Source organism: Pyrus communis, chromosome 5 (genome assembly GCF_963583255.1).
Source record: "Pyrus communis chromosome 5, drPyrComm1.1, whole genome shotgun sequence".
In the NCBI taxonomy this organism is placed as follows: Eukaryota; Viridiplantae; Streptophyta; class Magnoliopsida; order Rosales; family Rosaceae; genus Pyrus; species Pyrus communis.
This window is the reverse complement of record NC_084807.1, coordinates 3950062-4020073: the sequence shown is the minus strand read 5'-3', so window position 1 is coordinate 4020073 and position 70012 is coordinate 3950062. Positions and strand designations below refer to the sequence as shown.

At 36.3% G+C, this 70012-nt stretch overlaps 8 protein-coding genes, 1 long non-coding RNA gene and 1 pseudogene across 13 annotated transcripts; 3 read left to right on the top strand and 7 right to left on the bottom strand.

Moving 5' to 3' along the window:
• Nucleotides 1-3286: 3286 nt before the first annotated feature.
• Nucleotides 3287-3739, bottom strand: LOC137733594 (stigma-specific STIG1-like protein 1). Its single transcript, XM_068472726.1, has one exon. The coding sequence runs from the start codon at nucleotides 3737-3739 to the stop codon at nucleotides 3287-3289; it is 453 nt and encodes a 150-aa protein (XP_068328827.1).
• A 10365-nt stretch (nucleotides 3740-14104) lies between these two features.
• Nucleotides 14105-14557, bottom strand: LOC137733593 (stigma-specific STIG1-like protein 1). Its single transcript, XM_068472725.1, has one exon. It carries the CDS (start codon nucleotides 14555-14557, stop codon nucleotides 14105-14107), a length of 453 nt encoding a protein of 150 aa, XP_068328826.1.
• Nucleotides 14558-16679: 2122 nt separating this feature from the next.
• On the bottom strand, nucleotides 16680-17158 carry LOC137733462 (stigma-specific STIG1-like protein 1; annotated as a pseudogene).
• Nucleotides 17159-18937: 1779 nt separating this feature from the next.
• On the top strand, nucleotides 18938-20859 carry LOC137733230 (uncharacterized). Its single transcript, XR_011068431.1, has 3 exons — nucleotides 18938-19164; nucleotides 20254-20429; nucleotides 20525-20859. It is a non-coding gene; the product is annotated as an uncharacterized lncRNA (long non-coding RNA).
• Nucleotides 20860-21544: 685 nt separating this feature from the next.
• Nucleotides 21545-22483, bottom strand: LOC137733414 (uncharacterized). Its single transcript, XM_068472565.1, has 2 exons — nucleotides 22118-22483; nucleotides 21545-22033 (listed from the first exon to the last, which is right to left on the bottom strand). Exons 1-2 carry the CDS (start codon nucleotides 22481-22483, stop codon nucleotides 21545-21547), a joined length of 855 nt encoding a protein of 284 aa, XP_068328666.1.
• A 1572-nt stretch (nucleotides 22484-24055) lies between these two features.
• LOC137735188 (ubiquitin C-terminal hydrolase 13-like) lies at nucleotides 24056-39560 on the bottom strand. Of its 3 annotated transcripts, none has more exons than XM_068474587.1 (32): nucleotides 39400-39560; nucleotides 39190-39274; nucleotides 38338-38482; nucleotides 38063-38220; nucleotides 36588-36853; nucleotides 36295-36513; nucleotides 36088-36196; nucleotides 35889-36004; nucleotides 34947-35045; nucleotides 34278-34387; nucleotides 32733-32804; nucleotides 31294-31372; nucleotides 31058-31204; nucleotides 30874-30954; nucleotides 30613-30732; nucleotides 30133-30255; nucleotides 29565-29642; nucleotides 29355-29443; nucleotides 29176-29284; nucleotides 28930-28998; nucleotides 28567-28677; nucleotides 26778-26833; nucleotides 26495-26672; nucleotides 26298-26399; nucleotides 26147-26218; nucleotides 25852-25917; nucleotides 25512-25577; nucleotides 25310-25393; nucleotides 25067-25180; nucleotides 24890-24964; nucleotides 24695-24781; nucleotides 24056-24487 (listed from the first exon to the last, which is right to left on the bottom strand). In XM_068474587.1, exons 1-32 carry the CDS (start codon nucleotides 39430-39432, stop codon nucleotides 24446-24448), a joined length of 3360 nt encoding a protein of 1119 aa, XP_068330688.1. In that variant the 5' UTR covers nucleotides 39433-39560; the 3' UTR covers nucleotides 24056-24445. The 3 variants fall into 3 exon arrangements, with proteins under 3 accessions (XP_068330688.1, XP_068330686.1, XP_068330687.1); XM_068474585.1 differs by having other exon boundaries at nucleotides 32730-32804; nucleotides 39400-39559; XM_068474586.1 differs by having other exon boundaries at nucleotides 32730-32804; nucleotides 39190-39271; nucleotides 39400-39559.
• A 621-nt stretch (nucleotides 39561-40181) lies between these two features.
• On the top strand, nucleotides 40182-44197 carry LOC137734656 (ABC transporter I family member 6, chloroplastic-like). Of its 3 annotated transcripts, none has more exons than XR_011068570.1 (7): nucleotides 40182-40683; nucleotides 40918-41139; nucleotides 41241-41363; nucleotides 41628-41804; nucleotides 42517-42614; nucleotides 43246-43307; nucleotides 43969-44197. XR_011068570.1 is itself a non-coding variant. In XM_068473913.1 (6 exons), exons 1-5 carry the CDS (start codon nucleotides 40270-40272, stop codon nucleotides 42595-42597), a joined length of 1017 nt encoding a protein of 338 aa, XP_068330014.1. In that variant the 5' UTR covers nucleotides 40182-40269; the 3' UTR covers nucleotides 42598-42614; nucleotides 43969-44197. The 3 variants fall into 3 exon arrangements, 1 of the variants encoding a protein (XP_068330014.1); XR_011068569.1 differs by having other exon boundaries at nucleotides 43215-43307; XM_068473913.1 differs by lacking the exon at nucleotides 43246-43307.
• A 1362-nt stretch (nucleotides 44198-45559) lies between these two features.
• On the bottom strand, nucleotides 45560-47943 carry LOC137734877 (uncharacterized). The gene is made up of 2 exons (XM_068474188.1): nucleotides 47268-47943; nucleotides 45560-45992 (listed from the first exon to the last, which is right to left on the bottom strand). Exons 1-2 carry the CDS (start codon nucleotides 47809-47811, stop codon nucleotides 45811-45813), a joined length of 726 nt encoding a protein of 241 aa, XP_068330289.1. The 5' UTR covers nucleotides 47812-47943; the 3' UTR covers nucleotides 45560-45810.
• Nucleotides 47944-53290: 5347 nt separating this feature from the next.
• LOC137734876 (uncharacterized) lies at nucleotides 53291-56452 on the bottom strand. The gene is made up of 2 exons (XM_068474187.1): nucleotides 55771-56452; nucleotides 53291-53731 (listed from the first exon to the last, which is right to left on the bottom strand). The coding sequence occupies exons 1-2, from the start codon at nucleotides 56312-56314 to the stop codon at nucleotides 53550-53552; spliced, it is 726 nt and encodes a 241-aa protein (XP_068330288.1). The 5' UTR covers nucleotides 56315-56452; the 3' UTR covers nucleotides 53291-53549.
• Nucleotides 56453-57922: 1470 nt separating this feature from the next.
• On the top strand, nucleotides 57923-60131 carry LOC137733346 (uncharacterized). Its single transcript, XM_068472497.1, has 3 exons — nucleotides 57923-58616; nucleotides 59226-59380; nucleotides 59857-60131. The coding sequence occupies exons 1-3, from the start codon at nucleotides 57980-57982 to the stop codon at nucleotides 60109-60111; spliced, it is 1047 nt and encodes a 348-aa protein (XP_068328598.1). The 5' UTR covers nucleotides 57923-57979; the 3' UTR covers nucleotides 60112-60131.
• Nucleotides 60132-70012: the final 9881 nt, after the last annotated feature.

Here is a 70012-nt window from a genome sequence, read left to right as displayed (position 1 = left end):
ATTACGTTCGGGAACAAGTGCAGTCGCAGGTGATTTAGACACATTATACAAGAAGCTTCGACCAACTGGCTGACATCTTCACAAAGCCCTTGGCTTCTCATCAGTTTCAACGACTTTTGTTCAAGCTTGGTCCATAAATCTTCTGGATCCAACTTGAAGGGGAGTATTGGAAGTTAGTCCAGTGGTTATTAGGGTTTCCTGAATACTAGGGTAGGTTTACGGTAACACTGGACAATAGGGGGATTTGTCAAATATTCTTCTTTGTTCCTTCTGGGTATTGATTGTTCCCTAGGTGGTTAAGAGTCCGGTTTATCTTTGGGCTGTCAATCTTCTTAATCTTAGTTGTCAACTCCCTTAATTCAAGGAGTTGTTATTTGTCTTCCCTAAGCCACCTGTTGTGGCATAATTCAAGGAGTCAATCTCCTTATATATTGATGTACAATTGTAAAGAACTTATGATGGAAATACAATACAACCTTTGAAAATCAAGAGGGTTATGGGTGGTATTAATTTGTAGAGTATTCATCTACTTAATGGGTTGTCTAAATCAAAGGGCTACGAAGCGTTTAAGTAAACAAAGTTAGGTTTCGAAAGAAATATTGTACTCCAAATTAATTAGGTGGATAGGAACTTATGAATAAGAAGATAATTTACTTGATGACAAAGTAGGCAGGTTAGGCTGTGGTATTCTCCTTATTTGCTTGGGTTAACCACCCTCATGCATGCATAATATTGCATATATGTTGGTACTTACGTGAGCTCTAGCCCGCCTTCTTGTTATTTCAAGGGTCCAAGAAACCATAGTCCATTTTCCAAAGGGGGGAACCGTTACAGAAGCACTTGTTGAGCCTCTATGTTAACCTTTTTCCTTTAATTAGTAGACTTTTGGAATCACATAATTGACCATTGATCCACCATATATATTAGTGAAGAAACTTCGAGGAGGGTGACTACCCGATGACTTCAATACCATCCAATTCGATTTCGTTACCATAGATTTGGTTCTGGGAATAACATTTTAAACACATGATAACAACGAGTTTTATTTAAAAACACTGCAATAGCTCAACCGGAGAAAAAAAAAAAAAAAAAAAAAAATATATATATATATATTCTTACACATCCCACTTTCCTTCTCACTCCTTCAAATTTCAATTGTTTAATAGATTTTTAGAATGCATGTGAGGTAAAATTGAGTGTGTAAATATCCAATCATACTTCAATACATTGAAGCACTGCAGACATCGAAGTCAGAACAGTGCACCGACGAACATGGCTTCAACATTGGTAAAAGGTTAATTAAAAAATGTATGGCTGGTTAATGGCTTAAACATTTTAAAAAGAAATCTTTGGCACTATGCTGTTTTAAAAAGTTTTATCAAAAAACTTTGCTCGTTTTTCCCATTTCCTTGCAAAGAAAAGTTCCCGTGCAACTATAGATGAACTCGTCGCACTATCTGTTAAAAATGTAGATCCAATATCGATAAACTAGTTAAGAAATTTTGCATGCATGTATCTATAACGAGTTGGGGATCCCCTCTATTGCCAATTAATATAGGTGAAATTCAACTACGTACGTCAAATATTTAAAGAGGCAAACTACTGATCTACTTCTAACCACACTTATATTGTCTTAACTTACCCATCTATTATTAGGTGTTGGATTTAATCACAAAATCTTATGGTGTTATTAGAAGTAGAACGATACACTTATAATTTCACAATGTGAAACTTATATTCAACACGCCCCCTCACGTAGGACCACCACATAGTGGGCCACACGTGCAACCAATTCCATGTCAGACATTAGCGCATAAACATAGTGTTACATTAATAATTAACACGGCCACAACACAGACAATGTTATATTAAACTTGGTAACTAGGGCATGTCACGAACCCACATGACCTACAATCAAACCCTCTCTGATACCATGCCAGACAGAGAGACAGGTCACTGACCCACTCCTGACCACACTAATATTGTTCTAACTTAACCAATTATTACTAGGTGTTGAATTTTATGACAAAAAGCCTCGATGTTGTTAAAAGTGAAACCATATGCTTATATGTTATTTTATTCTCTTAATTTCCCAATACACTTATATGTTATTTTATTGAGTAATGCTATTTATACCATGTTTTTGTCCCACATTTTCATACCACCTTAGATGACATTTGATGTGGACAGCCACATTATTTGAATTAATCAGATTTTTAAATTTAGTTCATTATTTAATAAACTAATAATTAAGAAAAACTAGTTAATTAAATGATGATTGTGGTATACGAGGAGTGTTTCTCCTTCATTTTCTTAGGTTTTGCAAATTTTTCAAATGATGTGGCTGTCCACATCAAATGCCACCCAAGGTGGTATAGAAATGTGGTATAAAAACATGGTATGAATAACATTACTTTAAAAAGATTGAAATTAAATGATGTAGCTTGTCCAACTCATTTGCCACCTAAGATGGTAAAGAAATGTGGTATAAAATTGTGGTAAGAATATCATTACTCTAAATTTGGAGACTAAATTTACAAACTAAATGATGTGTCACCAATAGAAATGAGCGCATTTATCAACACTTCAATAATAAATCAATCATATACCTTTTATGTCCTTTAGTTTCCAAAATTTATTCTCTAAATTTAGTCTCTCTAACATTACCCTTTTCTTGCAAACTAAATTCCCTATACATACAGTATCAGACTGAAAGTTAATCTTAACTAAAACAAACATGATATTTTCATCAATTAATAAATAAAAAAAAAAGCTTTGCAGGTATAAAAATAAAATATGTACGCTTCAAATTAAAAGATAAAACAATAGGTACTTATAGGAAATTTGAATGGAAGTTAACAAAGGTGGTGCTTTAGCATTACAACAAGAGTCTGAGTGGTAATGTACATATTTGTGTGCAGGGAGAGGGAACCAGATTTCTAATTGAATGTTAAAGATCTAGATATACAAGCATGGTAATTAGTGCACACGTGCCTCAAAAGGCAGAGACTGAGTAATCGTTATACGATTAACCGGAATATCTAATTGCAAGCTTAACATAAATAAAATGAAAGATAATATTTTATTCATTATTCTTAAGAATTTTTACATTAATAATAAAAGAAATAGTCAACAATTAACTGGCCAAGCTAGCACATCAAAAGGTGATAACTAGCTAGCCCTTATTATCCTTGCACGCATACATAAATTCATATAGCCTTATTTTATCTTCGCAATGTCGACCGAATATAAGTTCATTATCTGCTGATCAGTAATTAATCTTCGATCACGCATAGCTGCACATGCCATACGCACATAAACTGCCTTTCTTGCACCTATTGTTGCAGCCGCCACAGTTTTTCCTGTCAGACCTTGGATTCACACACTTGCCTTTGCAGCATATCTCTGCGTACTTGCATTTTTTCCCACACTTGCCACAGTTTACTCTGTCTGTGTTCGTGTTTACACATTTCTTCTTGCAGCAATCTGGGCCTCCGCTGCCCGAGACCCGACAAACCCTTGGTTTTTTGTCGCATGTCATCACTGCAGCCCGAGAAGCAAGGAAGCGGCTTGTTCCCCTCAGAGAAGTGCTTTTTTCTAATTGGCTTTTGGTTTCATCGTTAGGATCATTGTTTTCCTCTTCGAAGAATGATTCTTCTTGGCCTGGGATTGCGGATAGAGTACTAACGGTTAAAGACAGTAGCATGGCAAAAACAAGCAAAACCTTGAAGGCTTTCATGATGTAAGTTTAATTTGTTGGTGAAGCGGAGAGATTTCAAAAGGGAAAAGTTGATGAAGGAACGTATAGGATGTTTTTTTTAGATGGATAAGCATATGGGTTTGTAGAAGTATTTATAGAGAAAAATTGATCAGTGGGGGCTAGTTGATAGAGGTCAACGAGTTCGATATTATTTGAAAACCAGGGCTGCATGTATTAGTTAATTAACTTGTATAATTTGAGAGTTCATGATGTCCTTAATGCGTTGGTCTAATTCAAAGGGCTACAAACAAAACGTTTTAAGTAAACAAGTTAGGCTTCCAAAGAAACATTATACTCGAAATTAGGTCAGTATGAACTTATACATGAACGAAGAAAGGAAACTAAGTCACTCAGTTTGCTCATAGGCTGACGGTTAATTCATCACACTCATGATGAATCATTAGATTTACTGAAAATTTAACTTTCCCCCTCCAAACTCATTTTTTCTAGCCTCTAACCCATCATATAATATTTGTCCGAATAAAACCCAATGATTAGGATCCAACTAAGCAACTTACCAAATTAAATTTGTGTGTCCGTTTTTATATTTTCTGGATCCCTAATATACCCTCATCTAAGCCAGTATGGAAAGTTCTTGTAATTTTGGTTTAATTGATCATTTGCATTGAATTTGGCAAGGTCTTGTAGCCATGAAATATAGTTCTAGATGGAGGAATTAATTTGGATTTTTTTTTTAATTTCGACAATAAATTTCAATTTGAATATACCTAATTTAGTGTTTATTTTCAACAATTTCTATTGTTTAATTTTATGAAAATAATTTACCTACTATGAAAATTAATTTGATGAAAATAATATCTATTGTTTAATTTTATACCTATAGTATAATTACATGAAAATAGTTTACCTACTATGAAAATTAATTTTTTTGAAAACAATATCTATTGTTTAATTTTATGAAAATAATTTACCCACTGCATAATTACATGAAAAAAATTTACCTACTATGAAAATTAATTTTTTGAAAACAATATCTATTGTTTAATTTTATGAAAATAATTTACCTACTATATAATTACATGAAAATTAATGTGCCTACTTTTAAAACTTGTAACAAAATTAATTTACCTACTTCTTTTTATGGTAATAGTATACATAAATGTCACATCCCGGTCTGGGGTCCACCACATCCCGAGCTTGCTCCACCATCGTAGCACGATATTGTCCGCTTTGGGCCCCAACTACACCCTCACGGTTTTGTTTCTGAGAACTCACATGAGAACTTCCTAGTGGGTCACCCATCATGGGAGTGCTCTCATGCGCTACTCGCTTAACTTCGGAGTTCCAATAGAACCCGAAGCCAGTGAGCTCCCAAAAAGTCTCGTGCTAGGTAAAGATGGGAATATACATATAAGGCTTACAGGATCCACTCCCCTGGACGATGTGGGATGTCACAATCCACCCCTTTAGGGGCCCGATGATAAGCTCATATCTATATATATTTTATATCAAATTCACTTGTCTTTTCTTAGTTAGTTCCTTATATTTTTGAGCTATTTACTTTGTTTTTGTGTTTTGAAGGATTTGTCAAGCAAAGAAAGGAAAAATAGCACAAGTGGGATTTTAACTAACAAATTCGTCAAAACTGCCTGTGCAGATTAGCTGACTTTGGAAGCAAGTTGCAGACAGCTCAGAATGAATTAGAGAATGGGCCTTACATGCTTGGAAAGCTACGGATGTCTATTTTTTGGAACATTTTGCGGATTGTTAATATCATTTTCTAGAAGAAGTTATGGCCGTTTTAACACTGAAAGGTTCTCAAGAGGCTGAGCAGTTTGTAACTGACAAGAAAGCATTGAAAGCAATAAATCAAATAAAACTAGCAGCCAAAACTGATGCAGTCAAGAACAAGCCAACTAACACCTATTCAAATATCATAGGAAATGGAAAATTAAGTGGGAGTAATGGGCATAAAGGCTACCTAAAGGGTTACAATTGTTTTACCATTTCCTCTCACTTATTGTCATTACTAAATGGTTGTTAGTGGGGTGAGTTATGGAAGAAAAAAAAAACTGGGGCAGCAAGCAAGAAGAAAAAGGCTGCAGGTTGCAGAGGCAAAGAGGGAAGAAAAAGGAGAAAAAAAAGATAGAAAAAAAAGGAAGGAAAGGAAGGAAAAAAAGCAAGGCTGCTGCGTTGAGGAAGGAAGAAAAGGAAGGAGGAAATCTTGACATTCTCTTCTTTCGGTTTTATCTTCTCAAACTCATGTCTTTCTTTTGGTTTTATTTAAGGATTATGTGTAACTAAATTTTTAGTAGTTAGGGGTTGTTTTGCAGCCCTGAATATGATTGCAAGTTTGTTATGACATTTCGTTTGAATTACTTTTATGAATGGATGAAAATTGGTTCACTACTTGTCTCATTGATGAATTCTTTATGTGTTTTCTACGGATGCATACTTAGTAAGCATATATAAGATTTTAATGCTATGAATATGTGTGTGCCTGCCCTTGTCAAATGAGGACCTACATATGTTCTAGAGTAGTACTTGTTAATTGCGATTAACATGTGAACCAATTTCTAGGATAAGTAAGACAACACTAGTACTTACGATGCCTTGTGATGACTCAAACTCTTTTCGTTCTTAATGATTTCTACTTGTTAAATCTGTGAACACGCCATTCTAGATTGCATGTTAGGTACTAAGTTAAGTTGAAAACGCCATTCTCTTAACATACTACATAAGAAAGAATAATAGGTTGAGCTCTAACATTAAGCCAACTTGAGCATCTTCATCCAGAAATAGAAAGAATTTGAATGAAACATAACATGTTTGCATGATTATTTGGTGGTGGATAGCACTTCCCCTAACTCGTTTTTCTTAATTTGTGAACTACTTAAAATCTATTTTTGTCCTATTTTTGTTCGATTTAATTTAAATAGAAAATCAACTCCAAAAATCCCAAAAAATTATGAGTGTAACTCTGTGTGTCTAGTATCTGCATATAAAATTTCGTGGACTTTAGATAAGTGTAAGTCGGTCTAATAATTATTTTTCGGTGGCTGGTCAGTAGGGACAACAACCCAGTTTTTGTGACATTTTAAGTAGTTAGATAAAACAATTTTCTGCAGAAAAGACCCTTATTTTCATATGCTACAATTGAAAAATCTTAGAGTTAATAAGGAAAATCAATAGGACATTTGTGTGCTACTTTGTGGTGTGCTTTTAATCCTATCAAAATTTTGGTGCCGTGTCGCCGGGGATTGCTATTTCTAATTACTTATTTTTCTATTGTTTTCTTTTCTTGTCTAATCAGTGTTTCTGGTTTTGGTTTTATTTTAGGTACTCTTCATAGTATATGCATACTCGAAGGTCCAAGAACATTGATCTAGCTTCCTACGATCCTGAGCTTGAACGAACACTTCGAAAGCTTCAGAGAAAAATCAAGCAGAAGCCTGCATCAGTGTCTTTACCACCATCTTCTCCACCACATTTGAGTTCAGAAGAGGAGGAAGAACCGCAAGAAGGCATGGCTGATAACCGTACTTTGAGGGAGTTAGCAACGCCAAATACGGATCAACAACCATTGTGCATCACATATCCAAATGCAGAAGGAGGATTTGAGCTTAAGTCCGACATGATTCACTACTTGCCTAAGTTCCGTGGCTTCTCAACAGAGGATGCCAACAAGCATCTCATAGAGTTTCATGTGGTATGCTCGGGAATGAGACCAGCCAATGTGGATGAAGAGCAAGTCAAGTTGAGGGCATTCCCATTTACATTAGAAGCTAAGGCAAAGGAGTGGCTTTACAATTTACCTCCGGGATCAATGAACACATGGAACCAGGTGAAGCATGCATTCTTGGAGCAATATTTTCTGGCCACAAAAGCTGCAAGCATAAGGAAAGACATATGTGCAATCCGACAACAACATGGAGAGCCCTTTGGAGATTACTATGAGCGATTCACACATTTGGTTGCATCTTGTCCTAATCATCAAATTTCAGAGCATCTTTTAATACAGTATTTTTATGAAGGATTGTGTGGTACTGATCGTGTAATGCTTGATGTAGCAAGTGGAGGAGCATTCATGGACAAGACACTCACAAATGCTAAGGCATTATTAAAGAACATTGCTGGCAACACACGACAATTTAGAGGGAGAGATGAGCTACCTCTTAAGAAAGTTAACGAGGTAAGTGGTAACTCTAGTATTGAATTACAATTAGCTAACTTGACTAATCTTGTGCAACAGGTTATGGTGGCTCCAAAACAAGTATGCGGTGTATGTTCAATGATGGGACAAGCCACAGATATGTGCCCTTCGTTGATGGATCAAGGTGGTCTTGAGCAAGCTAATGCGTTAGGAGGGTTTCAGGGGCAACAAAGGCAAAAGCATGATCCATACTCCAACAACTATAACGCGGGCTGGCGTGATCATCCACACTTAAAGTGGAACAATCAAGACAATGGACAACAATATGTTCCTAACAACTATAACCGTTCACCTGACTTCTTTGAAGCAAGACCGCAGGCACCATTTCAGCCTCATCAACAACAAGCTCCAAGTAAGTCTCTTGAGGATTTAATTGCTTCTTTAGCTACCTCTACTCAATCTCATCAACAGAAAACAGACAAAGCAATTGTGGTATAAAATTGTGGTAAGAATAGCATTACTCTAAATTTGGAGACTAAATTTACAAACTAAATGATGTGTCACCAATAGAAATGAGCGCATTTATCAACACTTCAGTAATAAATCAATCATATACCTTTCATGTCCTTTAGTTTCCAAAATTTATTCTCTAAATTTAGTCTTTCTAACATTACCCTTTTCTTGCAAACTAAATTCCCCATACATACAGTATATCATACTGAAAGTTAATCTTAACTAAAACAAACATGATATTTTCATCAATTAAAAAAAAAAAAAAAAAAAAGCTTTGCAGGTATAAAAATAAAATATGTACGCTTAAAATTAAAAGATAAAACAATAGGTACTTATAGGAAATTTGAATGGAAGTTAACAAAGGTGGTGCTTTAGCATTACAACAAGAGTCTGAGTGGTAATGTACATATTTGTGTGCAGGGAGAGGGAACCAGATTTCTAATTGAATGTTAAAGATCTAGATATACAAGCATGGTAATTAGTGCACACATGCCTCAAAAGGCAGAGACTGAGTAATCGTTATACGATTAACCGGAATATCTAATTGCAAGCTTAACATAAATAAAATGAAAGATAATATTTTATTCATTATTCTTAAGAATTTTTACATTAATAATAAAAGAAATAGTCAACAATTAACTGGCCAAGCTAGCACATCAAAAGGTGATAACTAGCTCGCCCTTATTATCCTTGCACGCATACATAAATTCATATAGCCTTATTTTATCTTCGCAATGTCGACCGAATATAAGTTCATTATCTGCTGATCAGTAATTAATCTTCAATCACGCATAGCTGCACATGCCATACGCACATGAATTGCCTTTCTTGCACCTATTGTTGCAGCCGCCACAGTTTTTCCTGTCAGACCTTGGATTCACACACTTGCCTTTGCAGCATATCTCTGCGTACTTGCATTTTTTCCCACACTTGCCACAGTTTACTCTGTCTGTGTTCGTGTTTACACATTTCTTCTTGCAGCAATCTGGGCCTCCGCTGCCCGAGACCCGACAAACCCTAGGTTTTTTGTCGCATGTCATCACTGCAGCCCGAGAAGCAAGGAAGCGGCTTGTTCCCCTCAGAGAAGTGCTTTTTTCTAATTCGCTTTTGGTTTCATCGTTTGGATCATTGTTTTCCTCTTCGAAGAATGATTCTTCTCGGCCTGGGATTGCGGATAGAGTACTAACGGTTAAAGACAGTAGCATGGCAAAAACAAGCAAAACCTTGAAGGCTTTCATGATGTAAGTTTAATTTGTTGGTGAAGCGGAGAGATTTCAAAAGGGAAAAGTTGATGAAGGAACGTGTAGGATGTTTTTTTTAGATGGATAAGCATATGGGTTTGTAGAAGTATTTATAGAGAAAAATTTATCAGTGGGGGCTAGTTGATAGAGGTCAACGAGTTCGATATCATTTGAAAACCAGGGCTGCATGTATTAGTTAATTAACTTGTATAATTTGAGAGTTCATGATGTCCTTAATGCGTTGGTCTAATTCAAAGGGCTACAAACAAAACGTTTTAAGTAAACAAAGTTAGGCTTCCAAAGAAACATTATACTCGAAATTAGGTCAGTATGAACTTATACATGAACGAAGAAAGGAAACTAAGTCACTGAGTTTGCTCATAGGCTGACGGTTAATTAATCACACTCATTATGAATCGTTAGATTTACTGAAAATTTAACTTTCCCCCTCCAAACTCATTTTTTCTAGCCTCTAACCCATCATATAATATTAGGATCCAACTAAGCAACTTACCAAATTAAGCAACTAAGCAACTTACCAAATTAAGTTTGTGTGTCCGTTTTTATATTTTGTGGATCCCTAATATACCCCCATCTAAGCCAGTATGGAAAGTTCTTGTAATTTTGGTTTAATTGATCATGTGCATTGAATTTGGCAAGGTCTTGTAGCCATGAAATATAGTTCTAGATGGAGGAATTAATTTGGAATTTTTTTTTTAATTTCGACAAAAAATTTCAATTTGAATATACCTAATTTAGTGTTTATTTTCAACAATTTCTATTGTTTAATTTTATGAAAATAATTTACCTACTATGAAAATTAATTTTATGAAAATAATATCTATTGTTTAATTTTATACCTATAGTATAATTACATGAAAATAGTTTACCTACTATGAAAATTATTTTTTTTTTTAAAACAATATCTATTGTTTAATTTTATGAAAATAATTTACCTACTGCATAATTACATGAAAAAATTTACCTACTATGAAAATTAATGTGCCTACTTTTTAAACTTGTAACAAAATTAATTTACCTACTTCTTTTTATGGTAATAGTATACATAAATGTCACATCCCGGTCCGGGGTCCACCACATCCCGAGCCCGCTCTACCACCATAGCACGATATTGTCCGGTTTGGGCCCCGACTACACCCTCACGGTTTTGTTTCTAAGAACTCACACGAGAACTTCCCAGTGGATCACCCATCATGGGAGTGCTCTCGCGCGCTACTCACTTAACTTCGGAGTTCCAATAGAACCTGAAGCTAGTGATCTCACAAAAGGTCTCGTGCTAGGTAAAGATGGGAATATACATATAATGCTTATAGGATACACTCCCCTGGACGATGTGGGATGTCACAATCCACCCCCTTTAGGGGCCCGATGATAAGCTCATATCTATATATATTTTATATCAAATTCACTTGTCTTTTCTTAGTTAGTTCCTTATATTTTTGAGCTATTTACTTTGTTTTTGTGTTTTGAAGGATTTGTCAAGCAAATAAAGGAAAAATAGCACAAGTGGGATTTTAACTAACAAATTCGTCAAAACTGCCTGTGCAGATCAGCTGACTTTGGAAACAAGTTGCAGACAGTTCAGAATGAATTAGAGAATGAGCCTTATATTCTTGGAAAGTTACGGATGTCTATTTTCTGGAACATTTTGCGGATTGTTAATATCATTTTTCTAGAAGAAGTTATGACCGTTTTAACACTAAAAGGTTCTCAAGAGGCTGAGCAGATTGTAATTGACAAGAAAGCATTGAAAGCAATAAATCCAATAAAACTAGCAGCCAAAACTGATGCAGCCAAGAACAAGTCCACTGACACCTATTCAAATATCAAAGGAAATGGAAAATTAAGTGGGAGTAATGGGCATAAAGGCTACCTAAAGAGTTACAATTGTTTTACCATTTCCTCTCACTTATTGTCATCACTAAATGGCTGTTAGTGGGGTGAGTTATGGAAAAAAAAAAACTGGGGCAGCAAGCAAGAAGAAAAAGGCTCAGGTTGCAGCGGCAAAGAGAGAAGAAAAAGGAGAAAAAAAAGATAGAAAAAAAAGGAAGGAAAGGAAGGAGGAAATCTTGGCATTCTCTTCTTTCGGTTTTATCTTCTCAAACTCATGTCAGTAGGGACAACAACTCAGTTTTTGTGACATTTTAAGTAGTTAGATAAAACAATCTTCTGCAGGAAAGACCCTTATTTTCATATGCTACAATTGACAAATCTTAGTGTTAATAAGGAAAATCAATAGGACATTTGTATGCTACTTTGTGGTGTGCTTTTAATCCTATCAAATTTTTGGCGCCAAGTCGCCGGGGATTGTTATTTTTAATTACTTATTTTTCTATTGTTTTCTTTTCTTGTCTAAATAGTGGTTTTGGTTTTGGTTTTATTTCAGGTACTCTTCGTAGTATATGCATACTCGAAGGTCCAAGAGCATTGATCTAGCTTCCTACGATCCTAAGCTTGAACAAACACTTCGAAAACTTCAGAGAAAAATCAAGCAGAAGCATGCATCGGTGTCTTTACCACCATCTTCTCCACCACATTTGAGTTCAAAAGAGGAGGAAGAACCACAAGAAGGTATGGCTGATAACCGTACTTTGAGGGAGTTAGCTACGCCAAATACGGATCAACAACCATTGTGCATCACATATCCAAATGCAGAAGGAGGATTTGAGCTTAAGTCCGGCATGATTCACTACTTGCCTAAGTTCCATGGCTTCTCAACAGAGGATGCCAACAAGCATCTCATGGAGTTTCATGTGGTATGCTCGAGAATGAGATCAGCCAATGTGGATGAGGAGCAAGTCAAGTTAAGGGCATTCTCATTTACATTAGAAGCTAAGGCAAAGGAGTGGCTATACAATTTACCTCCGGGATCAATGAACACATGGAACCAGGTGAAGCAAGCATTCTTGGAGCAATATTTTCCGGCCACAAAAGCTGCAAGCATAAGGAAAGACATATGTGCAATCCGACAACAACATGGAGAGACCCTAAACCCTTGTCCTAATCATCAAATTTCAGAGCATCTTTTAATACTGTATTTTTATGAAGGATTGTGTGGTACTGATCATGTAATGCTTGATGTAGCAAGTGGAGGAGCATTCATGGACAAGACACCAACAAATGCTAAGGCATTATTAAAGAACATTGCTGGCAACACACGACAATTTGGAAGGAGAGATGAGCTACCTCTTAAGAACTTTAACGAGGTAAGTGGTAACTCTAGTATTGAATTACAATTAGCTAACTTGACTAATCTTGTGCAATAGGTTATGGTGGCTCCAAAAGAAGTATGCGGTGTATGTTCAAAGATGGGACATGCCACGGATATGTGCCCTTCGTTGATGGATCAAGGTGGTCTTGAGCAAGCTAATGCGTTAGGAGGGTTTCAGGGGCAACAAAGGCAAAAGTATGATCCATACTCCAACAACTATAATGCGGGCTAGCGTGATCATCCACACTTAAAGTGAAACAATCAAGACAATGGACAACAATCTGTTCCTAACAACTATAACCGTCCACCTGACTTCTTTGAAGCAAGACCGCATGCACCATTTCAGCCTCATCAACAACAAGCTCCAAGTAAGTCTCTTGAGGATTTAATTGCTTCTTTAGCTAACTCTACTAATCTCATCAACAGAAAACAGACAAAGCAATTATGGTATAAAATTGTGGTAAGAATAGCATTACTCTAAATTTGGAGACTAAATTTACAAATTAAATGATGTGTCACCAATAGAAATGAGCGCATTTATCAACACTTCAGTAATAAATCAATCATATACCTTTCATGTCCTTTAGTTTTCAAAATTTATTCTCTAAATTTAATCTCTCTAACATTACCATTTTCTTGCAAACTAAATTCCCTATACATACAGTATCAGACTGAAAGTTAATCTTAACTAAAACAAATATGATATTTTGATCAATTAATAAAAAAAAAAGCTTTGCAGGTATAAAAATAAGATATGTACGCTTAAAATTAAAAGATAAAACAATAGGTACTTATAGGAAATTTGAATGGATGTTAACAAAGGTGGTGCTTTAGCATTACAACAAGAGTCTGAGTGGTAATGTACATATTTGTGTGCAGGGAGAGGGAACCAGATTTCTAATTGAATGTTAAAGATCTAGATATACAAGCATGGTAAGTAGTGCACACATGCCTTAAAAGGCAGAGACTGAGTAATCGTTATACGATTAACCGGAATATCTAATTGCAAGCTTAACATAAATAAAATGAAAGATAATATTTTATTCATTATTCTTAAGAATTTTTACATTAATAATAAAAGAAATAGTCAACAATTAACTGGCCAAGCTAGCACATCAAAAGGTGATAACTAGCTGGCCCTTATTATCCTTGCACACATACATAAATTCATATAGCCTTATTTTATCTTCGCAATGTCGACCGAATATAAGTTCATTATCTGCTGATCAGTAATTAATCTTCGATCACGCATAGCTGCACATGCCATACGCACATGAACTGCCTTTCTTGCACCTATTGTTGCAGCCGCCACAGTTTTTCCTGTCAGACCTTGGATTCACACACTTGCCTTTGCAGCATATCTCTGCGTACTTGCATTTTTTCCCACACTTGCCACAGTTTACTCTGTCTGTGTTCGTGTTTACACATTTCTTCTTGCAGCAATCTGGGCCTCCGCTGCCCGAGACCCGACAAACCCTAGGTTTTTTGTCGCATGTCATCACTGCAGCCCGAGAAGCAAGGAAGCGGCTTGTTCCCCTCAGAGAAGTGCTTTTTTCTAATTGGCTTTTGGTTTCATCGTTTGGATCATTGTTTTCCTCTTCGAAGAATGATTCTTCTTGGCCTGGGATTGCGGATAGAGTACTAACGGTTAAAGTCAGTAGCATGGCAAAAACAAGCAAAACCTTGAAGGCTTTCATGATGTAAGTTTAATTTGTTGGTGAAGCGGAGAGATTTCAAAAGGGAAAAGTTGATGAAGGAACGTATAGGATGTTTTTTTTAGATGGATAAGCATATGGGTTTGTAGAAGTATTTATAGAGAAAAATTTATCAGTGGGGGCTAGTTGATAGGGGTCAACGAGTTCGATATCATTTGAAAACCAGGGCTGCATGTATTAGTTAACTTGTATAATTTGAGAGTTAATGATGTCCTTAATGCGTTGGTCTAATTCAAAGGGCTACAAACAAAACGTTTTAAGTAAACAAAGTTAGGCTTCCGAAGAGACATTATACTCGAAATTAGGTCAGTATGAACTTATACAGGAACGAAGAAAGGAAACTAAGTCACTGAGTTTGCTCATAGGCTGACGGTTAATTCATCACACTCATGATGAATCATTAGATTTATAATTTGCTTGGGTTAATTCATCATACTCATGCATGCATTGATGCATGTATATATGTTGGCAATTACATGCGAGCTCAAGCGCCCGCCTTATGGTTTCTCAAGGGTCCAAGAAACCAAAATTAGTCCATTCTCCAAACGAGGAAACCGTTACAGAAGCACTTCCACTTGTGGAGCCTTATATATTGACCCCTTTTTTTTTTTTTTTTTTTTTTTTTTTCTTCTGTTGATACTTCTGGAATCATATAAGCAACATGTAATGTTAAGGAGATCATCTATTTATATTATATCTTGTAAATCATATGACATTGTTGTTAATGGTTAAATCATTATTTAAATGTTGAATAACGTGCTTATTTTTAATTGATGACACATTACATGCATGTTTTGCAGAAGGTTAGCATATACTTAGCACAACTCATAAGCAACCAAATATATGTATTAAGAAGCTTCCAAGGAAGGTGACCATCAGGGCCTGTTAGATTAGAATTCTTAACTCTGGAATTTTTTTTCATAGTTACTATTTCTTGTATATAGCAAGTAGTAACCAATTGTAATTAGTATAAGATTCAATAAAAAAAATTGTTATAGACTATATATATGTTGTACTATTATGCATCGATCAAAATAAGAAGTCACCAATTCATTTCCATAGATTTGGCTCTCGCAAAAAATATAAGTATATGCAAATTTTTAATGACAATATATATACACGTGTGTGTCTTCATTATATGATAGGGCAATGTTTACTTTGTTTTGTGCATTTGTCCTTAATTATTGTCCTTTAATCCACTTTTAGAGTTATGCCTACATGTGATTAATTTGAACTAAATCTTACAAGATAAAATTCCAAACTAATATGGGTCAGTGATTTCTAAATCTCAAAGGATCAAGGACTAGCAAATGATGAAACGAAATATGTCAGATTAATTTATTTGGGATTAATTCAGAATAGTACTAGTATGAAAGATTGCTCATGGACCAGGACTAGTATGCGTGGGACAGTGAACATTACATGGACACACATCAGAATTTTGGCAGAAAAATGCATAGATAATTGGTAATGGTCTTAGAATAGGAGGCATATTGTCTGCCCTCCTGATATGGTGCCCTCCTCATGCCTTTCTATTTTGTGCAGTCACGGTTAAGCTACATTAACATTTTATATTGATTTTTTTTATAGAGATAATAAGACAAAAAAACAATAGGAATATAAAATGTTGACGTGGCTTAACCGTGACCGCACAAATAGGAGGGCATGGGGAAAGCACCATATCAGGAGGGCAGACAATCTGCCTCCCTTAGAATAATATAATTCTTCAAGTTCATTGCATTTTTTTATCAACTATTTAATGGGTAAAAATTTCAGAGGAAACCCTCTTGACAAGAGGGATTCCTATTTTTTTTTTTTTAAAAAGGAACATCTTCTTGACTGTTAGATTTGATTTTAATAAAATTATGTGGTTGAGATTGTGTGGCCTGTGATTTAATTTCAACCACAAAATTTCATTAAAGTCAAATCTAACGGTTAAGAGAGTGTCCCCATTTTTTTTTGAAAAATGAGGATCTCTCTTGTTAAAGGGCCTACACACACACACACTATAAAATCCCTTATCTTTGTTGGTTACATAAGATTGTTATGTAAGCTGTCATAATGTGACAGGATAAATGTATAGCAGTAGTATACTGTGAACTAATCATGCATAATGGCACATCCCATAAACACAGAAGTCTCCCTTCTTGCACTTCTGATTGCACCCACCACAATGCCTCTTGTCAAACGATGCATTGACGCACTTACCCCTGCAACAAATCTCAGTATACTTGCATCTGTAGCCGCAAATCCCACAGTTGTACCGATCAGTCTTCACGTCAACACATTTCTTCTTGCAGCAGTCTGGCCCCAGGCTGTTCTTCGCACGACAAATCCTAGGAAAGTTGTCGCAAGTATAACTGGGCAGTGGGATATTTTTATGATGATTATAAAGAAAACGGCTCACTCCTCTTAAAGAAGTAGTTGCTTCTGCTTCATCTGGTGTGTCAGGCAATGTAGTTGCTTCTGCTACAGTACTAGTCTGCATTTCCACGTCTTCGATATGATGTGGAAATTTGCAGCTCCAACAACGGCCATTGCTGCTAGGAGAGTAAAGAAGATGTTAATCAACTTCATGGCCATGACTAAATATTATCTGAAAGTTATGAAATATTTGTAAGGAAAGATGTTTTTGAAGAAGAAGAGTGTAGACTTATTGTAGGGTGTCAATTGAGCGTGTGGGTTTTATAGAAACATAGGGAAAATGATCATTTTTCGTATATTGTACGGTCAGTTTTCTTTAGGTACTATTTATATATATAATTTTAAATTTTAAATTTTTAAATAATTTTTTACCGTATGATATACGATGAACGATCACGATAATGAAAAGATTCCCAAAAAATGGATCCTGTGAGTATCCGTTTCCGAAACATAGGGAAGAGAGAGTAGACAATTGGAAACTGCATGTACAAGTCTTGCTTTATTTGTGTGGCTTAAAATGATGATGGTCTAAATTCAATAGGCTACCTGTATTTTATAAATGACTAAATATCTTATATGTACAGAAATCATTTGATTGACAAGAAAGAAAAGTTGTCCTCCCTGTGATTCTGATTCTGTATCCCATCATAAAGTTTAAGATACAAAAGTTCAAATAAAGAAATATGCAAAAATTATCCTTTATCTCACTTTCACAGCTATGATAAATTTATGTAATATTTAATTTCACCCCATTATGAAACTTAATTGCAACTCCAGTCCAAATTTTAACGCTGGTCCAAAGCTTAATAAATAGGCCGGCACCATGTAAAATCCCTCCAGCCGAGCAAAATAGGCCAGTTCATAGCTCAAGCCAGCATGTAAGTCGGTCCAAAATGCGCTAAGTAATGTACCGACCTATATGATGTCATGTTGGTGTCAGCATGACGTCAACGAAGCCAACATTTTTTAATTTTTTTGCGTTAGGCGCGTGGGAAACACTCGGGTGTGGGCCCACTTCCTAGATAGAAAATAGACGGAGCGGCCTATCGTCTAAGGTGCACTAAAGGGGCTCGGAGATGGGCCATGTGGCGCGTCTTCGTCAAACGGCTAGTTTTCTGAACCATTGGACTTCCAACGGTCAAAAAATTTTGAAATTCAAACCCAACGGTTAGTGACATGGCAATATCTGGGCCGTCCGATTCCTAGATCAATGGTCCACGATTTTCGGCCAAAAAACATAAAAAAAAAATGTCAGAATTATTACCGTTGGCCACATGTTGGGCTGTTGGATTTCAATCTTTTTCAAATCAAATGGTCCAGATTAATTAATAAAAATTATTAAAAGCTGTTGAAAAATACAAAAAAAATAAAAAAAAAAATATTTTTTTCTATAAATACCTAATCATCATCTTCCACATTACACTACATTTCAATATTTTCAACACTTTGAACCAAAGCCTTCATATACTTTTGTGTGCAAAAAATGGCAATTTGGACGGTCATCGAAGATGTTATGTTGTGTGAATGCTAGATTCAAATTACTCACTACTCGAAAATATTATTTTGCCGACAAATTTTAGGCCGACAAAGCAAACATTTTGTCGGCACGAGAGTTCTTTCCCAACGAAAATTTTAATTTATTAGCTCATAGTAGTTGAACCTATGCAGACTATAAATTTATTGGCATAAAATATGAATAAAATGACAGTCGCAAAAGCATGCAAGTTTGTCATCTCTCACAATTAAAAGAAGGGTTTGGACTAAATCATTCTCGCGCCTTTTCGTTTTTGGTATTTTGATTCACCTGCTTCTTATTTTTTCGATAAATTCACCCTTAGTTCTATAACCGCTGTATTTTTTTTGGTAAAATAAAAAGAGAAAACATTGTATTTTCATTCAACCTTAATATTGTGGATAGACTAACCCTTTCCCTTCTCTCCTTCGAAACGCTCTGCTCTCCGGCGATCTCGTTCCATATGCTCATCATCGCCGTCCATTTACTTACTCGTGTCACCATCGATTCGTCTACTCGCATCACCGTCACTCCGTTTGCTCTTCGTCAGCTGCTTCGTCTGCTCTCTGTCACTGTCGAAGTGCCCGGCCATTCTAGCTCCAAAATCTCCAATGCAGAGTGTTTCTTTGCATTTCGTTCTCTAAAACCTTGGGTATGTTCTCAATCTCTATATACCCTATCTTTCCCCTTAGTTTTTTGTTTAGTCTCTACTTTATGGTGCTTTTCTTAGTTTCGTTTGACCACTGTAATTTTGAGGGATTTTAGGTAGTGAATTTGGTTGAGAATCTCATTTAGGTTTGTAGTTTGTTCCAGGTTGCCTGGGTTTAAGGATGATTAATCCACTTTCTAAATTTTTTTTTTTACTTTTAACTTTGATTTCTGGGAAACTGCAATCAAAATGCATTATGGCTATATATTTAGAATCGATTATGAGTGTTTGCACCACCTCAATCAATTCATTTTTGTAACCAATTGAATTTAGGGTCAGCTTTAACTAAAAGCTTGTATCATATTATGTACGAGTAACAGTTCTGAGAAGATCAGCTTAAACACTTTCCCCTAATTATAACAGTAGAGCAATTTTTTTAGGCATTACTGCAAGAAGAGTTCATCTTCTCTTGATTTACTTACGTTTTGAAACGTTACGTTATGGTGCCTATAAAACTTATTTTTGTATTGTTGGAGTAACTGTTCAACTTGATAAATGTTTCAATTTTGCATGTGTAGCTACTTTTGCTTCATTAATTAGTAGTTAGTAATTATTACACTTGTGGTTAACTTCTGTAATTTCCACTTTCCAGTAATATGTATGTTGGTTAGCAGGAAAAGTTTTATCCATACTCGGTGTTTTTGAATGGAAACATAATATTCCTAGGATCATATATTTGTTATTAGACCATAACTTGTGGATACTAGCTAGGGTGTTTTGACTGATATGATTGTGAAGTTTTATGCTATTCGATATTATGTTAAATAGTTAAGGTGTGCTTTCAAAATCCTGGTTAAAGGTTTTGTACTTGATTGAAGACATCATGCTAGTTTTCAAGTTTTCTTGTATGGCTACTCGGTAATTGACAAGTGAATTTTCACTTGAGGCCACTTTTAGGACTTTATTTAGTGAAATTTACATGTTGTACTACTGGTGTACTGATTCTAGTGGTAATCTTGATTTAAATTATTTGTTGTGAATCTTGTGATTCAAGTGAAGTACTCTTGGGTGATGAATTCTTCCTTCTTATAGGTATGGCTCCAGCAAATTTCTTTGCATCAATTTCTAGATATACAAGAGAGAAGAACTTCTGCATGCTGTTTTTTTGGCCAGAATCTGAGACCCTTTTGGCATGTGCTGCTTCCTTGTTCCTATGTTATAGTTTCACGTGTTGTTGGATCATTCAAAGTGTTGTTTGCAAAATCTACGTAAGTTAGTTTGCAAGATAGTTTTCTTTGTGTAACGCAAGTGGTGCAATCAAGCAATTTCCTTATGTTTCTAATTCCTTTGTTTTTCTTGGCAGATCTAAACTGTTACGTTTGGCCATGTCTAGCAATTATGAGTTGCATAGCTGGTTCACATACTCCATGCTTCTTTTATTTCTATGTACATCTAGATTGTGGGTATTAGTTATTGCAAAATTAAGTTTAGATTGCTTGGTTTACAATTTGCTGGAATTGCATGCTATGGTGCTAGTGTTATTGAATGAAAGGTTATCCTTTTTCGATGCAATTCTTATTTTTTCCTATGTTTCAGATTGCTTGGACATTCATTTCCATTTGTACAGGATTTGTGTAGTTTTAAGAATTCCAGGATTTGTATATAATCACATTCAGCCTCTAGATGTACATTCGGAATCTATCGATCAATAAAGTATTATTTCTTAACAATTTAATTAGTTGATGAGAATTAATTTTTTTTTATAAATTAAATATCTTTCCCAACGAAACAAATTTTGTTGGGAGAGAAGACTGTGCCGACGAAATATTCACGATGACGAACACATTTTGTTGGCTGAATAATACTATTTTTCAGCTTAAAAGCCTTGTACCGACGAGAATACTTGTCAGGAACAATGAAAATGCTGACAAAAAAGAGTTTGTTGGGAAAAATTGAACCTTCCAAGGAAGTATCAAAATTCATCGAGAAAACTCTTACGTGACAAAATGGCTGGCAAATTTTTTCGTCGGGAAAGGATCTTTGCGGACAAATTTTGATAAACAAATTTTTTCGGCAAACTCAAAGTTTCTAGTAGTGAAATGTAGGGTTTCATTCAAGCAGGCATAATATTTCCTGTCAAGTTAGTAATATCTTAGTTTCCTTTTATAGAAGACTTCCTGTTCTCTTCCATCTTTTATGTTGGTTAAAGTTAGTTTGTACCAAATCAAGTATTTGTAGCCAAATGAGACTTCGCTGCTGTAATCTAATTTACTCTACTACTGCGTATAAGCTATAGGATATTATAGCTAGTAAATAATTGAATTGCATACTTTTGACATTATATAGAATAATCATCAAAAAATATATACTCACTTGAATTTAATTAGAAAACATATGGAACGAGAGCCTTGAGATTATTGGGAAAATGATATTTAAACTTGGAACGATACCAATTCCTGGTAGCATAGCTTCTTCCGGCCAAGTAGAGGGCGGTTCCAGCGGTAAAGGAAAAGGAGTAGAGAGTCTGAGAAATGAAAGATATCCCAAGAAATGTTGTGATTTCAAAGAGATAGTGAGGGCATATAACAAGCTCAAACAAACCACCCTTGGGAATCTTGTACTCCTTCTCTTCACCTGGCTTCGCCCTCATCTCCGAAAGAAGGTAGTGATGGTACAAGTTGCCAGAAATTCCTATTACAAACAAGACAATGCCGGCGGTCTTCAAATCAATTGCTGGCTCTGGAAACCCTAGCCCTTGGCTGCTTAGGTATTGACCATAAATCATGCTTCCGGTCGACAACAAATAACTCAGACAGATCGGAACTGCTGTATCAACGCCCATTCCTCCACTATACTTGTGAACAAATTGAACCTATACATGTACATGCAGATACATATATTATACATATATATATAGGTACGTATATACACACACAAACATTACGTGTGTACGTACCTCAAGAATCCTTTTGAGAAAATGAAGGGTTAGAGCGTAAGAGAGCAATAGAGATCTGATATCGTTATGGGGAAAAAACAGCAAGGATGTGAGAGCAGTGACAAAGGCAGGAGTATAAGCGACGAGCATGCCTGTTCTACCGGACAATGTTACTACTTGTCGTTGTTGCTTTTCTGAATTTGGTGCAGTTTTTTCAGGATTATTGAAATTCCAGAACTTGGAATACTGCATGTGCTTTCCTCTAATCTCTGAAATCCCAGCATTTGCTAATGACGTGAAGCTAATCACTGACATTGCTGTCATGAATATAGAAGGAGGTGGTGGGAAAATCAACGTCGAGATTATCGACATACTACTCGTCACCATCATCAATCCTAATAAAACTCCCTTACTAGAACAATTAATGGTGGATTAGAAGACAATTTCTAGCTATTTAATCAGTCTTAATTTGTTCTAAATTACTCTCTGTGTATATATATCTAGTGGGTGGCTAAATGGTTTTTTGTTTTTGTTTTCTGGGTGTTTTTTTTTATTTATTTATTTTGTTTGTTTGTTTGTGTGTAGAATGGCTGGCTGGTTTGGCTACAGGTTAAGTAAACAGGAACCACAATCAAAACCAGTAAATGAAATTAAAGGCCTTCCAGGCCACAAGTTTTCCGGCCATGCATTAAATCCGGCTCCTTTGGAAGTTTGATTGGCTATTATAACCCATGAACATGCGATGTTTAGGTGGACCACGTTGCACAGTGCCTGCTCCCTCATCACCCCTTGTTTCATTTCTCCTTATCTTTTTTCCCCAAAAAAACAAAGAAAAATGCTGGGCGGACGCCCAAATCAAGCTAAGATGGCCGACACTTGAAGAGTGACGTAGCCATAACAAGCATGACTACGTAGTAGTACTTAAAATTAAACGAAATCTACCGAAAAAATGACTATGAAAAAAAATAAGTGTTAAAAAAATCATCAATCTTTATGAACATACTAATTTCTTAATGAAAAACCCATATAGTTAAAAATGCATATAAATAAAGTAAAATTCACAGTTGGGGCAAATGAAGTGGATGGCACTACTTAGTACTTTTGCTTCTGCTCGTACTCCAGTTTGGTCCGAACCTCTTGCATGCGTGTGTAATAAAGGCTGCAACTCTCTGAGGACTTTTTCTTTAATTCCAGATGACTTTTGATCTTTGATTTATCATCGTGCATGTTAAAATTGCGTAGAAATTCATCCTCAAAACATTGTGGTTGATTCACATGACTTAGTGCTTATTATCTAAACTATTTAAATTATAAATCATTTTGTAAAATTTTTTAACACATGATCTCTAGATAGTGATATATAATATTAACAGGTCATACCACATACATGAAGTTCAATAAATCGACCACGAATTATATTTAAGAGGAATTCATCCACAATTTTGTTCAACCATGTATTGATCCAAAACGTTTAAGAATCATTTTGGTGACTTAATTTTACAATACATCAGTATCCTTCTTCATTAGTTAGTGAAAAATCTTAAATTTGAATATCGTATTTATAAGTATGCTACAAATTTTTCCATCACCCTTTTGTGTAAATACATCGTTGTATTATAAAAGACTTTTCAACTCACAACCGTGAGTTAAAACCCGATGCTGGTATGGAAGTCAGACTTGTGACCAAGAAAAAGCTGAAATTCCTCTATAAGTCTTTCCGGCCCCCGAAAAGGATGAATAACCGTGGCTTGCCATAAGTTGTATCCCTTTTTATGAAAACAAACTCATAAGAGTTGCCATGTCACCCTCATGTCTTAATTCCCCATCCACCTTCGTACCAATTTCAATCAAATCCAGTCAAGAATTGGCAAAAACAAACTGGTTGGGGCAAATGTACCTGCAGCTAATTAATTTCACACTCCAAAACAACTTACAAAATAAATAGAGAACATCCACAGGAAGCTGAAGATCCAATATTATACAGAGCTTCCATCATGCATGCATGCAAAAAGATCAACATACTAGAACTGGACAATCAAACTGCATTTTTAAACATGCAAACCTATACCCTCTATACATTGCCCGCCCCAAAAATCTTATATACGGAATTACAAGGATTAAAACGAGACGCGTCCTACGTCACACCTCAAAGACAGTTGCCTTCAACAATTCAGAAACATCAAGGATACACATCGTTTAGGCTAAAGAATTTTATGCCCCGTAAGATCAATAACTACTGCCAAATGAAAGAAAAGCTTCCTTTGTTCTTCTCGGACTCTTCACAAGACTCGGCATATGTATATAACGTTGAATCTGTGAAAGGAGCTGACAAAGTCATCACCATTCTTTTTAGTTGTAGATTTTCACTGGCTTCTCAAAGGTGTGACGATTCTGCATAATTCAAGCATAGTCCGCACAGGATTAAGAAAAACTGATTATCCGGGTTGGGCCTCTAAAGAACATAAAAGGATACAATGTTTTCTGCATCCCTGTGTCTAATAGCTACTTCCTGTACAAACTAGTCCAAATTTCTACCGAGAATAATTGTAAAGACAATTGAGAACAATCCTGGATTGGCCTCAACCGTATAAAATATACCTGATTTGTTGTGTGTGACCTTTTAGGAGCATGATCAGCGTGTTCCAAGCCAAGGTACTGTTCCCATGCTCCATACACATCCCTTCTCTGAAAAAAGATATTGAAGAATACAATTCAGATTCCCATAGAAATTAGACTCATGACAGTGTATGTGTGAGCGTGTGGGTGCACAGAGAGAGAGAGAGAGAGAGAGACCTGAAATCGGCTGGCCACAATATCATTGTCTTGCAGGTACTCAGGACGACCCATGGACAAAAATGCAAATTTCCACTGAGCCAAACCAAAAACATATGATATATTACAATTCAAAGTAAAGCTTATGGTATTTCACGAATGTGCACTACTCTGAAACTGCTGTAATGAAGCAAATACCTTTGAATACTCCTCATCTGGGACTAGTAACTTTTTCTGTACACGCACTTTAACTTCTGCTAATGTCTCATCCTCACGAATGACCAAGAAAAATGGTTCTCCGAAATTCTGAACCTGACAAATTCAAAATTTTATAATTACAAAGTGGGGTGGTTGATGATGATGGCGATGATAATAAATTCTAAAAGAACATATCGATTCTGAGAAAAAAAAGAAAAGCAGGAAGTAATTATATCTTCCTACCTGGTTTTGAGCTGTGTCCTTCATAAAATGATAAACATGGATCAGACGATCACGAGGACCAAAGTTTTTCTCTTCTTCAGGGATCTGAGCAACAGACAAGAATAAAGGTTTAATAGCAGCAGTGTAAAACAAAGATTTCTTAAATATAAAACAAAGCACTGGAACATAGAATAATTATGAACCCAATACTGTGCAGACTAACCTCTTCTGCACGCAATGTCCAGTACTGATCATTTATATTCTCAATCTTTTCATTTGGTGGGAAAATCTGTAAAGAGACAATTAGGAGAATTGCAGAAATGAATGCCGATTCTAAAAGGTTTCAAATTTTCAGATCGAAGAAACAACAATAGATTCCTGCAGCCGCAACAAGAGAGCAACTCCTGCTTCTGCCTAAAATAAAAAAATTACAGGCATTCATTGTGCCTTACTGATGCTTACTTCTTTAGACCAAACAATGTTGTTTGGAAGGGTTTAAGGGACGTAACATAAAGCTCTGTTCATAGACAACATTCAACATTTATATGCATGTTATCCAATACCTTGTAGATTTTGTGATAGAAAACTTCTAACAATCTGAGTTCGGCATTAGGATGAGACAACTCCACCTGTTCCAGATAGAGGAAGGAGATACGTAAGTGTATTTCCATAATCATTTATACAACGTTCGCTGAAATATTGCCCTCAGAATAAAATAGAAACCGTACAACAACACAATTAGACTTAGAAACAAAAGTGAATAAATCCCAACCAGGAATATGACACTTTTGTTTCATATCCATTATCTACGTCCATGCTTTGTCTTAAGGTCAGAAGCAGAAGCATCAAAGTAATTACCTTTGTCTTAAGGTCATCAATCACATCCCCTACAGTGCTCTGCTTCGGTAATCTAATAGCATGAACCACAACCTGACAACATAAAAGTGCTTTTAAGAGGCAAGATTTCACATATTAAATAATTAATGGTTCCATTGGTATCTGCACTCACTTCATCCTTGGTAGCATGATGAAAAGCAACTTTCAAAGTTTTGAGGCCTTGCAGCTCTGGGAGAGGGATATCTAATACTTCATAATAGAGTATGTCTGTAGTCTGAAAGAGGAATACAAAATTTATGTTTATATAACAGTCAACGTGGCAGGGAAAACACTTCTTAAACAGAGCTTAAAAATCTGGTATTAAACAACCTGATTGTAGTGCACCAGCATGTCAGACAAATGTTCTACTCCTCGATACTTGATTGGTTGGGGTTTAGGTTGCTGTGAGTAACAATTATGAGATGTGAGCCTAACTTTAGATGGATCATCCAAGCCAAGCTGTAGAGCAACCCTTTCCACAACATCATCATAGGTGTGAAACTTTGACCTAAAAGTTTAGGAAAAGAATGCCAATAAAAAAGTTAATATTAAACTATTTAGACTGATTCACCCAACTTCCAGAAGAATACAAAAAATAATACTGCAAACTTACAACTCAAGACAGAACTCATCTTCCTTTGGCTTGTCCAAAGAACGAAAGCGAACAACCTGTCGGTTGTCATGGAATGTCACAATACAATAACAAAAGAAAAATTATTGACCCCCGCACCCAAGGGCCCCAACACACACACAAACCCCTCTTCTGGAACTTCCCATTATCATTTGAAATTCAACTTGAACTTGCCAATGCAATGAAAGCTTCTTTTTACAAGCAAGAAAAATGACTTAAACGCACACCCTCAAGTGCACATGTGCAAATATGCAAGAAAATCAAAATTGTAAAGATAAAAAGTGGTATAGTATGCATGTCGATTGTTAATAACCCACAACTCCCCTTATTGGGATAGACGATGCCTAATAACTGGGCATATAATAATTACTAGTCCCAGCACTAAAACCTTTCCACATTTATGGACTAATAGGCAGACAATTTGAAACAACAAATAAGCAAGAGACCCTATTGCTTATCTGGTTTTGGTCCCCGGGTTGCAGGAGCAAAAATCTTCCACCATACAAATAATGGAACTACCAGATATCCATCACATGATAGCACTAAGGATACCAAACACACTCGACGGTTACAAAACATAACAACAGAGTCATCATTTAACTCTCCTATGCATGGACGATGGACTTACTTCCCATTCATTAGCAGACACATTGTGTCTCCCGCAGTTATGTATAAACTAGTGGATGATGAGAAAAGAAGGATTAGGGGGTTTATTTAGTTTTTAGAACTTTATATAAAGGTGACAACATTGTACCCAAAGACATATCAAGCGCATTTCCACATTTAGAGGTACATCCCGTGATGTTGGTTCATCCCCATTCAAAATAATGCAGCACGTACTCATCAAAACAATTCATGCTTCTGTTTATTTCGTTAAAATATCATCCTCCACTTGAGGGGGGAATCCCAACATCCTTCATCTCTTTGCCATTCATTTGCAGCAAAAGGATTTGTTTCTCTATAATCTTGCAAACAAGTATACATTCAGGTATGTTTGGTTGGTTGGAATGCTATGGTAATAATATATTTATATCACATCTCACGCTTACCAAAATAATTTGCAGAAAATAAATAGGACTTTGCAGCAGTAAACAGAAAATCACTAAAAAGTTCTCTAAAACAATTCTCAGGAGCTACGAAGGAAGGCCAATTTTGATAACCATTTGGTTGAAACCACGTTTTATAGTGCTCAACTTCAGATCTGCATCTGCATAAATTAAAGTAACTTCTTACCAATTACCAAAAAAATAGTTTGACTTCTAACAAGTTTCTCTGCACTACTCTGATAAAGAAAGGTTTGTAGAAATTTCTTTTTCCACTTAAAACAGTATAGTTGTCAAGTGATAAAGGAACATCAGATGGGACTTTGCATCCCAAAGCTGGATGGAATAAAAATACCAACCCACCCTTGGTGTATATAATCCGCTCAGCGGGCAGAACTGACTTCTGTCAATTCCTTGTGCTTATATCCTTTTTGAGAACTAAAGAGTTAACCAAACATGAAGCCCTGATATAATGGAAAATTAACTCCCTGATCTGGATTCCAACCAAACAGACATAGCCTTAGAGAAATACTAAATCATCCAAGCTTTGACTAGTTGTCAATGATCACCAATCTCCCTAGTTTTCATTGTTAGAAGTCTTTTCTTATTCTGAATAATAGACTATTGAAGATTGACCCATTGGGCAGGGAAACTAAAATATTGAGACTCCAACATGGAGTTGAAAGTTTGGGAGATTCTGAGCTTTAAAAAGAAAAATGAAAATATACCTGACGGTTACGAACATAATCCAGGAATGAAGGAACATCCGGGTAACGAAATTGTTCGCTGCTTCCACTCTGAGGGGATTTTTGAAAGCAAATGATGTCCCCATCTTCAAGCTGAAAGAACAAAAAGGTTGCATAAGGGAATAATATCATAAAGATATTCAAAATTAAAAATCATAGTTTGAATACTTATTGAAGACCGGTTTATAATTATTAATACGTAATACACCAAACCCCAAATACAAGAGGAGGGGAAGCAGGGCGGTAAGAGAGTAAAATAGCATAGATATAAGACAATAGCTTTGTATATACCTGAGCACAAATTTACATATGAAAACAGTACAAATTAGTCTTTGAAATTCATACCTGACTAACACGGAAAGTTGCCTTCTCATCAATGTGTTCGCACATGATATTAGGTTCAAACTTTATTTCCTGACAACAAAAAAGATGGATATAAAAGCCTTTAGACTTTCTTTTCAAAGAAAACTATGTGCCATAGAGTCTCATAAGTGATGTGATCAGAGTTAAGCAGGTTAGGTGGCACCTATTATACAACACAATTGACACAATTCACATGACTTCCCTTCAAAAAGAATCCATGTGACTTACCTCAAAAAATTCTATCTTTTCATCAGGACTGAAACCAGCCATTTGGTTTAGTTTTGTCAATAATTCAATGGGCTTACCACTTCCCTTCACAAACAACCTCCCAACGAACCTGGTTTTGAGAAGGAAACCTAAGTAATCAAGTGTAATTTCAACTTTGATGGAAGAAATAAGGAACATACCGGAGCTCTTCTTTCAAAGGGTCATAAAGTTTGAAAAATAGAAGAATCTCTTCTTTAGTCTTCTCTGGAGGAGAAAGAGGCAACAAATCCTGAATATGATATATAGAACAACGGGTGAACACCACCATTGAAATAAGATGATCAAAGCTTGTCAAAGAATCACACAACTTATTGGGGAAAACATGAAACAAATTTAGAAGGTCACGTTACCGGCCCAAGTTCTACTTCAAGAAACAGCTTTAGCTCTGCATTATTTGACTTATTGGAAACTTCCCTCAACTGTCCTACCTGCAAATACCATACTTTGACAGATGAGCAAAATATATTAAGCCACTGAAGTGCCAATTTTTTTGTGAGCGCATCTTATATCTAGTTTCTCATAAGCTAAAAAGGTGCTTCTTCAAGTTACATTTTTTTCATGTGGTTTGGCATCACTTGACAAATGTATTTTTTAGCAGAAGCTAAGGAGCATCTTTTTGGAGAAGCTCCTACGATCCTATCTATATATTCACTGCTTCGAAATAGCTTTTGTTGAAAGCAGTATAGCTTCTTCTTCAGAACCTCTCAAAGAATCTCTACTGATGGTAATGAAGATTTCAACTGTAAATTACCTAAATGAATTTCTACAAATCCCAAAAATATTTATAAGTCATGAAAAGAGGAATGGAATATGCTTCATTACATTTACACACAACGTAAGAACCATGAACTAACCATAAAGTCATAGAACATGTAACAACATCAATGACATAACAGGTATCAAGCTAAAGGAACTTACCGATTGTGCTTCCTCAAGAGGTGTCAGTGGTCGATTTGGCCGGTATGTATGGTTTTGACGCTTTGCCCACAACCAGAAACGTTGACATTGAACTGGTATACCAAACTCTTTGGCAACCTCTTCCTGAGGGTGGACTTCAATTAGAATGATACTGATCTTTTGGATCCGGCAACTAGAATATTACATATAGACTACAGCTTCATCATAAGTTAATCTAACGACATTTACTTGGTTAGAATGATTCTAATCATTTGGATCCGGTAACTACAATATTACATATAGGCTATAGCTTCATCATAAGTTTAATTTCATTCACTTAATTAAGCTCAATATAAAACTATGAAAATAAGTGAAGACCACATTGATAATTTTCAGTATGGAAACTAGCAATACCATGGAATAAATGGAGCACAGTGCACACCGAAAACTGAAAATGTCAATCATTTCAATACAATAAAGTTAAAAGAGTAAAGACGCTACCTTAAAGTGGTTGAAGGGCATCTGCTTCTGAATACGAAAACTACGAACTTTATCATGATCCACAAGATCAAAATAGATATTCTTTCCTATCTGTTCAAGCAGATCCTCGTTCCGCGCAACCTAGGAAACCCATAAGAAAATCTGAATTAAATAATGTTCCACAAATAAAAATTTACATAGCTCAAACAAAAAGAGACAGGAGGCAGAAAAGAAAGGGACGAGGGGAAAGAGAAGAAATGGAGAGGTTGTAAATATTGTAACCTTTATGATAGTATAAAGGTGCGCTTCAGCTTTCTCCTTTCTCTTTTGCTCCTTTTCTTCCTGTTCTTTCTTCAGTCTTATCTGGAATATGGTGTTCAAAGAACACAGTAACACGGCATGACTTAGCAGCAAGACAAAATAAAATTAAGAATATTACAAGTCCAAGTCAAACAATCTGTCTTACCCTTAGATGTTCTGCAATGTCTTTCTCATCCACATTACAAATTATTTTCTCCTTGTCAACTTCACGTATATAAACAAGCATGTAGGCATTGGAATATTTAGTAAATTTAAATGGAGCATTGTTGAACCCAGGATTTGTCTGCGGTAACTGTAAAATGCAAACAGTGAAACATAGAGTACATCAGAACAGACGGAGGACGTAGAGATAACAAACGTGAAAATAACCAAAGACTTTACCTCTTCTTCTCCACCATACTGCTCCTCTAGAGCCCTCTTCATATCTTCTTTTGTTACTCGTTCATCTTCAAATTTAAACCTGAAAGCAACGAGTTGTGGGGGATTTTAAATTTGTTAAACTGAACAGGACAAGTCATGGTATGCAATAATAACTCACTGTTGATTCTCAATGGTAAAGATCAAACTAGTTAAGCACTTTCTTAAAAGCACATGCATGTACACGTCCAAAATTGCACAATACCTTACCAGTTACTAACTTAATAATAGGATGTAATTTTAAGGGAGAAAAAAAAAATAGAAGTAGATTGTTTTCCTAAGTTATCGTACATCCAAAATTCTAACAGACATGATTTGTCACTAGAATCTTTTTTCAATTAATTCAATTCAAATGCTAAAAGAAGAACGGATGAGTGTAGCGAAATTCTAGAATGGACGAAGATTATATAGCCTTTGTATCCAAGGATAGGGTCAACATCTAAAATTATTCAGCCAAGTCAGTGTCATTGGTGCAAACTTATTGCTTTCTTTCCCAGTACTGTTGACTCCCTAGAAGTCCAGCAAGCATAAATTCATTCAAGTACAACATTAACAAATTTTATCCAAACAAAATTTTCATTGGTTCAAACCCCAACATACTTTATCTTCATTTCAGAAGACCACCAGGGATCAAGAGCAGAAAATTCAAACCTTTGGACATCCCTCTTTGTCCCTATCTCACTAGTTCCACATTCATTTGGTCCATACTTATCTATTCTATATACATAAGTGTTTTTAAAGAACTGAGGACTAGTATCTCATTTACCACAGTTGAACAATGCCCTCCTAAACTTAACATTGAAAAGGTCTCCCAAAACAGCTAGCTCTCTCATCAAAACTACGAGACCAATTCAATCCTTCCACCTGAAAATTCAACTTTCTTCCGGGGTAATCTAAGAAGCGACAAACTCAGGTACAATTCCTTCTTTCTCTCTCAATCACAATGCCTTCCTCGTCGTCCAACTTATTCATCAACTTGTTCACCTTTCTACCAGAGAAACAACTTTACTTATTCTCCCACTCCTTGATCCAATCAACTTTATCCTTCTCTTTCCAAGTAAAATGAACAAGGGCATACATTTCAAAAAACTTAGTTTTCCTGATGTTGCAGATATTACATTAAAGTAGTCCTTGAAGTACATTTTTGAGGTAATAAATTGTGAAGCTACATTATTTTGTTTACAAACCCTTAAAAGAAAAAAGAAAATCAATAAAATCAGGAAAAGCAATTCTAAACATTGTTAACTACGAAACAAACAAACAAAAAGAAAGCATGGCTACAAACACAAACTAAAGTCCATTACTATTAACTTCCAATTCGAGTATTTGAAAGAACATTAACCAGATATATGGTGCAAAAATTAAACTTATTATTGCAGAAAGAAAAAATGCTGATATACCACTGTTCAGAAAGGGTTGGCCTGATATAAGCATAGTAGTGCCCACCATGCACCCCGCCACTGTGCACCAAAACACTGAAAACAGACAAAAGCACACATTAACAATCTCCATGCACAGAGTCAGATACAACGGCCATGCATGTACAACTTTGTTACAATAGCAAGCACCAAAAATGAACTTAGCATAATGAACTACTAATTTTGACGCATAAAAAAATTAACCATGAACACAATGAACTTGCTATACTGCATCTGCTTTGACAAAATCTAAAGGTATGCATATAGTTCGACATTCCATCCCCATTATGCCACCAATACATGCCAATAGGTATAACTGGAGTATCAGTGGGCACTTCAGCAACTTTCAGATACGGCACTGGTAAGTGGTGGATCCATCAATGTACGATCAAGATATCTACAGGTTTATTTCGTAAATACTTGTTTAAGAGATAGGTCGAGATGTGATTCTGAAAAATTTGGGGTAAGCTTCAAGAATACCCAAAACGTATGTTGTCGCACTCACATAGTTCCTCTTTTCCTCTATGGTTCTCCACTTTCTAAGATTGCATCCACAGAAAATGGAGCAGAAGAACGGGAGGAGGGGGGGGGGGGGGGGGGGGGGGGAGCCCTAAAACAAAAAATTCACCTTACCTGCACATCACAAGACTAAGAACATGGAAATTCTATGACAAATCTTATGCCAAAATTTTTGATAATTGGAATGTAGATTAACTCTCCATCAATGTAAGTCATACAAATATGCTTAAAATAATAGCTTCTTCGCCCTTTTCCTTAACCAATGCAACAGGGATGGTTCATCCTATCCTGTCAAAATATTGCTTTCTACACTTATTTGAGTATGATTCTCCTAAATGACTATCATTTGCATCTTCATTTCCTCTTTTATATGACCATATATGAATGCTATTTAACCAATGGGGGCCACACCCACGTATTTCTAAAAAAAAAAAAAAAAAAATCAACATTAAGGAGACAGATGTATAATCATCCCCACAAAATGCACAATATACTAAAAATAGGGTGGCCGAAAAGTATAGAAGAACTGTTGACAGCTTGGGGAGAGGTCGTGGAGATATTGCAAGATAAAGTTCCTTTTTGTTGTCTGGTGAATTTGGATTCTACATAGTTTAAGAACCACCCTGTTATTTAGCCGGAGCCAACTACTCCCCAGTATATTTGTAACTCATTAATCATAAATAAAATTTTGTTTCTCATAACAACCAAAAAAGACAGCAATGCAAACAGAATAGAAAAGACCAATACACATAAATTACAATCATTACTAAGAAAAGGTGAACTATTTTATGCTATATCTGTTTAGCCTATGATATGGTATGATTACAGAGAACTCCGTTGCAGTACATCCAGATACTCTCTCGCAAAAGCAGACACGGAAATGATACAACTCTCTCTATCAGTCTATGCCGGTCAATCTAATGAACTAACAAATTATTTACCATATAGACAACTTTTCACAACAAAGGGTATAAATATTCTCAAACACCAATAATCTTAAATTACTAATACCTATGAAGAGTGTAGAGGTTGCGGACGCTCCTGTCAGCATCAGGTGACAGATATTTCCCATTCTCCCTATCAAGATCAAGTTGCAAGGGGAACTCAAAGCGATCATTTATCTGTTGGCAAGCAGAAGACTAAGTGATTCCAAGTAATTATGTTTAAGGAAAATTATACAAGTATGAGGAGAGAGAGAGAGAGAAAGAGAGAGAGAGAGCGCTAATAAATTACATTACCAGAGACAGCTCAATTGTGATAGTCTTAATTCTTATAGGCAAAGATAATGAAAGAATAAATAAATTCTGACAAAGTTGAAAGTCCAAAATTTTAACAAAATATGGGCCTATGGCAAATGAAAGCAAATTAATATTGCTTTAGAGAGTGATTTCAAATGCACAATACAGGGTTTTAAAGCTCATTAAAAGCATAAAGTTCAAGCATTTTACCAAAATTCTATTATGAGATTACACGAGATTATAAATGCTAAAGTAGGCCTACCAAATGGGAAGAACCTAGTAGCACTATGCAATTATAAGACCAAATAGTTCATCAATCAAACCTATGAACAGCTTCAATATTTTTGGTTTATACGTCCCAGGAAATATATAGATAGTTAGATACAGTTAGAAAATATGTATGAAAAGGTTCAATGAAGGCAGATTAATCTATCAACCACACCTTTACCATGGTGTCCCGCATAAAATCGTACTCGAAACGTTTTAGCTGAAGTTGAAGGACAGGTGGAAAATCAATGAACAGGACACCTTTCTTAGCATCCTGAAAATGTCAAACAATTGCAAAATGTTACTAAAAGCAATTTTCAAACTATAGCAAACTGATATAATAATACCATTATGATAAAATAACCCCCACCCCTGTCAGAAAGAAAAAATCGAACACAAGATTTTAATTTTAGCATTTTACACCCTAAAGGTTTAAATTTACATCAACTTTTCATCGGGGAAAACCATTGGTTTTGTTGTTAAATTGATGATTTGGAAACCAGGAGACCCATTTTTGTGTTGATATGTGGAAGAAAAATCCTAAAAGAACAATTTTATTATTTTCTTAATATTTAAAGGAAAACTAATGAAAAGGGCTTGAAAACTTTGAGTTTTAACGATAATGACAAAATAAAGGGTAAAGTGAATAGTATTAGGATTGAATTTTTAGTGTAAAAATGTGGTTTTTCGTTAAAATGAACAGTACTGGGAACTTTTCGTTAAAGTTCCCGATATTTAATCCTATTATCTTTACCCCACTTTTGTCCTTTTAAGAGAAATTTTACTATTTTCTTCCCCGTCAGCAAAAATCTCATAATTGCGACCTTATATATTTAACTGCAGAACTAACAGTCTTCCTAATGGAAGGTTTAAGTTGTCGTAAACTTAAAACTTTAGGGTGTAAATTGCTAAAATTAAAACCTCATGGTCCATTTCAAAAATCACCCCCAAACACTAGGGGGTAAAATTTAGTTAATCCAAAACTAAACAAAGCATAAGAAATAAAAACATGAGTTGACTGGTGATAGTCCAAGTAAAATCTCTGTTTTTTGCCAACATTCTCAAGAAAATAGATAAAACCAACAGGGAAATGTACACCTATTCCAAAGAGATCTACCTGTAAACCATACTGTTCAGCATGATATTTATTATCACCCTCAAGGCGCTCCACTTCCACGTACTTATCGAATGAAGCATAAACATCCCGACACCCTTTGACATCCAATTGAAGATCTGCAAATAAACATACAGAATCTTCCATCAGACCTACAGTATTTATGTTCCTTTAGTAATCTACTTCAACCTCAATCACTTACCATAAAATGATTCTTTCCTCGTTGATTTATAGTCCACATTGATGCATTCAATATAGTTCATCTGGTGCCCTTCAAATAACTGCTGTATTGTACCCTCCACAACAGTTCCCTATTCCAGTAAACAAAGTTCAGTCAAAGTAACCTCCAAAATAGATGTAGAAGAATTAAGTGCAAACAATGAAGTATGATACAGTAAGAGCTTCATACTTTCATCTTGTCTTCAAGCTTTTCAGAAAGAACCCTATTGAGTTCTTGGACGTCATGCTGCATGAATGAATCATATGCATCCCATCCAAATGACTTCGTCAGCTCTTTGGTCGCTACACTAGTATCATTGTACTGAAGCTTGTAAAATAAGCTTTGCAAGGCAAGTGGGATGCTTCCAGATGGATTATCATTCTCCGTTGTTGGCATATGGTACACAGCCTAAAAGAACAATTTGAGATATGGGGCTTTCTTGTACACAAAGTGGGATAAAGTGTATTTAGAAATTATGCTACCTTTCTAAAATAAGGAATATGGTACAGCGTCTGAAGAAGAGAGTTCATATAACAAGTAGCTCCTTGGTTTTTCAGTCCAACAAAACCAGTTTCCTTTTTAGAGTCATGTGACCAGTAATCAATAACCTTTCGAACTGCAACATCAGCTTCAACTATGCATGTATCATTCACAATATAACCTCTACTAGGGTCATATAATTCACCAAGAGGCATGAACGAAGTGAAACCCCAGTCACTCTCACGAGCATTAAATTGGTGCTGTGTTTCTGCAAAATGCAACACAAAGCAGTAACTACAAATAGTTCTAACATACATGCTATCATAAACACTCAACCTGAGACAGACAAATCAATTCAATGTCATAAAAACAAATCTTGTTCTGTGCTACCATATTAACGAATAACATTTTTTTTCTCTCTAAAACATGTATGTGAATGTTTATGAGATGTTGCGACTCCAGCTGTCATAAGAAAAACATTTCATCTACTAGAAACAGCAATATCATGTAAGAGAGGCCTTGGCTTAAACCTGAAGTAAAGGAAAAATATTGAAACATCATGTATTAGTATTTCCGACTCTTTTTCTTGTTTGGCTTAATTCACCTCATCTCTGGTCAGAAAAGGTAAGAAAAGTACTCTTCACATGTTAACCGAGTATACATTTACATTTGCATCATTTTTATATTGGTAAAACCAATCCCCCAATTTCCTAACTAAAGTCTTGGAAGAACACGTACTAAGAATCCAGTTTTTATCTACTTTCACATAATCCAAACGCTACATAACTTTATTTTCTATTCAACATCTCAATGATACCAAGATGATTCTGGTCAACTCTTCCTGTCTCAGCTTTGGAGAGAAGTTAATTTGTTCTAACTGAGCATACCTTTACATTTTGCACCATTTTTATATTGGTCAAACCAATCCCCCAGTTTCCTAGCTTAAGTATTGAAAGAACATTTAAGTAAGAATTCAGTTTTATTTATTTCTCACATAATCCAACCACTACATAACTTTATTTTCTATCCAACGTCTCAATGAAACAACTTTTGGAGTGAACTTTCTTCGTTCTAAGTTCAAACAAAAAGTTATTGTCCGTCTGCAACTGTGCAACATGCCAAAACAGGTGCATGTATTTTACTTTTGTGTTTCTTTTCACACCCCCCTTGTTAACTGGTGAGAGTTTGAAGGGCTACGAGAAGATAGACCACATGTCTTGGTAACATAAAAATCAGAGTGACATGAAATGCACATTTACTTTTGGGGAAGCTCGTGATGTGAGACAAAAGAAGCTGGCTATTACACAACTTGCAAATATATGTGAAATGCCATAGCAGTTTGTGTTTTATCCCCTTATTCATAGCACTTCAACCATTAGGACATATATGAAAATTTCTAAAGGACAAATAAAGTCTAAATTTATAAAACTACTAAAACTATCATTTCTTAAAGGTACATCAGCGGCAGAGAAAGTACCTTTTCTAATAGAGTATTTACTATGAGCTTGATTGACAATAGACAAGCTAAACTGAGCATATCTACTCCATCCATAAGGCAAATTTCCAGAATCTGCAACATCCAGATACATTGACAGATGATCCACATTATTTCCTTTGGGGAAAATTAGTATCCGCCTGCAAAGCGCATTAGAAATTCAATCATGATTATAAATCATAACAAATCAAGTATCAATATCTACATGCATTCCGATCAAAGATTCAAAATTTAGCACTGGTAAGAGATTTAAATACCATTTGTAGCCTCCAACAAGGAAAACATCAGAATAGAGCTTCTTCGTATTAAGCCTTGAAAAGCTCTCAATTGGCCATGTAAATCTAGCTGACAATGGATCATCCACCGTCGGAGCATCCACCGCACTGTTAGTTTCTGCTTGTGCTGCCAAACGTAATAAACCAAAAACAATTGTTTGATTGTCAAGACCAGCGGACAGAAAGAGCAAAACAAGGTAAATCTTATATCACAACTTTTTTATTATACACCCAAGAAACCACATAACTTACTCAACAAAAAACAATCCGGTAATTTATCCAAGTTATACCTTTTCTACATATTTCTTTCTACAACCAAAGGAATGGTTAAATACTGCCCAAGGAGCACAATTCCAATACACACTACTGGCCTTTTTCATCTAAGTAACTTAGACAGAGAGACCGAGCTACTTGATAGCCACTCCTTGATACCGTAATCACCAACGGACCATTTTTCACCTGAGTAATAAAATTTGGCCATTCCATTCCGTATGGCTTAGCGGAAATCAATTCCGACTTCTATTAGCAGAAGTGACAAGAACAGTATGGTTAGTTACTAATAGTTTGATTTCAATTTCCTCAGTTGTCTCAGCAACCATACAATTCAGTCCCCACTGTAAATTGTAACGCATAATTATCGCAAAATAAAAATGGAAATTAGAAAAAGAAAAAACCAAAATTACTATTGCCCTAAAAACTACTACTGTTGTGTCCAGCGGCAAAGCAAGACCTTGACATAAAACTTCACCGATTATCATTTTGCTGAAATTTTCTCGAGAAACAAACAGAAAGTAAGAAAAATAAGTAAATAAAGATAGAAAATAAACAAACAACCTTCCTCCATGGGCTGAGGACCGTCGGGCAGGTCGGAGTGTGGGACCAGCATCTCATCTTCCTCCTGCGGTTGCTGCTGCTGCTGCAAAAACAAGGTCAATATGAGAGCTCCGATCTGCTAATTGAAACCCTAGCACAACATTCATACGCCAAAACGAAATCGTCTGGAGATCGCGTTCGAAACGAGGGGGAGACGGGTTTAGTAATCACATCTAGCGGCGGCGGCGGAGTCATCAGGGTCATGGGCGCCGGAATTGGAGGCCGCCTGATCGAAGAATCCGAGTGACTTGTGCTTGCTGCTAACGAGAAGAGGAAGACTGAGAGATTTCGAGTCTAACTTATAATATGAAAGAGGGCTTTGCTGCTGGTTTTAGCTAGTCGAGGGATAATTTCGGAATTTTGTAAAAGGAAAGAGGAGACCAGACACAATAAAGGCAATAAATGAAACCCAATTATAAAGTACACCCTTCTTTACGAGTAAACCTATTCAGATGCCCATTTTTACTTTTCTCAATCTCTTAATTTTTAGCGATTATATAAAACAATTGAAAGAATTAAAGTTTAAAAATTAATAAGATATGTGAAAAGTAAAAGTTAAGTGTGAGAATTATTTCTTCTAAAATCAATGGTTTGAATCTTCAATTTGAGTTATAACATATAATTTTGAGGGAATATTTTTCTCATTATTTTTAAGTAATGTTCACAATTTTATTTACTATTATTTTTAACATTTTAAAAAATTATTTATTATATTAAATAAGTTTAAATTTCAAAAAATAGATACAAATTTTAATACACTATAAACAGAACCCGGGTACATCAAATATCGTGATAAAACTGTTGAATTTTTTTTTTAAATTCAACAACTTGTATTATAATAGTTGATTTTAAAGATTGTGTTGCGGCACATTGAAAAATATAGTAAAATATTTTACCAAAAAAAAAAAAAAATAGTAAAAATGATGGGGGAGCCGGCCACCACCAATATCATGGCTGTTGATAATTTAATTTACAGTTATGCCTTTTCCGTTGAATTGAATTAGAATTTAGGGATTTTGCAGTCGCACTGATACCAATCCAATGGCGCTGTCGCGATTTTGTCATCCCTGTTGTTCTACTCTTCCCTCCCCACCACCACCGCCATCCCCGCCGCAATCTTCGTCTGCTCCTTGTCTCGGTAGCATCTATTCACCCTCCAAGTCCCCAGTATTTACAGGTTCTGCCCTCCTCCGCCCTCTCCGTTGGCAATCAAGCCACCGGCACCTGCGGTCTCTGACGGCGGTGAAGGTGAGGGGCAGCCTCTCTTCCGCCGCGGAAACTTCAATTTCTGGCAGAAAAGGAGAGAAGGAGCTGCTACTCGAAGTGAAGGATCTAACGGCCGTGATTGCCGAATCCAAACAGCAGATTCTCAAGGGCGTCAACCTTTCTGTCTACCAAGGGGAGGTTCATGCAATTATGGGAAAGAACGGTTCCGGGAAAAGCACTCTTGCCAAGGTCCGTATTATTAAGGGCTCCTTTGGAAGTGTGAAAGTGTTTATGATTGAAGTGCTTTTCTAGAATTCACTTATATTTTTAATGTTTTAATACTGTTTCCAAAACACTTTCGTCTTTTGAATCATTTTGAAAAGCACTCCCGAACACACTTACTTTGTCTTTCTGTCTCGAATTATTAGAAATTTGAAACAATTGGTAAATTAATTCGTTCATTCGTATCGTTCATTGGTTCAGGTTCTCGCCGGGCATCCGGATTACCAAGTTACAGGAGGTAGTGTTGTGTTTAAAGGTGACAACTTACTCGAAATGGCAGCAGAAGACCGGTCACTTGCCGGGCTTTTTATGAGTTTCCAGTCCCCAGTTGAGATCCCCGGCGTCACTAACATTGATTTTCTCAACATGGCTTACAATGCTCGCAGAAAAAAACTAGGACTGCCGGAGCTTGGACCAATTGAGGCAAGCTAGCTACGCCCACTCGTTCTTGTTCGAAGCTGCTGTTTGAGATGTCTCTGTTGTTTTACTGATTCATTCTTGTATCTTTATTTATGTCCTTGCAGTTCTATGCTTATATATTTCCCAAACTTGATCTTGTCAACATGAAGACCGACTTCCTTAATCGAAATGTTAATGAAGGCTTTAGTGGAGGTGAAAAGAAGCGCAATGAGATTTTGCAACTGGCGGTATGGTTATCATTCTTAGTTAATCTTCCTGTTTCTTTTGTAATTTTGGTCAAAACTTCGTTTGTAAGAAAATGCTTGGTGTGTGTGTGTTGAATTGAACATATAGTGTAATTACAATATTTGTAGAATTATGTAAACCTGTGGGAAGTGGGTTTCTTCCCCAGAGATATAGTCTTGTAATTTCGGTAAGTTGTCGTTCCTACACATTCATGTAAGCTTGACTGGGTACTTGTCTTTGTATTCACATGCTTCTGCTAAATGCAGGTTTTGGGAGCAGAGTTGGCTATATTGGATGAAATTGATTCTGGATTGGATGTTGATGCACTACGAGATGTAGCAAAGGCAGTCAATGGGCTTCTGACTCCGACAAATTCTGTATTGATGATTACTCATTATCTACGACTTCTGGAATTTATAAAGCCAACATGTATCCATATTATCGTAAGTCATTGGAAGATATGAAAACATACATCAACAAGAGAGGTTTTGGGTCTTGGTTCAATATCTGTCTCATGAAATTAGAAAACGAAATGGAAAAGTAATAAGGGATGCTCTATAAATATAAAGTACAACATGGTTCAGAAAAAAGCATGACAAGCTAAATGAGTTTATTAGTTTCATGTGTCCCGTAGTTTATCTCGGACTGCATAAACATACGGTTTGGATTTTTGCTGTTCTATCTTCATGTTATGGCTCCTTATAAGCAAATCTGTTAAAGGTATAGCGGATAGTGCATCAGCAAATAGGGCTTGTTTCATGCATTCTTCCCCAGAATTCCTGGCACTTTTGTTTTTACTTATGAGAGAACCAAGTGGGCAAGATTTGAGAGTAAAATTTTAGAAGCTCTGGATACTTGTAGAATTAATACAACCAAGATAGCGGCATGTTGCTTAGGAGATACATGAACTGGGCATAACCTTGGAGTACATCAACTCAAGAAGATTTGGAAAAAGAAGAAATATCTCTTTTGTTAATTGAATCTTTTTAGCTTTAAGAAAGCGTAGGAAAAAAAAAGGTTATATAAGTTGGCTGCTTCGACATTATACAGGATAATCAATAAATTATCATTGCGAGGAATACAGTAAGCTTTTTAAAACTGTTCCTAGATTATCTTTCAGTATTGATCTAAGTATTTAATTAAATGATTTTATAGGAGGATGGGAAAATTATAAAGACAGGTGACATCTCCTTAGCAGAAGTGCTAGAGAAGGAAGGGTACAAAGCAATTTCTTGAGCATAACTTTATGAAAGGTATTGCTCTTCCTTTCTCACTCTCTTAAACCTCAAAACATCTTTTACTGCCTGGATACTAATATTGTAGGCGTGGACCATTAATTTAATTTATCTTCTCAAATAAAAGTAGTGTCTTGAGTAATGCGTTTTATTATCTACAAGACTTAATTGGTCCTTCAATCACATTTATTTGCCTTTTTGCATATAATTGCTTTGGTTCATGTGGTCAATGGTATGTAAACAGAAGGGCAATTATATATGGCTTGATATTGTTTTAAGAAGGCCCTTCCCAACAGCAGAACTTCAGGTTTCTAAGTGAACTTCAGCATCCTATTTAGAATAGGAGACGACTGTCCGTCTTGGTAAAAACTTGCTCCCTATGAGTTTAATAATTCATAGCAGTGTTTCAAATAGTGTTTTCCTGGCGGGCTATATTGCCCGTTTTGTGGGGATCCAAATAGCATACACTGTTTTATTAAAAGCGTATGCAATTGTAGTTATAGGTGAGGTATATTTTTGGAAAACGCAATGTAATGATAGGTGCACTATATTTGATTAAAAGCGTACGCAATTGTAATGATAGATCTCTTATCCTTTCTTTTTTGTGTGGCTGAAAAGCTCATGCCTCGGGTTCGCTTTCCAAAATCAGAATGTCATGCAAGATAACACTGGACACAAGCTCAGATGTAGTATTGCTGAAACTGCTTCAGGGTATGCTTTCCCAGAAATGTTTGTATTGATCATTAATGTTCATCCAATTTTTCTCGGGTTTAGTCAAGTTGTTAGGTCTGTGGTTTGCTGTCACATGGAGTTTGTTCCCTCAAGGTGCCTATCTAGCTATTTGATAGAATTTCCTGCCTCCCAAAGATTTTAGAATATTTTGGAGGGCCCAGTTTCATATTTGAGTTGGCAAAGCGGGTTCGGGGATCTCTGGGTAAAAAATAGTGTTTGCTGATGAAGTCAAGTGCTAGGAAAATCAGTTCTGCCTGCCCTGTTAGGAATTTTCGCATGCAATGGGGAAGGAAATTCCTCAAGATTCAGAATGCGAATAGTCTAATGCTGAAACACATTGCTTCCTTTGAATGACTGTCAGTTAGAAATCCCACTTCTGATGACAATTGCAAAGCTTCCTGGCCATAGTTTGTTGATTCTGAGCCAATGATATATTATAAGGGTCCAAAATATACCAATAATGTTCGAGGAACGTGGGATAGTAGTGATCACCGATTCACTTGAACTGCTTGCATTGTCTTGTAATTCTCACTAGGAATATAAACAAATTATATGGTTTTTTTTTTTTTTATTGCTGCGGCATCTGTTGTATACCTCAGTTCGAAACTAATGTTGTTTTGACCCTTTCTCATTCTTGCAGATTTGATTCGGGGAAAAGCGGGTGCAGGAGTAATGATCTCTCCCCGAAAAACCATAAAACATAATCTGCGTTCACTGCTTGGTAATTTGAGTTTTACATTTGTCTAATTTGTTAGGACATATTATGGGCATCATGTTGTGGAAAGTATGATGTGGTTTTTGCTATTTTCACACAGCCCTGATACCTAAGTAATCTCATATAAAAGTGAAATAACTTGAAAGTTTTGCTATCTGGTATGGTCCATGCTTCTGACTCAACCACAAACGTAACCTTTTGATGGCAATATTTTAAACTACTCTGTTCTACGATGATGAGGGGAATTCAAAATTGAGTGCAGGGGTTTGGGCACGTTGTCTTAGTTAACTGGAATAAGTAGAAATTGGAAATTGATCCCCCAGAAAATTGAATTTGATTGGTTGCACTAATGGTCGGATAATACGGGATTTGATTAATTCCGCTTAATAGTTTTTGGATTTTTATACATCTTTTTTAGCTTGGCGCATACATTTTTTTTTTTATATTTCTTGTCATCGGATTCAATAAATCAAATGAAAACTTATATGATTACATATTGGTGTGGAGGAGAAATAATGTGCGTGTTTATCTACTTAAATTTGCGGAGTCATGAATGATGTCATGAATGAGAAAAGGAAAGAAGAGTGAAAATGAGATCAAGTAGGGCTAGTTAAAGGTGGAATCTACTCTTTTTTTCACCTTTTATATTATTTTCATATGTACTAGTGCGTTACAAGGGAAGTTAGGAATTAGATTCTGTGTTTTCAAGGAAGCCAAATGTCATTAGTACCATGTGGCGATGACAAATTGTTAGCATTTTCATAAGATCCAACCTACTTTTTCTAAAGCTGTTTTGTCGATTTATTCTCATAAAGTAGAGCAATAGTTTCTGATCTAATTGGTGCTTTGTTTCTGAACTAATAGGTGCTTTGGTCTTTGAACTAAAAATTCGTGTATATTGGTTCTGAATTTTTTATAACGTAAAGCAATGATTCTTTTGACTAACTCGATTAGAACTTTCATATTAAATAAAGGGTTTAAAGGGACCAAAAATGGAGGGGAGTTCTAAGCAAAGTTAGTCAAAAAGATCACTGCTCCACATTGTAACAAGTTAAGGGATCATTGCTCCGCATTATAACAAGTGCAATGACCAATGCTCACGGATTTTTTGTTCAGGGATCAAAGCTCCAATTGAGCTAAAGTTCGGGACCATTGCTCCAATTACTTAATTTAGTCTCGTCTTTTTCTTCTTTACTTTATAACGCACATATGTCAACAATTAACAGATGACTCGAGGCAGTGAATAATAGAGGTATAAAAGTGATGGAAAAATCTGTGTTTGAGTACAAAAGTGCGACAGACAACTAAAAGTTGAAAATTAGAAAAAACTTAAAGGGTAGTAAAACGAAAATTACATGTAGCTTTATTGTGCGATGGTGCCCAACCAATCCCAGCAGCAAATTTGGGATGTTAAATGTTCGAAGGGAGAGTGGAGGTGAAAGAAGGAACAAAATACCAAGAGAGGAAGAACGGCCATTGGAAAATTCACTTAAAAACTCAGGAGGTTGAGCTTGTATCTTACAATCATTGTATTAAGTTCAATAAGTGGAAAGTTATAAATCTTCTTACAAATTAAGATAACGTTTATGCATAATCACACACTACGTCATTCAAGAAATATTGACGTTTCCCGACTTAACAGTAGCATCAGAAAACATGGCTGTCGCCGGTCTCTTTGTAGCCTGGTGGCTTCGCATGAGGTTCACCGGGTCAACAATTCCACTGGCACCACAAGAAGAAACCATGGCTATCTGTTACTTTGGTTTATCAATTCTTCTTAGAAGGAGATAACCGATGTTTTGACCACTCTTCCAGAGCCCTGCGGTGTAGAGCATTCAACCTAATGTAAGGACGTTTCTCTCGAATTAGTTTCTCAGCATTTTTCCAGTCCTCTTCAACCCCAAGAGCAACTATTAGTGCACACATGACAGCTACACTTCTCCCATGACCTATAAAAGAAAATTATGAAACAATTTCTCGTCACAACTCAATACCTACAGCCATCCAAATAGTTCAGCAATCAAATATCATTACTATGAAAAAAAACAGAGTGGAAATTGTTACGAAAAATATTTAGGAACGAGCCCCTTATCACCCGAAACCTCCTATCGCAGGAAATTTAATGCAGAAAACTTTATTCATCAATCCAACTAGACATAGGAAAATTGGAGTCAATCCTAATAATATAGAAAACCAAGTTAAATCCTATCGAAAACAGGGAAACTAAAAACCTCAGGAAACAAACAAACAACACAGGAAGGTAATCCAACCACAAAGATATGTTAATGAGATCATCTTTTCTTCCATCTCTTTACTTGGTAAACAGTAAATGGTTTTTCAGCAATGTCCTCATCAAATTCTCCCAAAGAAAAGCTATAAATCTAAAGGCTAAAAGTCTCAATAATTCCGCACATAACATCAGGGTTTATCCAGGATCATGTCCAGAATTACACGCGTAAATGCAGACTTAAATTTTGTTACTGTGTGTGACTTGTATTTCTGAACACCAACAGCGATGACAGCATTGTTCCTCCATAAGAAATGACTGGACAAGATCATATCTAGCTTAAAAATGAGACAGTACAAAAAGTTTCGAACCTAAACAATAAACGAGTTAATATAATCGTTAAGTTCATTTTTTTCATTTTTCTTTTTGTAGGACATTAATTATGCAGAGTATGGAGCATTTCAAAGATGTTTTGAAGAGGCCAAAGCTAATCGAATCATGTCACCCTCTTGATGCGCTGCGCTTATAACTCATCTACGCTTTTTTAATTATTTTCGTTCTCTTTTGTGTGAACCTTTAAATGTATTTAAAAAAGCGTAGATGAGTTATAAGCGGGAAAGTGCCGAGTGGTAATTGGTATCGAAAGCACTGTGAAGCGCTACCCCGTTTCTTATCATCCATTGTTTACCAATTACCATTCTGCAGGAACAATACCCCGTTTCTTATCAAACCCAAGGATGCACCTGAGCAGAGTAGTAGTGGTTGATCAAGAAGTACGTCCTCCATAGGGCTTAACCTTAAGGCAATCTTATCTGCATTGCACCACAACTACCCCTCACTTTACTTATCTATATAGATATCTAGGAGCTAATACCACCAGACATGTTGCATTGCAGAACAATTCACAAATATATACACACACATTATACGCATCGCAAAACAAGTGAATCTATCTCACTACCAACATGAAAAATTACTCAAAATTTGAGCAGCATACCGTAGGCGCAGTGGACGAAAACAGGCTTATTCTGAGCCCTTTTTTGGCAAGCCCACTTGACAGCAGATTCAATGGCAGGCGGCTGAGGAGCCCTCGTGTCCCATGTTGGCACACACAAATAAGAATGCCCTGTAACCTCACACTTCCTTGGCAATTCACAAGTGCAATCAACAATGGCAGGGTCACCTGGTGGCAGTTTATCAAGCGAAGAAGGCCACCCGCCAACGAACAAACCCTCGGAGATTTCAGTGTAAGGAGCCTCCCTACTCTGCATCCTCCGCAATGCCGAGAAGAAGCGGACGAAATACAAATAGGGGCTGAACATTATAATCGACCAAGTGGGGAAACTCCCATCTGGGTTCTTCCCCAACAGCATGGGAAGGTCTATCAATGGATGAGCAGCAAGTGAAACCAAAGCAAAAACCAAAGAGGCATACAAAAATGGTATGGAAAGCACTGTGAAACCAGAGCTTTTGAGGCATGCAAACAACGCGAACAATACTGCTGCCTGCCACCCTGTCCGAACCCATAGACTAACACCCATCTTTGCTCCACTACGGAGTACCCCAAATGTGCCTGCCAGGTACTTGATGGAAGTCCTCAGAGAGGCCAAGGGCAGCTCTTGTTTTGCAGATCATATCTCGACTGGAGAAATATAGTTTAAATAAGGGTGGGATTGGATGCTGGAGGGTATCCTCGTGTTTCTTGTAAAAGCAATTTCAAAGTGAATTTAAGACTCCTCCTTCCATACTCAAAGAACAGAACCAGAGGAATTGATGGTTTCACGGAAGACTTTTTGTTGCGGAATTGTTATTGCCACTTTAAAATTCTCATTTTATATTTTAAAATTTTTACATTTAAAAAGAAAAATACACTTATGAAAAATATAAAATGAGATTTTTAGAATGTTAGTAACAATTTCTATAATAATAATAATAATAATAACGGTTAGATTGATGCTAAAGAGATTATTTATTTGACCCGTATTTTATAAATCACATGATATAACGATTAAAATGTAGCTTAATAGTTATTTTAAGGGAGGGATTGAATGCTGGAGGGTATTTTCGTGTTACTCGTAAAGCAATTTCAAGGGAATTTAAGATATCTCCTTCCATACTCATGGAATAGAACTAGAGGAATTGGTGGCTTCACGGGTAGACTTTCCACCACAATCAAAAGACAAAATGAAAATTTTGAACTACCAAGTTTCTATAATAATAATAATAATAACAACAACAACAACGGTTAGTGTGATGCTAGAGAGATAATCCATTTGAACCGTATTTTCTAAATCATATAATGTATCATCGATAACTATTTTTCTTTTTTAAATCATTAAAAAAAAAAATTCAACCATCAATTGTCACATCATGTATCTACAAACTATGATTTAAAAAATATGTCTCACTAACATTTTCCCAAAGGTTAAGTAGAAATAAACTAACAATGTGCTGGAAAGTCATCAAACGCTTATCATTACAATATTTTCCTTTAGTGTGTAGGATTTAGGTCATCAAACACTGGTCCTAACGAATGTCAAATTTTAAAATATTACGTAATTATTTGAAATAAAATTGGAATAAGAACTAAAAATTTGTATGGCGCCCATATAAAAAAGGGAGGATAGTGTTATTAACATACTTATTTTTACTTCCTACACATTTTTATTAATTTCTTTTTTTATCATTGATCTTCAATTCATTCGATCTGACGACCAATTAATAAAAGTAGTGTGTGAGAAATGAAAATTGGCGTGTGAATGACACTTCCAAAAAAAGGAATCCCATTCCAAAATTTTGGAGGAATGACATTTCTTGACGGGGTGGGATTGAAGGAGAATGGGAATTAACTTTATATATCAAAATTTCTTTCACATTTTTTATTGATGAAAAGTGAACTAGTTTTTATTAGGGGTGCAACTTAGGTTGGGCCAACCCGAACCCGTCCATATTCAACTTGACTTTAAATCCGAATTCATTGATTGGGTTGGGTTGATCATTTGTCCAACCTAACCCAACCCAACCCGATTGGGTTGAGTTGTGCAACATGCTTCTCAATGACCTTTGCACCTTAGTGGAGGATTCACTAGTGACTTTTGATAGATTATGATAGAAAAGTGCATGGAGTTGCAAAAAGCAATTGTTGTTCTAGCAGTCACACTTTGTTTTTTCTGCAAGAGCTTCGAAGGACAAGACTTGAGTTGTGAAATCTCATTTCCGGATTTCACTGTTATAATCTACGTATTGTTATTATTGAAATTTTATGTTATTTTGGGAAATTTATATTAATTTATTTGAATTTAGATTTTAATTAAACCAGTTACGAAGTTTGAATTTTGGAAATTAATTATTTAAAATTCATAGATCTTTCGAGGTCACAATTTATATTTCTGAATAGAGCTTGATCCCACGAACGCATACGCGAAATCCGTTTGTGAGTCCGGATTATAACAGTATAATTATGGACGTTTGAAGTTGGTTATTTAAATGTAGTTAAATTATTTGAACTCCCATCTTGTGGGAAGACTAACTAATCAGCCTTAAGTAAAGAGAGAAGGGGACCAATCAAATAAAAAGGGGATGGAGGACCAATGAGAAATAAGAAAAGAAGGAAAAAAAAAAAAAGAAAAAAAAAAAGAAGGTGGAGTAGCCTTCCTGTCGACCCACACCCGTCGCGAGCTCCCATTTTCCAAGGTTGATTCCGGCCAACTCCGGTGGATATTTTCGACGCCATCACCACCATCTTGAAGCTCTCATTCCCCTCTAAAAACCCACCCATGAACCACCTTGATTAATCACGGTATGTGGCAGTTTGAGGGCACAAAAGTCGACGAAAATCAATAGTACTCTGACCACCTTTTTCGGCAAATCAGCAAAGCGATGGCCGATGTCACCACTTGGGCTTTGTAGCCCATCATCACAGGAGAAAATCCCAACCAACCTTGACCCCATTGGACCACTGTAGACGACGAATCGACGTCGGGAAGTTTTAGGCACCCGTTGGCTTTGTGGGCAAAATTGACCCCCTTCCGTCCACTTTTGGACTTTGTGGCAGGTATGAAAGTTGTTCCTCTCTTTGAGATCTTCATTTTTGTAAATTTTGGTAATTTTTGGTAATAGTTGGATTTTTCCGGCGAGTCGGGGCGGCTGGCTGCCATCCACAGCGGCGTGTGGCCAGGGGGTTGTTGATGTCATTCTTAGGCTAAATTAGATGCCTTAAGCTCAGTTTTGATAATTGTATGACATAAGTTGATGGTTGAAACCTAAATTCTCTACGATACGTTAATTGGTAAAAGTATGAATCGATGATCCGACAGTTGGATCATCACCAAACTTTAACTTATATGATATGATTATTACCTTGATTTCTTATATTAGTATCACCTGTGAATATAACTTGGTTTTATAATGTGACGTCTATTGAAATGTGATTATATATATATATATATATATATATATATATATTTAGCCATAGACCTGCCGGGTGCTTGATGGAAGTCCTCAGAGAGGCCAAGGGCAGATCTTGTTTTGCAGATCAAATCTCCACTGGAGAAATATAGTTTAAAGAAGGGTGGGATTGGATGCTGGAGGGTATCCTCGTGTTTCTCGTAAAAGCAATTTCAAAGTGAATTTAATACTCCTCCTTCCATACTCAAAGAACAGAACCAGAGGAATTGATGGTTTCACGGAAGACTTTTTGTTGCAGAGTTATTATCATTTTAAAATTCTCATTTTGTATTTTAAATTTTTTATATTTAGAAAGAAAAATACACTTGTGAAAAGTATAAAATGAGATTTTTAGAATGTTAGTAACAGTTTCCATAATAATAATAATAATAACGGTTAGAGTGATGCTAAAAAGATTATTTATTTGATCCGTATTTTATAAATCACATGATATATCGGTTAAAATGTAGCTTAATAGTTATTTAAAGGGTGGGATTGAATGCTGGAGAGTATCCTCGTGTTACTCGTAAAGCAATTTCAAGGGAATTTAAGATATCTCCTTCCATACTCATAGAATAGAACTAGAGGAATTGGCGGCTTCACGGGTAGACTTTCCACCACAATCCAAAGACAAAATGAAAATTTTGACTACCAAGTTTCTATAATAATAATAATAATAATAACAACAACAACGGTTAGTGTGATGCTAGAGAGATAATCAATTTGAACCGTATTTTCTAAATCACATAATGTATCATCGATAATTATTTTCTTTTTTTTAAATTATTAAAGAAAGAATTCAACCATTACTTGTCACATCATATATTTACAAACTATGATTTAAAAAATATGTCTCTTTAGCATTTTCCCAAAGGTTAAGTAGAAATAAACTAACAATGTGCTGGAAAGTCATCAAACGCTTATCATTACAATATTTTCCTTTAGTGTGTAGGATTTAGATCATCAAATACTGGTCCTAACGAACGTTAAATTTTAAAATATTACGTAGTTATTTGAAATAAAATTGGATTAAGAACTAAAAATTTGTATGGCGCCCATATAAAAAAGGGAGGATAGTGTTATTAACATACTTATTTTTACTTCCTACACACTCTTATTAATTTTTTTTATTTTTTATCATTGATCTTCAATTCATTCGATCTGAGAACCAATTAATGAGAGTAGTGTGCGAGAAGTGAAAATTGGTGTGTGAATGACACTACCAAAAAAAGGAATGCCACAATTTTGGAGGAATGACATTTCATGACGAGGTGGGATTGGAGAAGCAGAATGGGAATTAACTTTATATATCAAAATTTCATTCACATTTTTTATTGATGAAAAGTGAACTAGTTTTTATTAGGAGTGCAACTTAGGTTGGCCCAACCCGAACCTGTCCATATTCAACCTGACTTTAAACCCGAACAAGCGGGTTTATTTATTTATTTATAACTCATCCTTACCCAACCCGATTTCAACCCGTTCATTGATTGAGTTGGGTTGGGTTGGGTTGATCATTTGTCCAACCCAACCCAACCCCGACCCAACCCGATTAACCAAACCCGATTGGGTTGAGCTGTGCAGCATGCTTTTCAATGACCTTTGCACTTTCGTGGAGGATTCACTAGTGACTTTTGATGGATTATGATAGAAAAGTGCATGGAGTTGCAGAAAGCAATTGTTTTTCTGGCAGCCACACTTTGATTTTTCTGCAAAAGGTTCGAAGGACAAGACTTGAGTTGGGTACCAGCTTTGGACAATGAAGTGTTCCTCTCTTCTTTTTTTCTTTTGGTACTAGCTTTGGTATTTCTTGTATTTTAATTCAAACTTTGCATAAACTCGATTAAAACTTGAAAAAGTTTGGCAACCTGAACCCAAATGAACTCGATTAAAACCCAACCCAAATTGTAAAAGTTGGGTTAGGGTAGGTTGACCTTCTAACCTGCCCAACCCGCCTGAGTTGCACCCCTAGTTTTTATAATGATTTCCTAAGGGTCCTAGGGATCCCGTGATTGTGATCGTTCATCGTACATCGTGTGATCAATTTTCGTTAGGTATTATTTATATTTAATTTTAAATTTTAAATTTTGAAATGATTTCTAACTGCTCGATGTATGATGAACGGTAATGATCACGGGATCCCTAGGAAAATGATCCTATTACTCCAATTACTCAAATTACTTGCTCAGGAATCAAAGCTCCAATTGAACTAAAATTCAGGATCATTGCTCCAATTACTTTATTTATTCTCCTCTTTTTCTTCTTTACTTTATAACACACATACATCAACAATTAACAGATGACTTGAGGCAGTGAATAATAAAGGTATAAAAGTGATGGAAAAATCTATATTTGAGTACAAAAGTGCGACAGACAACTAAAAGTTGAAAATTAGAAAAACCTTTAGGGTAGTAAAACGAAAATTACTTGTAGCTTTATCGTGCGATGGTGCCCAACCAATTGCAGCAACAAATTTGGGATGTTAAATGTTCAAAGGGAGAGTGGAGATGAAAGAAGGCAAAATACCATGAGAAGAAGAACGGCCATTGGAAAATTCACTTAAAACTCAGGAGGTTGGGCTTGTATCTTACAATCATTGCATTAATAAGTGGAAAGTTATAAATCTTCTTACAAATTAAGATAACGTTTATGCATAATCACACACTAAGTCATTCAAGAAATATTGACGTTTCCCGACTTAACAGTAGCATCAGAAAACATGGCTGTCGCCGGTCTCGTTGTAGCCTGTGGCTTCGTGTTCCACATGAGGTTCACCGGGTCAATGGTTCAACTGGCACCACAAGAAACCATGGCTATCTATTACTTTAGCTAATCAATTCTTCTTAGAAGGAGATAACCGATGTTTTGACCACTCTTCCAGAGCCCTGTGGTGTAGAGCATTCATCCTAATGTAAGGGCGTTTCTCTCGAATTAGTTTCCCAGCATTTTTCCAGTCCTCTGCCACCCCAAGAGCAACTAGTAGTGCACACATGACAGCAACACTTCTCCCATGACCTATAAAAGAAAATTACGAAACAATTTCTCGTTACAACTCAATACCTACACCCATCCAAATAGTTCAGCAATCAAATATCATTACTATGAAAAAAAACACAGCGGAAATTTGTTACGAAAAATATTTAGGAACGAGCCCCTTATCACCTGAAACCTCCTATCGCAGGAAATTTAATGCAGAATTATTCATCAATCCAACTAGACAAGGGAAAATTGGAGTCAATCCAACCACAAAGATATGTTAATGAGATCATCTTTTCTTCCATCTCTTTACTTGGTAAACCGTAAATGGTTTTTCTACAATGTCCTCATCAAATTCTCCCAAAGAAAAGCTATAAATCTAGAGGCTAAAAGTTTGAATAATTCTGCACATAACATCAGGGTTTATCCAGGATCATGCTCAGAATTACATGCGTAAATGCAAACTTAAATTTTGTAACTGTGTGACTTGTATTTCTGAAAACCAACAGCATTGTTCCTCCATAAGAAATGACTGGACAATATCATATCTAGCTGAAAAATGAGACAGTATGAATAGTTTTGAACCTAAACGAGTTAATATAATCGTTAGGTTTCTTTTTTCTTTTTTTCTTTTTCTGAGACATTAATTAGTGCAGAGTATGGACCATTTCAAAGATGTTTTGAAGAGCCCAAAGCTAATTGAATCCTTTCACCCTCTTGTTGTGCTGCGCTTATAACTCATCTACGCTTTTTTAATCATTTTCGTTCTCTTTTGTGTGAACCTTTAAATGTATTTAAATTTCACATAACTGGTACATTGCGGACCTTTTGCTATTAGGTTGCCATCTAGCAGGCTGTTGGGATATAAGTGAGAAAGTGCCGAGTGGTAATTGGTAAACAATGGATGATACTGACTTGATTTGGGTTAGTTAGACCGAGTATGAAAGCAAGGTAAGAGAAGCTACAAGAAGGCAAAAAGTTAGACAAATAGTAATAAGAAATGTAACCAGAATATAGAACAATGTCATTAGAATATAGAACAATGTTGGCCCATATCCCAACAGCTTAAACTTTTGGGACTGGTGGTAAACTAACAACCTTCATCATGGTATTAGAGCAGGAAATCCTGAGTTTGAATCACTGCAATTGAATCCTCCCTATATAAGTTTAATTCCACATATCGATCTCAAGACCCACATGTGAATGGAAATGCTAAAGTATAAAACAATCATTGAACCGCATCTAAACAACTAAAGCTTGTGCAAATAGTGGTAAGCAAACCAACTGACTTTGTCAATGCTATTACAATTATTTTTTGTATGAGGTACAAGTTGCCAGCCCCAACTTTGAGTAACTGTCCTAGGAAATTAAGGGACAGCAGATTAAGCTGCTGAGGATTTTCTGGAAGTTCAGAAGAAGATGCCTATAAAGGTTCGGATGATTAAACAAAACCATGACACGTTCGCTATGAATGTCCTTCCAAATCTGTCAGAGGGCATGACCATCAACAAAGTGTTGGGCGAGGGCTGTGGCCTATGGTGGTGGAAGAAGATAGCAACTACAACAATTTCCCAAAATGAAAAGTTAAGAGGCATGAACTATTAGTCTTGAGGTGAATGAAACATGAGAAGTTTGGTGAATTGGTGGATGACTGCAGGCCCAAGTGTTGGGAAGTTGCGCTCAGTGAAACTAAGGAGTTAATTGAGAAAGAGGTTTTGGGGAAATTGTTTCGTTAAAAAGAGAAGAGTGTGGAGGAATTCAAGAAAGCTTTCTGCAGGAACGATACCCCGTTTCTTATCAAACCCGAGGTTGCGCTTGAGCAGAGCAGTGGTTGATCAAGAAGTAACTCCTCCATAGGGCTTAACCTTAAGGCAATCTTGTCTGCATTGCACCACAACTACCCCTCACTTTACTCACCTATATAGATATCTAGGAGCTAATACCACCAGACATGTTGCATTGCAGAACAATTCACAAATACACACACACACACACACACACACATTATATGCATCGCAAAACAAGTGAATCTATCTCACTACCAACATGAAAAATTACTCAAAATTTGAGCAGCATACCGTAGGCGCAGTGGACGAAAACAGGCTTATTCTGAGCCCTTTTTCGGCAAGCCCACTTGACAGCAGATTCAATGGCAACCGGCGGGGGAGCCCTCGTGTCCCATGTTGGCACACACAAATAAGAATGCCCTGAAACCTCAGAATTCCTTGGAAATTCACAAGTGCAATCAACAATGGCAGGGTCACCTGGCGGCAGTTTATCCGGCGAAGAAGGCCACCCGCCAACGAACAAACCCTCGGAGATTTCAGTGTAAGGAGCCTCCCTACTATGCAACCTCCGCAATGCCGAGAAGAAGCGGACGAAATACAAATAGGGGCTGAACATTATAATCGACCAAATGGGGAAAGTCCCATCTGAGTTCTTCCCCAACAGCACGGGAAGGTCTATGGATGGAAGAGCAGCAAGTGAAACCAAAAATGAAACCATAGAGGCATACAAAAATGGTATCGAAAGCACTGTGAAACCAGAGCTTCTGAGGTATGCAAACAACACGAAATATACTGTTGCCTTCAACCCTATCAGAACCGATATACCAACACCCATCTTTGCTCCACTACTGAGTACCCCAAATGTGCCCGCCAGGTGCTTGATGGAAGTCCTCAGAGAGGCCAAGGGCAGATCTTGTTTTGCAGATCAAATCTCGACTGGAGAAATATAAGTTTAAATAAGGGTGGGATTGGATGCTGGAGGCCATCCTCGTGTTACCCGTAAAAGCAATTTCAAAGTGAATTGAAGACACCTCCTTCCATACTCATATAATAGAATTAGAGGAATTGATGGTTTCCCGGGACTCTCTGTTACGGAATTGTTATTGTCATTTCAAAATCTTTATTTTGTATTTTAAATTTTTAACATTTAAAAAGAAAATACACCTGTGAGGACTATAAAATAAGATTTTTAGGATGTTAGTAACAGTTTTCATAATAATAATAATAACAACGGTTAGAGTGATGCTAAAGAGATTATTTGTTTGACCCGTATTTTATAAATCACATGATATAACAGTCAAAATGTAGCTTAATAGTTATTTTAAGGGTGGGATTTAATGCTGGAGGGTATCCTCGTGTTACTCATAAAGCAATTTCAAGTGAATTTAAGATATCTCCTTCCTTACTTATAGAATAGAACTAGAGGAATAGGGTAGACTTTCCACCACAGACCAAAGAAAAATGAAAATTTTGAACTACCAAGTTTCTATAATAATTATAACAACAACAACAACGGTTAGTGTAATGCTAGCGTCTAAACGAACCTGGCCAAATCTAGTTGATTTGGTTGAGTTTGAAGGTGCATGACAACTCCCCATAACCAGTAGACCACAGAAGCGCTCCCTTAGACCACTCAACAAAATCTGATATTTCATTTCTCTAATTTTATCAATTTTTGTATAAGATGGGTAGAGAATTTGCATGAGTTGGTCATTGGTGAAAGAGAGTAACATTTCAAATCTTGGTGTTACAGATTCTTACTTGTTTTTCTAAATAAAAACGATAGTTTTACTTTAAACTACACTAACGAGAGGGAGAAGAGTTTGAACCGGGACATAGTAGGTTGAAAAGGAAGATTCTAATCATCAAGACAATTACCATTTTATTTTAGTTGTTAGGTGACTAATCAACCTTGTTGGGGTTGTTAATGGGTAATTGTTAAGACACTTTAATTTGATATCACTATAATATAAGGGTGAGATTGGTAGTGGTGGTGATGGTGTCAAATGAAATTTTAACAACTCAATGAGTTGATTTGCCATCTCTGCTTATATGACTATATTGATTTGCAACACCTATTTTCAGAAATTATTTTGATCAACTTTCAATTTCAATGACTATTTTTATGAGCTGCGTCATTTTCAAAGACAATTTATGATAACTTTTTATTTATTTATTTTATTGGACAAAAGAAGAAGTTTGGTTGACGTAATTTGCTACAAACTTTCATTATAGTCTTAGTTCGGATCATACTTGGCTTGACGCTGTCTCTCTCTCTCTCTCTCTACTTTTTCATCATATCTTTTTCCTCTTTCCATCCATTCCCTTGCAATGCAAGCAAAGTTCCCATGTAAAGAGGAATCAACCACCGCAACCACTGCTACTCTATATAGTAATATACATGATGAACGAATCTAACGGCCTTAATTTTCCAAGTTTTTCATATATAATAGCTAGCGGCCGCTACCGATGATATATGTATATCTTTGAATTATAACTAATGGGGATCTGTTTCGGGAAGCGGAAGAAATCGACGGCAGAGATAGTGCCGCAAAAACAGCCGACGACAACAGTCCGACTGTACGGCTCTCCCAGCAGCACAAACTACATCCGATTTGCCCTCAAATACAAGGAGGCGGCTGTCTCACTTCGCTGCATGGTGGTAGCCAGATCTAATGACGACAACGACGACAATGACGAAGATTATAGAAACTTGGTGGTGGCGATGGAGGTGGAGGAGGGCGGGTCATCGTCGGAGCCAGCTGAGAGGGTTTCAGGGCCGCCCAATACTCTGCTGCAGTTGATAGAGGCCAGATTCCCTCATCCGCCGCTTCTCCTTCAAACGGGGTCGTCCTCTGAAACCCAACCGACGTCGCTGGTGGCGGCGGTGGTGAAGCTGACTGAGCTGCAACACAGGAGCCTGGCGTGGCACTTGGAGAGGTTGGTGAGGTGGGTTATGGATCTGTTGAAGCGTCCGGGTAAAGAAAGAGGAGGGGTGGTTGATCCGACTGTGGGGAGTGCTCGGATGGAGGTAAGGAAGCTGGGGAGGAACTACTCGCAGCTTTTGGAGCTGATGTTGGAACACGCTCAGATGGAGGAGAGACTCCTCTTCCCCATCTTCAACTACTGTGATCCAGGTCACATCTTCCTTTTTCCAGAAGAATATTTACCAATTAAACTTTTACTTTTTTTTTGGTATATATATTTTCAGGATTGCAAAAATAAAGATATATGTAGGAATCTTCTATAAATATTTTCCGGCACCTAAATTTCTTGTCATTTGTAAGAATTTTCCATGAATATAATTTTGATGGAGTAAAAAACCATAAGATTATATATGTAAATGCATATGGAAAGATTTTTCACACATACGCCATGTTGTATAATAACATAGGGGGAAAGAGAATAAATTGACATTGAACTCGTCAGTTTTGAAATTTAAATATAAAATTTTTATTTATAAATGAAGAGAAATAATATTATACTGTAATACTAAGTGATATAATAATAAATTATTTTAAAAACCCAGCAAATGTCATTACTTAGCTAAAATGTTGAGTTAAAACAAGGAACTATTATTAACATTTCAAAAATCTCATTCTAGACTTCTCATAAATTTTTTTTTTCTTTTTCTGATTATAAAAAATTTTAAGTACAAATGAGATGTTTAAAGTCTCAATAACAATTTCTTAAAACAATTATTATTAATAAAGTTAAGATGGTAAACTAACCAAATAATTATGCAGGGATCTGTAAAGCTGCGAATGAAGAACACGCAAGGGACCTACCCATCATGAACGGAATCAAAGAAGACATCAAATCCATTGAGGTTCTTGACATTGGGAGTCGTGACAACAAAGAAGCTCTTTCCAACTTTTCTAAGCGCCTCAAATCACTACAGGTGATCCATGTTAACTGCCTCTTGTCAGTGTTTTATTAGTGTTATATACAATGTTAACTAGTTAGTAATTTAATATAATATTAACTGCATGTTTAAATTCATTCCATAGTCTCTTTTCATAATTCAAATTATTTATTTATTTTGAATCTTCACTCAAAAATATTTCTTACAGAATTTTATCCATATCGAAAAGCGTTTCAATATCAAATTGGGACAAAGAAAAAATAGAAACACACAGTGTTGCTAAAAACACAATGAAATGTTTATAACAACAATCAAATAAAATGATTTTTTATTTGGACGAATTTTTGTATGGAGATCTAAAAAAAGGAAAGGTTTGGAACCTTGGATGATGAGAGCATATTATACAGTGGGCATAAACACGTGATTAGTGTTGTATTAAGTTATACAATATAATAATATTCTACACATAATAATATTACTAAATATATATTTTATTTGGACTTAATATGTAGGAGCGTTATAGACAACACTTTACGGAGGAGGAAAGAGAAGTATTGCCGTACATGGAGGCCGCCGAGCTGAGCAAAGAGCAGCAGCAGAGACTATTGGACGAGTGTTTGGATGTGATGCAACAGTCACACTCATCGCATTTGTTCAATTTTCTTCTTGAAGGGCTACTTCCTCGTGAAGCCATGCACTACTTGGAATTAATCTCCATGTCCACCAACAAACAACGAACAACTTCTCTGCTTCACATGATCATTTAGCCACTTATAACATCAATCTAGCTAGGGTTTTTTTTTTTTGGCTATATTGATTTGTTGATTTTGATACTTTTTTTTTATTTTTTATTTGGCTATTTTAATTTGTTGATTTTGATTAAAAAAAAAAATTGAATGATTATATAGCACGAACAATATTTCACTGAGAAAGTTAGTGAGACTTACATAGACTTGTGCAGTTTGAGACTTACATAGATAACCAGCCACAAACTCAGATATGCCCCCTATCGATCTTGTTGGTCGGTCGGTCTACTAAAGCCGAATTGGTTCTACAGCTCCAGCCGTCAATTGCTATCACCGGTTGCCTCTAGAATCTCTTGTCGGACGATCTTTTTATCTGCCTTACTCAAGCCAAATTTGTAGACTAGGGCTCAAATCATATCATTATAATTCTTTTATGTTTCATTTTGGTAGTTCTAATTCTTTGTTTTATGTCTATTTGGTCTTATGGTTTATGAATAATTGATTATGTGATGCAATTTTATGCATCTAATACACAATGTTCCTGTTGAATAAGAAGAGTATCCAAGATAACTCTAATGATCCCAAGAAGAAGAAAATAGAGCACACTCTTAAAGAAAGTTCACAAAACAAACTAATTAGCAAAGCTTTTCTTATTTAGCTCTAGGCTTTGTTTTTCCTTGGATGATGTACAATGTTTGGGGACTTGGGTATTTATAGCAAACTAAATGAAAGCTACACCACACACTTAATTAAACTAAGATTTCCAACTACCACACCAAACACATTAATTGCACCTAATTATGTTGTTTTCCACACAACCTTACCTAACTTTGCAATTGTAAGCAATTACATCATCAAACTAGATATGGACTTGGACTTTAGATTGGGTTGTGGATTACTTATGGTTTTGGGTTGACATTGATTCTCAATAGTTCCTTACGGTGTTTGTTCATGATAAATGCATCTGGGAAGCAGCAATGAGTCTCCTGCAATAAGAGGTAAGCTCAATATAACCCGGATTTATTATTGGGAGAGAACTGAACTTCAGTTGTTTTTGGTCACGTTTGATGGTCCGCATGCGATTGAATTCGGCATTTCGGATTGATTAGGTTAGGACTGGAGTGGACATTTTAGGAGTTACAAGTAAATTGTTCGTTCTAGTCTCGTAAACACACAAAACGAAAATGTTGTGGTCTCTGAAAACAAGAAACGTATGAACACGGTGTGAAAGAAAAGATTATGAGAGTCAAGTTTTTTATACCTCGATGCAATAATGCTCCTTTTGCATGATATGGTTCAACAAATCAAAGATTGAAGTGCTTAATGTTTTCTATTTCTTATATAAGGTTAAAGTAACGCTTTCTCTTAACAAAAGAAAATTGTTTGCACTTGATTTGAACATTTTGATTGTGTGAGATATTGGAGCAAATTAAATGTGTTTGTCAAATGGAAGATAGAAAGGATATGGGCGTGTTTGTTTATGTTTATACAACCCTACTTTTGATTTTATTTTGAGCATTTATCCAAGATGCTTAAATACATAGTCCACACTTTTCAAATAAAGGAACTACCATTTTAGATATCTTCGAAGAATACATGGCGGATTTTGCTTCAGTCACGTGTTCATGTTATTTTAATGTTTAATCCTAGCCATCCTCTTTCTACTCTTATTCATCCTCTTCCATGGCTTTTATCAACACCTTGTACTCTATTGATGACTGGCTTTTAACACATTTTTTAGCTTATTCATACTGATGTCGTCTTTTGGACTTCAACCTTTAGCAAATATACTGAACACTCTACTAACTTGTTTCCGATGAAGCAAGTAGGAAGGAACTGATATTTTGTTTTATGTTTTTATTTTATGTTTTATTCATAAAGATGGAATAAGAGATGCGTGTTTTGTGTAATGCTTTTATTCATATTTATCTTTTCAAGTCATTATTTCTTTGATTTAGCTGGGGATTTAAACAAATGAGAGACTGACGGATCATGATTAGGAGTGTGGTTGGTTTGTTTATTTATTTAAGATATTAGAAAGTACATTTAAACTAAAAAATATTAATCATTAAGAATGAAATCTTTGCTTTATTCTTTTTTTTTTCGTTTTTGATAATCTTTCATATTTCATAGAATGTTTTTTTTTTCCTGTAAACAAAACTTCATGTACTCTACCAATGTTCTTGCCATTTAATGGCAAGAAGTTTGTTCACACACATTCATAATGGGAAGAGGAAAGGTGTTTCTCATCCTGTTTAGTAATGTAATATTTTTTGCTCGTGAGAAAAGAGCGACATAAGAGGAGGAAAGATGTTACAATTTTTTACCTTTGTATATCGAAGACCTGCGATTTGATTCTTTTAGTTTTGATGGATGCTCTTGAGAAGATGAGAGAACAAGAGTTGGAGGTGGCCTAAGAAGGATTGGAGCTGGGTTAGAAAAGAAAGGAAGAATACTAATTTGTAGAACTTGTGTGTGAAGGGGAAAGAATTGCAAATCGTTGAAATCCCTCTCTCTGTCTCATCTTATTCTCTATGCAAATCCCTGAAATCCCTCCCCAAATCCTCCCATCTCTCTCAGCCCATTCCGCGAGTTTTGGCTAAAGCACAGCCAAACACACAAACATGAATAGTGCCCATTTCAATCTCTACTTTAGAATAGATGGGCAAAACCGTAAATATCTCGAAATCTGTTCAAACATAAAATTACCCTCCTAACTTTTAATAATTACCTTCCAACCCAACCACAACTTTGATGGTAGTGGTGTAAATAAAGCAAAATCAAGTGTCAACAATTTGATCCCTCCCTAATTTTAGAATAAATCATGTTTATAGAGGGACTTCTAACCTGTGTGTGAGGTACATCATCAAGTTCTTATGAATAGGTTATTCAAAGCTGCACGATTCGAAAGCATTGACCTTTTAGTTGTGATTTATGGATCGGTGGGTTTGTAACGACCCGTCGAATTTTGGAACAAGGGTAAAGTTGTAATTTCACTTTGGTTGGGAGATATTTTGTTATGTTGCTTTTGGGTCTTAATTGGCGTGCCATATGGGAGCCCACTTCCTTTTTGCTTCCCCGGCCCATTCCCTCTTCTTCTCTCATTCCTCACCCGGTAAGGCTCCCACTCTCTCTCTCTCTACACTCTCGGCTCTTTGTCAAACCACCTTCTCCGAGGGCTTTTTCACACAAACAAACAACACCACAACAACAACATCACGACCATCACCCTAGTGAACTCAGAATCGAAGGAGAAGCCTCTAAACCCTTCCAAACTCGCTGTACAATACATTCATTGTTCACCGAGTTTTCCGACGAGTTTCCACGTCCTCTGGCGAAGGTAAGTCTTAACCCTTGTCCAAAGTTGTAGATTGTGTCTTGGTGTATGTTTGGAAGTAGTTTTGAGAAGTTTTGGTGATGTTTGGATGTAGGAATATCACAGGGAAAGCTTCCCCTATTTTTCGGCAAGCACTGCCACTTTCGAGGCGTTTTTTGGCCAAAACACGGCGAGTTAGCTGTCGTGCAAGGTACCATTCTCTTCATCTCGTTGAGAACTATGATTTTCATTTTTGAATAACTCAATTTGGTTGAGTATTGAGGAAGTTATGAACGTTTGAAGGTTTGCCCAGAAACCGGCCAACCCATGACCTGAAATTAGGTCTACACCACCTGATACCCTTAAATCGGATCCAAAACCCAATTGAGTAACTCGGCCCAAACCCAAAAATGCTACCTGGCCCAAACCCAAACCTTCGGCCCACTAACCCAAGCCCAAACCTAAACCCATAAACTGGCCCAAACCCAAATCCAACCCGCCCCAATCGGATCCTAGTTCCAAGTCAACGCGTGGGTCCGCGCGTGGGTGCCTGTCTTGGCTGGTGCGTAGAGCACACAAGCGTCCATCGGAGGTGCTATGCTTCGCCACCGTCCACGACAGCGACCACGGTGACTTTGGCGACCCAACTCGGCTCGTGGCAGCGCATGTGGGTACTCGAGATTCTCCTTTAGGTATTTTGACGTCTTGAATCCTTTTACGATGTCCGTTTTCCCAAATTCAATCGTTATAGTATAGTTTTATTAATTGGTCCCTTTATGTGCTTAGGTGCGTTTGTTAGTGGCATTTCCGTCTTCTTTAGTTTGCACGGCTTTTCGATGGCGGAGTAAGGTGAGTGGACCCCTTCCAAAATGCATGTTTTTACTATTATAAATGCATACATGAAAAGCATGATTTTATAACTATGTTTTATGAAACGTGTATGAGTCAATCGAATTTACACCTTATGAAATATCATGATTTATTAGACTTACGTTCTTTGAAAGATTTATGATTATATACTACAAACATGATTTATGATAAGACGTTTGAGCTATTGAGCTTCGATCAGATATATTTTGGAAATATTATGTTTATGATTTTCTGTGCTTATATATGCCTACGGGCGGAAAGATATTTATATATGGCTTCGGCCGGGAGATGTAGTGCCTACAGGTGGAAGATACTTATACATGGCTTCAACCGGAGGATGTAGTGCCTATGGGTGGAAGATACTTATATATGGCTTTGGTCGGGAGATGTAGTGTCTTTGGGTGATTGTGATACCACTACTAAGCATGTCACACCCTAATCTCGACATACGTCCAGGATCGACACATGACGTCACCAAATACCCGTATCTCTAACATACCCCGCCTCCGGGATATGTACAAAGAGTAATTCAAGAACCGACTGCGTAATAATTTTTGTATATTTTATGGCTACATCTAACATCCTTGTTAGACTGCCTACGTACCTTAAACAGGAATCAAGTCATTCATAGTTCACCAAGCCATCAAACACACCATCATCATGTGTTACATTTCCCCCTAAACTACAGCAAATCACCAAACAACCAACAACATAAATTCAAAAACTAAAATCAAATTAATCCTTACTTAATCATAATTTAGCATAAATCCATGAAGCACTCATCTTTTGTACACTTCACCGAATGTGCCACCACATAGCTGCTTCTTAAACATCCATCTTGAAAACTAAATGACTAAACCAAGATGCTGGATAATTTAATAAATAATGGTACAAATATAATGGAAAAGGGACCATTAGAAAGAGTACTGACTACATTGTGCAATCTTATTCAAAGATTTCATTTCATATGTTATATATATTTATATATAGAGAGAGAGGTCATATATACTTCTAATGGAATGCTTTTGGTTAATTATACTTGAGCACAGTGCCATACCCTAAAGCCGATCCTCTCAATCTCAGAGGAAACTACCTCTGCTACATCTTTCTCAAACCATTTAATGAAGGTTATGGCATGAACAGATTATCACTTTGATCCAAAAGGAACTATAAATGGGTATCAAATAAATTGAACCAATAGTCATTTCAACTTTTATACCGAAGCAGTCCATTCAGCTTTTGTATAGATGACAAATAAAAACAAGCATCTGCATAATACTAGTCTTGAAAAACAGGGCTAATATATGACAAGTAATTGACTCCACCCAATAATTGATGTCGTACAAAATATCACTTTCAAGTATTATATCAACTAGGGTTTAGGTATTGGCACATACAGCAACTGCATATAAGACTAATTTCCCATAGTAGCATCCAAATAAATGACCATATAAGGAATCAAGAGAATCAGAGAATAATTACCAAGGCTTTCCACCCATTGGATAGCAACATACAAAACCATGTTTATTTCATGATTCAGACCCACCTTCTTCGACCCTCTTCTTCCTTTTCTCATCCTTGCCTTCTTTGTTACCCTCTCTTCCTTCTTCAGTTCGAGTTGTCCTGTGTCTCCACTTATACAACTGGATTTAAGCTGGGGTGTAGAGTCGATCTATACCATAGGGAGATAGGGTTGGAAGATGGAGGAAAGCAAGATGTGATGGTGATCGACGGCGAGATGAATTTGGGTGGGGTAGTGGGAAGTGACGACTTCTTTCCCTATGCAGCCCCCCACCAAAAATGAGATAGAGAGGGAAGAAAGAGTTCTCTAGACTTCTCTCCCCCTCCTCGGAGAGAAAATGCAGTAGGAAAAAGAAAGGGCGTGGGCCCAAGGGTGTGGCCAAACATCCAAAATATCTAGGACTAAACTAAATTTACAAAAATACTCGTAAGCTTGTTTATTAATTTCTCCTTGTTAAAATCTCGTTTCACCCCATTTGCTCATGAGATCGGATTCTATCTAAAAATATTTAGTGTCGCCCTGTCTAAGAATTTTAAATATCCAATTTCCAAACTTCACTCTTCGTAACTAGCTTAATTAAAATCTAACTTCAAACAAATTAATATAAATTTTCAAAAAATAATATAAAATCTCAATAATATCAATACGTAGATTATAACAATGAAATCTAGGAATGAGATTTCACAAAGCACATTATATATGATATATGTTTTATGAAGGTTTTATGGCATGTTAGGGTTTTTGGAAAACGTATTACTTATTATGTTATATGAGTTTTATAAACTGGGGGTTAGTACGTTGAAGAATAACTGTTTTAGTATTACTTATATATAACTTGGTCCACTCATGTTTTGTTTTGCGCCCCCTCATGACTTAGAATCGAGGCGTACAATCTCGACGTCAAGGCACCCCTGCATCGGTATCTTCGAGTCCTCTTAGTGTAGGATCCATTCCTTTGTTTGTACCTTGTTATAATATTCCTTCTATAATGTTCTGGATTAGTTATATGCTCTGAACACGTTATACAATTGCATATTCATTATAGTTAAATTTACAAGTTTTATTTATGTTTGTTCTTTCTTCATAATTCTCATGCATATTAGTATGGCTTCGTCACCTTCTGGTGTTGGCCAGTACATGTCTACACTAGTGTTTGGAGGATATCAAGGTCGGGCGTGTCAGGGTTGGTTTCTCAGATACACATTGTTCTATCAGTGGTTATTTTGTTTATTGGGGCTTCAATCGTATCTCCTGGTGTTCCAAAAAGCAGTCCATTATTGCTCATTTTAGTGCCAAATCTAAATACCGCTCATTGTCTCACTCATATGCAGAAACATCATGGTTGTCTTACTTACTTTATAAACTTGCCGTCTCATTGCAGTTTCTAATGCTTCTCTATTTGTGATAACCTCAGCGCCACTTACATAGTTGCTAATCCTGTTTTTCATGCTCGCACTAACCATATAGAGCTGATTATTACTTTGTTGAAAAATAGTGTTGGATAACCATCGTGTTCACTTCGTTCCCTCTGTTAGTCAGCATGCTGATATGCTCACCAAGCCTCTCCACAAGATGTGCCATTGGCTCCTATGTTTCAAACGTGTCCACCCTTGGTTGTCCAGTTGGAGGATGGACGGCGGGGATATTAGTGAGATTGTCTCTCTTCCTAAAATATCTCCTTAATCTTCTACATTAAGTTAATAGTATGAAAATTTCTATAAGAAGTGGTGCATTACCAAATCCTGAAAACTGTAAAGCAATCTTGAAACCTAGTAACGAGTAAGAAAACAATCTTTATTTTTATTCCACTAAAAAAAACCTTAATACATAAAATACTAAAAGTACTCTAACATAAAAAATAAAAAAAAACCTAATTCATAACGTCTAGTTTGACATTGCAACTTTTTATCCACCAAATCCTCAAATGTGCAATTGGTTCCAAAACGGAAGGGATCAAAGGTAATAACCCTTTCAAGCTTACAACTAAGGTAATAACCTTTCTGTTTCTTTTATACATTACCGTGAGATAATGTTAAAGAGACTAAATTTGGAGATTAAGTTTGTAAACTAAATGATGTGTAAGTAATAAGAAATAAACATATGAATCAATATTCAAGTGATAATTCAATCATCAACTTCTATGTAATCTAGTTTACAAAATTTTGACTATAAATTTAATCTACCTAACACCATCATTTTTTTAATGATCACCATTTCCCTATTAATATTTGATTTACATGTCATTATTTAAGATGAGAATTGTTATTGACACTCCAAATTTCTCATTTTACACTTCAAAATTTTTATATTTAAAAAGAAAAATACACTTGTAAAAGGTATAGAATGAGATTTTTGAAATACTAATAACACTTTCCTTTAAGATTACGTGTCTTGTTTTTCTTTCAATTTTTGGCGCTAATTTTGGATGAACCTTTATCCTCTCAAGAACTCAATTCCAAGAGTTGGGCCCACATGATGAGTCGGGCTACCCATTGAAGTGAGCGAGAAACGTTTGACCTTCCTCATACTACATACTCTCCTGTAATCTTTACCAGAGAAACCAACCCTAAACCCTAATCCCTAATTCCAGATCTGATTTCTCCAGATTATTATTGCTCCTCCGAGAAGAAACCCACGTCAATGTCAGACTTCCCACCGGTGCTACTGATCGACATCCTATCAAGGCTTCCTCTGCGTTTCCAAAGGTTGGAATGCTATCATCCGCCACCACCACTTCATCGAAGCTCATCTTCAACGTTCCGGTCCGGTCAGCCGTTAAAATTGAGCGGCCGTTGAAATCCCCTGAGAGGTATCAGTTACTAGGGTGCTCGATTCATGGAGTGGTTTGCATTTGCAATAGTCTCCGTACGAATGTCGCTTTGTGGAACCCATCAATTCAAAAGTTTAAGACGATTCCCCTCCCAGCCATTGAGCAGCAGCAGCCATCATCAAAGTTACATATATCCCTAGGGTTCGGGTATGATTCAGTTACTTAGTAAGGGAGTCTTTGTGAGTTCTGAAGTTAGTATTTACAGCCTCAAATTGAACTCATGGAAAAGGATCAAGAACTTGCCTCGCAATGATTTTAGTACACTGAATGTATTTAACACGGCGCTGGTGTTTTCAAACGGTGCTCTGTGTTGGCTAATGCCGAACAGATTAGATATGTATCGATTCATAATTCTGACCCTTGATCTTGCTACTGAGAAGTATCGGGAGTTTGACACCCTGGTGGATGAGGATTACAGTACCGTCATGGAGTTGGAGGTTTTAGGGGGCTCTCTATGTGTTTCTGTTCATGATTGGGACACCGGAAATGATGTTTGGATTATGAAGGATTTTGGAGGACCTTGGACCCTTTTGTATTCTATTAAAAAGGAAACTATGACTTGGTTGCTTAACTATTGCCCACCTTTGGTCTTCGCAAAGAACGGTGAAATAGTTCTTTTGAAGAAGGACGAGGAAGCATTTGTTTGGTTTGATTTAAGGGGAAAAATTGGATACCAATATAATATTTGCGGTCTTCCACTTCACTTTGATGCAAAGATTTACGAGGGCAGCCTTTGTCTTATTGATGGTGATCCTGTGATTGGTGGGAGGCAGCAGTAGTTTTCTTCTACCTCTAATTTCGACCAGTGAAGGGTTTGTAGAGGTAGTCAAAGCAACAAAAGATGACCCTTAATTACGGTGGAAGGTAGGTAATTGGCTTGATAGGGTGAAATACAAGTACGTGAACTTATGTGCCTTGTTATGTACTAGGCTTATTGATCTCTCATCTTTTAGTTAAGTGTTTTTTCTTTATTGTAACAGTATTAACTAGATAGTTTGCTACTTGTCAGAATTGTTTTCAAATCAATCGTTGCTTTTCTCGTACGTTTGGTTGGTTGGTTTTCTTCTTGTATCTGAATAACTGATGATGTGCTGCAATTTCCTGGCATCCGATTGACCGTGTTCCATGGTCTTTTCTCTTGATGTTTGTCCTGTTTCTGTGGGAGCTTTATAAGCATATTAATATTCGGAGGACAATTAACCATTTATGGAAATGACATGCTTCAGATTCCCTTTTGAAAAGGAACACACATTTTTCGTGCAACCTTGCTGCAAGGCCTTGAACATGCAACGGAACATGAAGGTATGATGTTTTCTTGTTTGTCTCTTTTTAAGGGAGGACTGTCGTAGGTTTTTCTTTTGATTCGTTTAATCTGTAGGCTACA

What these genes read in the sequence shown, in the direction of transcription:
- LOC137733594 (XM_068472726.1), bottom strand. Translation starts at nt 3,739, where the DNA reads ATGAAAGCCTTCAAGGTTTTGCTTGTTTTTGCCATGCTACTGTCTTTA.
- LOC137733593 (XM_068472725.1), bottom strand. Translation starts at nt 14,557, where the DNA reads ATGAAAGCCTTCAAGGTTTTGCTTGTTTTTGCCATGCTACTGACTTTA.
- LOC137733414 (XM_068472565.1), bottom strand. Translation starts at nt 22,483, where the DNA reads ATGGTGACGAGTAGTATGTCGATAATCTCGACGTTGATTTTCCCACCA. An exon ending in TTCTCAAAAGGATTCTTGAG is followed by an intron (nt 22,034 to 22,117) that starts GTACGTACACAC and finishes GTACATGTATAG; the next exon opens with GTTCAATTTGTTCACAAGTA.
- LOC137735188 (XM_068474585.1), bottom strand. Translation starts at nt 39,432, where the DNA reads ATGACCCTGATGACTCCGCCGCCGCCGCTAGAT. An exon ending in ATATTCCTTATTTTAGAAAG is followed by an intron (nt 36,514 to 36,587) that starts GTAGCATAATTT and finishes TTGTTCTTTTAG; the next exon opens with GCTGTGTACCATATGCCAAC. An exon ending in AACCTCTACACTCTTCATAG is followed by an intron (nt 32,805 to 34,277) that starts GTATTAGTAATT and finishes GTCTGTTTTCAG; the next exon opens with TGTTTTGGTGCACAGTGGCG.
- LOC137734656 (XM_068473913.1), top strand. Translation starts at nt 40,270, where the DNA reads ATGGCGCTGTCGCGATTTTGTCATCCCTGTTGTTCTACTCTTCCCTCC. An exon ending in GGAAAAGCACTCTTGCCAAG is followed by an intron (nt 40,684 to 40,917) that starts GTCCGTATTATT and finishes TCATTGGTTCAG; the next exon opens with GTTCTCGCCGGGCATCCGGA. An exon ending in CAACATGTATCCATATTATC is followed by an intron (nt 41,805 to 42,516) that starts GTAAGTCATTGG and finishes ATGATTTTATAG; the next exon opens with GAGGATGGGAAAATTATAAA.
- LOC137734877 (XM_068474188.1), bottom strand. Translation starts at nt 47,811, where the DNA reads ATGGGTGTTAGTCTATGGGTTCGGACAGGGTGGCAGGCAGCAGTATTG. An exon ending in TTTCGTCCACTGCGCCTACG is followed by an intron (nt 45,993 to 47,267) that starts GTATGCTGCTCA and finishes TTTCTTTTATAG; the next exon opens with GTCATGGGAGAAGTGTAGCT.
- LOC137734876 (XM_068474187.1), bottom strand. Translation starts at nt 56,314, where the DNA reads ATGGGTGTTGGTATATCGGTTCTGATAGGGTTGAAGGCAACAGTATAT. An exon ending in TTTCGTCCACTGCGCCTACG is followed by an intron (nt 53,732 to 55,770) that starts GTATGCTGCTCA and finishes TTTCTTTTATAG; the next exon opens with GTCATGGGAGAAGTGTTGCT.
- LOC137733346 (XM_068472497.1), top strand. Translation starts at nt 57,980, where the DNA reads ATGGGGATCTGTTTCGGGAAGCGGAAGAAATCGACGGCAGAGATAGTG. An exon ending in CTTCAACTACTGTGATCCAG is followed by an intron (nt 58,617 to 59,225) that starts GTCACATCTTCC and finishes ATAATTATGCAG; the next exon opens with GGATCTGTAAAGCTGCGAAT. An exon ending in AGCGCCTCAAATCACTACAG is followed by an intron (nt 59,381 to 59,856) that starts GTGATCCATGTT and finishes CTTAATATGTAG; the next exon opens with GAGCGTTATAGACAACACTT.